At 45.4% G+C, this 72,089-nt stretch overlaps 1 long non-coding RNA gene across 1 annotated transcript; it reads left to right on the plus strand.

Annotated features, from left to right (window-relative positions):
- Positions 1 to 12,178: 12,178 nt before the first annotated feature.
- On the plus strand, positions 12,179 to 49,748 carry LOC128349110 (uncharacterized). The gene is made up of 3 exons (XR_008318559.1): positions 12,179 to 12,306; positions 42,238 to 42,356; positions 47,606 to 49,748. It is a non-coding gene; the product is annotated as an uncharacterized LOC128349110 (long non-coding RNA).
- The last annotated feature ends 22,341 nt before the right edge of the window (positions 49,749 to 72,089 follow it).

Raw genomic sequence — 72,089 nt, forward strand, 5'->3', positions numbered from 1 at the left:
ACATAGGCAGCTGAAATATACTGACTCAGACCATTGGTCTGTCTAGCTCAGTATTGTCTTCACAGACTGGCAGTGACTTCTCCAAGTAACTCCAAGTGACTTCTCCATGAAAAAGCGGTTTCATCCTCTGAGGGGAATATCTTAAAGTGCTCACACATCAAGTCTCCCATTCATATGCAACCAGGGTGGACCCAGCTTAGCTAAGGGAACAAGTCATGCTTGCTTCCACAAGACCAGCTCTCCTCTCAGTTTGTCAAATTAAAAAAAGAGAAATTTACTTTTAAATAGTTCAGTGTAAAACAGTAGTCCTCTGAGAAAATGTAGTACAAAACAACAACCATATGAGCACAAGGAATAAATAAAATATGAGAAAAACACATCCAGTCTAAGCTGCACCTAATACTGTGCAGAGGATTACCAGGGTGCTTTTTACCATTAGAGTCTTTACCAGGGTGCTTTCCAGATGGCAGATTAAAATTGCTTCTCATTGTATAGGTTTGGTGTGCATTCTTACGATCTGGGTTTCGACACCATTTTGTATACAGGAATGTCCGCACAGCCATAGCATGTATTCAAATCTTATCTTGACATTTCAGGTTTAAAGCATTGTACATGTGCAAGAAAATAGTAGCTGTTTTGTTGTTTGTTTGTTTGCAGGCTTGCTTCATTCCGCTCCCCCTCTCTGCCTCTCGGCTTTTGAAATCAGCCTTTAAATTTTTTTAGAAATCCTGCACAAAGCAACCAGCCACTGCAATAGGCTTTTAAACCCCCACTTCCCATACTGCTGTTGCACAATGGTTCCTGCTCAGTCTGGAAAACCTTATAAGCACCTCCAGTCAGCTTCTGCAGTGAGCCTGGCTTTTCCCCTTTATCAGCTTCAGGTCTTGATATCCCTTTCCAGTACCGGAGGTTCAATTCAAGACTGGTCCTTCAGCTGCTTTGAGGGTGATTCAGTTCTCAGGAGAATTATCAGCCTAACTCTCCCAGTGATTTCTCAGCTTTAATTTCAGCAGCCCTTCTCAGCTCTTCTCTCATGGCTCTCCAGGACTCTGACTCCAACTTGAACTAACTTCAACTCTTCAATTCTCCCACTTTTCAACTAACAGTCTGCTTTGGACAAGCTTCCTTTTATTCTCTTTTGTCCCTCCAAATTTCTCTAGACCAGTCAATCAGGACAACTCAAGTTCCCCCCATTATTTAAAAACATGCCTGTAGTGAATAGTCTCCCCTCTCTCTAAAGGGTTAACAAGAAGTGAAACCCTGAGGCGGGTCTCACAATCAGTGAGACCTGCTTTTGCTGGGCTTGCAGGGAGAGCGGGCTAAGCCTGCTCTCCTCGCACACAAGCAGGGAGGGCGCCCTGGGTGGCCGGAACAGCCACCCACACTCATGATTTTAAAAACTGGGTTTGCGGAGCACTCACTCCACAAACCCGGTTTGAGGGGAGGGGTTGTTGGGCAGGTTAACCACCGGGAGGCAACCGGGCTTGCCTGCGAGCCCAGTGGCTCCCACAATCAGCTGAAATCGGGCTAGGCTCCCCTAGCCCGATTTTGGCTGATCGTGGGAATAGCCTCCCAGTCTTGACTGACAGGCTGGTGACCTCCAGTGCTCAACCAATCAATCCACCAGGTGGGCTGGACAGGAGAGCTATTGATGGGAATCAGGGGTGTAACTACCATTAGGAAAGGGGAGGCGGCTGCCTGGGGGCCCCCACGCCTCGAGGGGACCCCCAGAAGCAAGTCACATGTGAAGTGAGTGTGTGTGTATCAGCGAGGGGCCCATCTTAAAATTTTGTCTCTGGGCCCACTCCAGCCTCGTTGCGCCCCTGATGGGAATTCTGGGAACAAGAAGTAAGAAGTCAGCAGAAAGTGTGGACTAGCATGAGGAGAGGAGATCGGGTCTTGTGGTAGCAAGCATGACTTGTCCCCTTAGCTAAGCAGGGTCCACTCTGGTTGCATATAAAAGGGAGACTAGACGTGTGAGCACTGTAAGATATCCCCCTCAGTGGATGCAGCCGCTCTGTGAAGAGCAGATTGTTCCAAGTTCCCTCCCTGGCATCTCCAAGATAGGGCTGAGAGAGATTCCTGCCTGCAACCTTGGAGAAGCCACTGCCAGTCTGTGAAGTCAGTACTGAGCTAGATAGACCAATGGTCTGTCTCAGTACATGGCAGCCTCCTATGTTCCTGTGAGGTCAGCTGCCTCATGGCGGAGGCAACAGGATAATCTCTCAGGGTGAGAGACCTGCAGGAGGCTTGATTCTCATCAGGAGTTTGGTGAGTCAAGGGAAGAAGCCAGGTCTTATGGCTTCGGGAACCCAGCATAGGGAACACTTTGTTTAGTCAGAATGTGCATCAGGAATTAATTTTGATTGTGTGTGTGTGCTTTGCATTGTCCAAAATATCTGTTCTTTGCAACTGAGAAACTAAGTTCCATTTTGTACCACCCATGAAAGATCTGGGTGCTGTTGAAGTATTCTTGTGACTAGCTAAGTATTTTTGAGAGTATCTAAAAAGTCAAAAGCCTCAGACAGAAACAGTCTGTAGTAATTGAATGAAAAGTTTTTCTCTGTTCTTTTTACAAGCTTCAGAGGGGTGATTATTAACTGAGCAGGAGAAGTGGTGGTGGGGAGTTCCTCTGGTGCAGACCATGTCTCAAAGTCACCATGTCTCTGGTGCAGAACATGTCTCAAAGACAGCTTGGCCAAATTAACAATTAACTCCATGTGCAGGCAGGCACCTAGGAGAATAATGTTTTTTTATTCTTGACTACTGGCAAGTGGAAGCAAAGGGAAATGAGGATTACTAGTCACCCCAAACCCCATGGGGAAAGACTTTTTATAGAGGTGGCTTGGTGGCAGCATTTTAACCTACCAGGATTTCTGGGTTTATCAGAATCCTTTTCTTAGCTTTCTGGGTTTGGAAAGTTAAAGATTTTTAAACCAGCCAGTCTCCTTCTCAGAACACAGGAACAGGGGTGTAACCAGGGTAGGGCAGGCAGGGCACATGCCCTAGGCACAGCTGAAGGGAGGGCGCAAAAGTGCCTGCCATGCCCTGCCCCCGCCCCCACCACGACAAAAATTCCTTAAAAATTTTTTATAATTTTTTTTCTGAGTCCGGACCGCCGGCGGTGCCCCCTCCCCCTCCCCCTCAGTGCAGGCACGCTTCACAACTCGCCAGTCGCGAGATCTGTCTGGGTGGGGCGGGAGCTCTCCCATTGGCTCCTGGTGGTGAGGGGAGGAGCGGAGAGCGTGCACTGCGCAGCTGGACGATGATGAGCAGCACAGCGTGCTGCCCTCGTGTGTGCTGCTGCCGCTGCTGTTTGTAGCCCACCTGGCTGCTGACGCGAGGAGTAGGGAGTAGACGGGAACAAAAATCCATTTATTCTGCTGCCTGCCCTTGTGAACTCACTGACTCTTTCTTGCCACCAAAGTAAGTGTGCTTACAAAGTAAGTGTGCAGGATTTGAACCCTTGCCGCCAAAGTAAGTTCAAGATGAACTTGATACACTACAACTTATTATTTTTATTATTTTTACAAGTTATTATTTATAACTTACAAGTTATAGAGCTAGTCAAGGCGAGCAATTTCCCGCGCTAAGTGCCAAGCGATTCCCTGCCTGCCTAGCCTGCACTCAACACCACACTATCTAAGATTCTGCTGGGGTGTGGGATGGCGGGCGGGCGGGTTGCCTGAGCCCATGCATCCTGCTCCTCCTCCTCTTCACTCAGCCTTCGTTGTTGGGCTGGAGTGGAGAAGGTGACTTCATGTCCTCTTTGCAGCCTCCATCCTCAGGAAAGCTCCCCTCCCCGGCATGGCACCGTAGCCAGCCCTCAGGGACTTGGCAGCAGTGGGAGAAAGCAGAGACCCTCCCGCCCTGGATGCCTTTGCCAGCCCAGAGTCTCTCTTAGCTGGGGAAAGCCAACCCCACAGTACCTATTTCTTAGTAGCTACTGTCTGTGAAGAAATGCAGCCCTGCAGCTTTGGATGGGGCTGTGCGGGGGTGGGGGTTGGAAGCAGCAGACTGAGCAGCCCTCTCGTCTACGAGGTCAACAGGAGGAGGGGTCTCCACCAGTGCTGCAGAGACCGTTAAAAGATCCGCTCCGCTCCTTTGGAGCTGTGTGGCTGTGGACTCTGAAACGCAGCACAGGGAGAAAACTAGAGACGCTTTTCATCTGAACTTTGGACGCCCATACTGGCTTCCCCCCATGGCACTCGGGCACGGGCAGGGAGAAACTGTACTGGCTTTAGTTTTTACCAATGTGCTTATTAAGTCAATGGTGCCAAACAACCTGAGCTCTGCAGAGGTTTGACAGGCACAGGATATCAAAGAAGTTCTGGCCACTAATTCTCCCCTGGGGTGGGAGAGAACACAGAACAGATTGATTTGTTAAGTCTTGCTGGGAAGCGTCCTCCCAGCTCCCCTTGCGCAGCCGCCCGCCACGGCACCCTTAGGTAGCTGCTGTGCCAGCAGCCAGCAGCTTCTCCTCGAGCGGGCGCCTCCCCCTTCGCCGCCACTGCGCGCCCTTAACATGGTTGAGTTTGCTGTGCTGGGGCTGCTGCTCTCTGTGCTGAGCCGACTGCTAAGCGGCCAGAATGCTTGCCTGCTGGCAGCTGCTGCTGGGCTTGGAGGAAGTTTCCAATCCCAGCCCAGCAGCAGCATTTGTGTGTCCCCTCGGCAAAGGGAGCCTTAGTTTGATGGTGGGTCGACTCGGACTGTGTGGGGAGGGAGAAGCTGGAAGGTGGGGAGGGACAGTGTGTGTGGTTGGACGCTCAAGGAGGAAGGTGTCTCTCTCGGCGGGGTGTGTGTATGTGTACACTTAACCTGCACACTTGTTCACAAAGAAACAGTCAATGCATAGAAACTGAGGGCAGAGGTAGTCATGATCCTGCTTCCCACTCTGCATTGACTGTCTGTCTGTACTCCGAGTTGCAAACATGTTAGAAAGGGACAAACTGAATTTTAAAGCAGCAGTTGCTCCATAAATGGCTGTTGAATGCTGCTCCTTTTATTTTTGCTGGAGCCAGACCCAAAGAGAAGAGAACCTGCAAAACTTTCTGGGTGTTTCAGGTTGTCTTATTTAAGCCTAGCGAGGGCATGGCTGTGCTTTAATAGCTTCAAGCAAATGGATTTAAAAAGCAGGGGTTCAATGCCAAGTGAATGTAAGTTTCATCAAATAATGAATGCTACATTTTCTGTTGATATTCTGAAGCTCTCTAAATATCATAAAAATCCTTGCAGCTGATTAAAAGTGTGTGTGTGTGTGTGTGTGTAGCAGAGGGGAGGGAGGGAGGATGGAATGATAAATAATTGAATGTCCAGTCTTTGAGGAATCAAGTTCTGATTAATTAATTAATAATTAATTATTCGGTTGCTATACCACCTTTCCAAAAATGACTTAGGGCAGTTTACACAGAGACATAATAAATAAATAAGATGGAACCCAGTCCCCAAAGGGCTCACAATCTAAACAGAAACATCAGATAGACACCAGGAACAGTCACTGGAGGTACTGTGTTGGGGGTGGAGAGGGCCAGTTACTCTCCCCCTGCTAAATAAAGAGAATTACCATGTTAAAAAGGTGCCTCTTTGCCAAGTTAGCAGGGGTTAAAGCAAACAAAAAACAGGCAGCTAATGTAGTCCATATTAGGATCAATGGTGACCATGATTATACCATTCCCTTTGTGACCTCCTACAAAATGGTGATTTAGTCATGGATTTTAGTTTTAATTGCTCTCTTTGTGAACTAAGGCAGTGCATATCTTCTCTAAAATGGCCCTCTTATAGTTTTTCTAACTTTGAAATTGTAACGTAAACCAAAGCATAAATGCATGAACAAAACAAAAAATAAGCATCATGACTCAATATACATGTATGCTTGCAATCAGAAGTAAAACAATGATGTACCAGAACAAGTGGGGGGAGCATATTGGAGGTTTCAGACTCAGTTGTTAAAATCAGGCTTCACAAAGGAAACTTTGTGAAGTATTTGGGAGTATGCTTGTAGTGAGATGTGCTGGTAACACACTATTCTGCAAAAGCCCAGCCTTCCACTGATTTAAAAGCCAAGAAGGTCTCTGCTCTTTTGGTTAAACACATATATTCAATTAACGTAATTGTGTGATGATCTGCTATACCAGATTAAAATTTTTGGACAGCGGGGGGCGCGGGGCGGGGGGGCGCAATTTCAGTGCTTGCCCTAGGCGCCATTTCCCCTAGTTATGCCTCTGCACAGGAAAGGGGTGACTCTGCAGTAAAGTCTCCCTCGTGCTGGTTTAGACCGGTCAGGGAGATTATCCATTAATCTGCCTTGAGACAAGAAAGAAAGAAAATTCCCACACACCAATCCACTACAATGCCCAATCAAATCAAAACCTCTCTTCCCTCCAATATTTAACCAGTAAAACCCCTTTCCCACCGACACTGTACAACAGGAGCTGTGAACTTTTGACCCCTGCATAGCTTTTGAACACAGAACATCGAGAGTAAGCAAATACATATGCAGTATAGAAATCTGTAACACAGAAAGAGGTTGTTCAGGCCTCATTCCTTCACACAGGATGTCTTTGAAGACTTTCAAGAAAGCTAGTATTTAAACTATTTATATTATGCCTTTTCATTAGCTTGGGGTGGCAAACGTGATTTTAAAAAATACAATTACAGCAACACAATGAGATGACTTAAATACAATTAAAAAATAGGACCAGCCTGACACCAGTAATGAAAATATTTACTGTCGTAGTAAAACCATCAGTTTTCCAAATGCCTCAAAATTTTGCATTTTGAAATACTCATTGGCTTGTTAAGGTACTGAACACAGTGCCAAGAATTAATAATTCTGGATCTTCATATGCATACATGGCAAAGAGAGATCTTAGGGATGAAATGACTATTTTAAATGGATAGCATCAAAAAGATTCTATAAAGCTTTTCACCATACTTGGAAAAAAGGAGTTTAGCTTACATGTAATGAAAGAACTGCTGTGTTCTCAGATATGTCTGTGATGGTTTGCTTCAACTGCACCTAATCACACCCTTGGGTGGGTTATCTATGACTCTTATGACTTCCAAATAGAAAAATATTCCTATCTCACAGCTGATAAAACAAGAAGCTCAAATAGCTGTTGGCTTCATTTCCCTTTTGGGTAGCTCCATTTTTGACCTTATGAGTCCTACTAGTTCATATCACCATAGATCTTTGCATGCCAATTAGCGACAGGGATGAGCAAGGCTAGTTAAAGTTAAAAAAATAAATGCAATTTTTCTGAGGTACGAACTCTCATGGAAATACCATAAAGTCTCATGGAGTTACCATATTTCAGCTCCCTGCTGAAATAAAAGCCTCCCCATCTCTGACAACTTTGAAAAAATCTGTAAAGACACATTTATTCACCCAAGCTTTTTAACTAGACTTGAGGTTTTAAATTGTTTTACAGTTTTAATTTCTGCTTTAATTTGTTTTATGTTGCTGTAAACCATCCAGAGACGGAAGTTTGGGGTGCTGTACATATGTAAGTAAGTAAAGTATAATTCTGCTTTGATTCTATTTCAGCATCCTGAAATATTACATATTTGAATTCAGTTTCCTGGTGACATTCCTGGATCTCAGCTGGATGAGGCTTGCCACTTGGAAGATGCTTTTTCTTCTTCAAATGGTAGAAGGAGAAAATGACTTATGTCATACATATGAGTTCTTGGGACAGAAACCTGTCTTTGGGCTTTCTTCACTTTGGAGAATGGGTTGGAATGGGATCCTGTCCCGATGCAGGGTCTTCACAATGTACTGTATACTGCTCCTCTTCTAAACCACTGCACAATTTGGCTAGCTGGCCAGCTACCCTCCCCAGTGATCTTCCACTTGTTGTAAACATCTGAGAGAAGCAGACACAGCAAAGAAGCTGATGAACATCCATCATTAGCCTGATTACTTGGAAGGGCTCTGGAGTCTATATTATGAGGTAATGTGTGGTAGTATTTGAAGTAATCAAACACTGCTCTTCATCACATCACTTGAGAGAGGACTAAAGATTGAGGCAAAGGGATTGCACATCTATATGAGAGATGACTTCTTTAATTTAGATATTCTTCGTGAGGCTGATGAATTGCTCTTATGCATAGTGGCTGACATCTTAAGAAAGCACTAGCACAACAAGAGAAGCACCTGTGTTTCTGAAAGGTTCAGCTATTGGCTCCACTGTTGGCTCAGAGGTGGGAGTAAATATTAATGAGCTTCCATTCCCCAGGAAGTACACTATGCCACCCCAAAAAACAACAACAACAAAAAAGTAACTGGGGGTTGTATAGCCCCCAGGGACATATTTTTAGGTGTAACAAAGGAAAGGGGAAGTTGTTGAAATCCCCTGTCTCATATGCGCGCGCACACGCGCACACACACACATACATCATTAGTCTGGAACTCTTCAGAAAGCACCGGTGTGGTGCTTTTCCTCTTGCACTGGTGCTGCTTTGTCAGCCAGTCAGTGGAAGAGAGGAATGAGAAGAAGCTGCCAGGATGGGGTTGGAATTACGAAGTACGTTTTAGCCAAACCAGACAGTTGTTCCCTGTCCACAGGAGAACACTCATACCTTCTTCTTTTTCAGTATATAGACTCTCAGTGCTTTCCCGTGTATATTTCCCCTGGATTCTGTTCTCAACAGCAATGCTGGGGCCCAGCAGCAATACTGCAAGCCTTGTAGCTTTCAAATATTCTTTACTTTCCCTCCCAGGCACTTTCCCCGTGCTTCCTTCTTTTTGCTACGTGATAGCTCTATGCCATAGAGAAAAAGCTGTAAATGTCTCCCCAGCACTAAAGTCTGCTGAAAAGAATGCAGACACTCACCACACCTAGAATGCTGAATTCTGACCACATCAGCATTCACTTCCTTGTTAGCATAATCAGCAGAAGCCGTGAGACTCTTGGGATTGCTGCTTACGAGAAACCCACAGACCATCATCCCTACCTCTGTAGCACAAACCTGCATACAAAAACCCTCTCCATTTATCTATGGTCAAACCACAGACGTTGCTTTGAAGCAAATACTTGTGGCCTGCATCTTACTCCACTATGCCTTTGGAGGCAGAGAAAGAGATGGGGAACAACATGTGCCTCGCACACAAAGAGTTCCAGGTTTAAGGATCAGATGATGGGAAAGGCCTTTGCCTGGGAATTTGCACAGTTGCTGCTGGTTAGAGTGGGCAGTACTGAGCTAGAAAGACCAAGGTTCTGACTCAGTACAGAGAATAATGCACTGAGCACTTGTGCAGTGCATTATGGGCATTCCGGGGGCTTCCCGGCCCCTAAACCTCCATGCTGCCAAGAGCCATAAGCAGTCATCCCGGTGGGTGAGCCACTGTCCAGAAATAGCAGGAAGATCATCCCTGTTCTTCCTGCGGGGATGGTAGACATTTTGAGGCTTCCTCCCCTCGCCCCCTTTGAGCCCTTTCTCCCGATTGTAAGAAAAAGCTCAGAGTTTATTAGTACTATATATGTGTGTGTGTGTGTGTGTGTGTGTGTAAACACATATTCGTATTATTCTCTTGCAAAAGATTTTAACTTATCCATTTATTAATAGCATTTTAACTAGTAAATATGATTACTCAATGTAGAATGAGGTCATTCATTCAATTAAAAACTATGTCTTTCCCAGGTTTGGGAGCTATGTGTGCTCCCACTTTCTGGTTGTGTGGAAGCAAGGTAGGAGGAAACCCTGGACAGAAGTGATTGTGTAGACCTTGCTTCCACACAACTGAAAACTGGGAGCACACACAGCTCCCAAATCCAGGTAGGACACCGTTTTTTGATTGTGTGAACGACCTCTTTGTCTTCTGCAGCTGAGCATTTCTGCCAACGCACTCCTGCTCCCTCTGACAGCTCAATGCTTGTTTTTAATGGCAACCAGTACCACAGCCAGGGGTGTAGCTATAATTAAGCAGATGGGTTCAAAGAATCCAACCCCCCGAGCTCCTAAGGGTCCCACAGCCCTACCCCTCCCTATCTTCTTCATTATCTCCCTCACCCCAAGGGGATATTGGAGAGAAGGGTGAACATGGGCCCCCTCTCCCCTAGCTATGCCCCTGACCACAGCTTTTAAAAGGTAGTCCCAGAATGAAAGTTAATAACCTAAAAGATAGTCCCAGAATGAAAGTTAATAACCTCGTTGAAGACAAAAGGTCATGTACTGAATATGGATTTGGAGTTATGTCATTAATCCTACATCATAAAACCAACTTGTGGGACTGCTGCAACTTGTCCCATCCTTCACTCCTTTTCTAGTTCTGGTTGCAGCATCGTTAACGTGTCAATTGTTTTGTTATCAGACCATGGTCTAGCGAATTACAATATATGCATGAGTTTGCTGCACATATAGATGAGAATGACCTGCCTTGCCATGCTTTTTGCTAAATAGGTGTCACTTGGAAAGCTTGCCTATTTATCACCCTAAAAGAGATGGCAGAATTTCATTCTTTAAAGAACACAGCGACAGTTCTTCTCCACAAATATATGGTGTTTGGCTGTCATACTAGAATTTATTGGGGAACACCTGCTCCCCTCTACTTTAATACTTCTGCTTTGCATTTCTGGGTAGATTGTTGAAAGGTAGGCAAGCAAACAGGCCCACTGCAACAGGAATTGGGTGCAAAATGATCAAAAGGAGAACCTCAAAACACAAGTTCAGCAATATCAGATTTGTATTGTCAGAAGAATTCAGCTGTTCAGTAAATTACTCCCAGTGTTTCATGTTGCTGTATCAATAGACTATACTGCTTCCCTTGCACTATTAGTCAATTATTCAGGTCCAGTGTTTTTCTAAGTGGACACTTGTAAATTGCTATTATAAGTGGACACTTGTAAATTGCAGAGGAGATCTACATGCAGAAATGGGCCTTGTGAGTGTAAATCAATTGTGTACTTGTGTGTGCATCTGTCCATGCTGCATTACTTTCAATGGGGTGTGTTTTCAGATGCACGCTTACATGCACATCCATATCCAAAGCCTCATTCCAGTGAAAAACAAAGTGTGGATTGGTGGTCTGTATTTGCATGACTAAGCAGAGTGCACATCTGTTTTAACATCTGTGCTTCCTGATCCAGTATGTGATCTTTGTACAGAAGCCTGCTCCTTCTCTGGCTTGGAGGAACACTATTTGTAAAATGTATTTTATAATTGTCATATAGTATCTGTTACCAGTACCATTACATTTTGGGGTTTAACCTTAGCCCTATTTGAACATGATGTTCAATATCACAAACAATCTGTATACACATGTAATAGTTCATACATTATACTCAATGCACATACAGTAGTGTGTTTCTGTGGCCTTTGAAGGGGCCTGCATCCAAGTTTGCTTTTAAAAGAAACACATGGGGCTGTTAGGGGCTGTAGCTTAGTGGCAGAGCATCTGCTTTGCATGCAGAAGGTCCCAGGTTCAATCCCGGGCTTCTCCAGGTAGGACTGAGAAAGGCTCCTGCTTGAAACCTTGGAGAACCATTACCTGTCAGTGTAGAAACTACTGAGCTAAATAGATCACTGGTCTGACTCGGTATATTCACACAAAAACATGTATCTGTGTACAGACAGCTGTACGAATGTACAACATAATATCTGAAGAGGGTTTTTCTCTCCTTGAATGTAAAATGCTAGCTACTTATGTGTAAGAGAGTCACACTTATTTTTAAGCTCTTAAAAGCAGGCAAGCAAAACCAAAAACCTTTTTCTTAGCAGCTATGTATGGGGTTGCATACTTCAAGACAGAATATATTCCCTCTGTTTCAATGCAGACCCACAGCGTGATGGCAAGAGCAGTTTGAGAGGGAAAATAGCGATCCTATTCCTACCTTGTAGATATAGTTTCCTTTCCCCAGAAAACGATGTTTTTGGTGGGGTTTTTTTGCGATTCAACCTCTTCTAATTGTGCATGTTTTGCGTGCCACAATGCATTTATCGCCAGTAGGTGGCAGTATAATATCAGGTATCCACACCACGCTGGTGCTTTTTGTAGTTTTCCCTTTGTCTCTTGTATTCTTAATTTCTCTCCCTTTTCTTCCTTTTACTTTTGTACTTTCCCCATTAGTTAAATGCCAGCAAAATTTCTGTTCTGTGCAGAGTTTTGGAGGAGGAGGGCATGAGAGCACACACTGTCGTTCCTTGTGTGACATGGGCTGCAAACAGGGCATGTGGAGAGAACAGCGTGTGTTTCAAGGAGAGATGGCAGGGTTTAACGATGAAGAGACGGAGCTTGATCCTCCTCTGCTAAATGTCACAGTGTTCTCCCGCCTGAATGCAGAACAGAGGAGGGAAGGGAACAAAAAGGTAGGAGGAGGGGAAAGAGGGGAATCAACTGGTGCTTTAATCTCTCGTGTTGTTTACCTCCCAGTGTGAAAATAACAGAGGTGATGGATCCAGAGAGGAACGAGGCAAAGGGAGATGCCCCTCCTTTTGAATGGAAGAACTGCCTTGCTGGAGCCTTAAGGTCCGTCTTGCTCAGAGCACTCGGATTCCAGCAGTGGCTGATGATGCCTATGTGAAGCTCAGGAGGAGGATGTGCTAATGATCTTCTGCCATTTCCCCACCAGCATCTGGTAATTAGGCACATATTGTACCAGCCTTGAGTGCAGAGGGCTCATTATTAGCTATCATGACTTGTAAAAAGATACAGGGTGGGAGAGGAAGGAGTCTTCATGGCACCTAGGAAAGTGTTGTATTGTGGAAGAAAGCCCAAAGCATTGCAGGATGAAGCCCTTCTTTTTACCACATTTATGGTACTCAAATACAAGATGACTCTGAATATAAAACTTTTCTTTGACCTTAAACTTAAAAACGTTGACCTTGAAAAAATAAAGGCCAAATTCAGGTTATATTTACCCCAAAGGAAGATGATTCTTGATTTAAGACAACTCCCCAATTTCTAACATCAAAGAATGGGTTAAAACAAGCCTTGGATTCAGGGAAATACAGTATATCATGCTTTCACAAAGTGATGCCTTTCATGCCAAGAGCACAAGAGCATCACTTTGGGAAAGAACAATATAAAAAGGTTCCCCTCCCCCCACAAAGGGTTTCATGATGAATCATCAACAATCAACCATTTTCCGACCATCTGTTGAGGTCCTGTTCTGCCACATTTCCCCCTCTGTTTTTTGGTGCTGCTCTCCTTGGATATGTTTAGCCCTTTTGGTGTCCGTCCTCTATGTTAGTGTCTATCCTCACATCCTTTAGCAGGGGTTGGATTGGTCCATTACATTAAAACAAGCCTTCCTTCTGGGAACTACCCCCCCCCCCCGAAAATATAGGACAGGGATTGCAGTATGCTCCCCATTTTTGAAACCAGTTTTATTTGGTTTCCTCTGCATGCTCAGGGCTGGCTATAACAACTTTAAAATGCATCCAACAAAAGCCACTATATATACAAAACAAAGCTCCCTATAGAATAGATCCCCCAATACTTCCAAGCCGGGGAAAACATTTGTTCCCTCTTTCCTCTGTGGAGGAAGATTTTCCAGCATCAGTTGGGACCCTCTCCCATTCACATGTCTGCCCTGTGCCACCATCATATCAGAAGCGACATGATCTGCTCAATAGATTGCATTGTGTCCTGCTCTGCTCTGAGGTGTCATCCATGGAAAGACTGCATCCCGATCTCATTGACCATAGCATCCCTTCCATAATGCTGGATGGCAGGAACCAATATTTCATATTAGATGAGCTGCAGGGGCGGAGTCACCACTGAGCGGATGGGTTCAAAGAAGCTGGGCTGCCACCCTTCGGGGCAATGCCTGGTGCCCTAGACATGCCCCCGGGTCTGATGTCAGATGTGGGGGATGTGATTTAGTTCAAATATGGGGCTGTGCAGCCCCATTTTTGAGCTAAAAATCGCCCGGCGCTGCCTTTGCAGCACGGCCGGAGCAACTCTCTCTGGCTTTTAAAGGCAGGGAGAGCCGCTCCAGCCACGCTGTGAATGCCCTGTTAGGGAGCTAGATCAGCCAGTGTGGCATTCGCAGTGCAGCCGGAGCAACTCTCCCTGCCTTTAAAAGGCAGGGAGAGGCATTCCGGCTGCATAGCAAACACAGCGCTGGCCAGTTTGACTCTCAAACAGGGCCACAGGGCCCCTTTTGGGAGCTAAACCACACCCCTGCATCTGACGCCAGTTGCGGGGTGTGTGGCTAAATGCTCTGTGTCTCTGCATCTGCATCTGACAGATGCAGGGGGCAGGGCTGGGGAGGCCATGGCAGTGGCAGAACCCGGGCCACTGCTGGCTTCCCTCTGTCCCTGCTGAGCTGGGTCCGGAGTAGAGAGCCAGTAAGTGCAGTAGTTGGAATCCCAACAATATGTGTATATGTACACAGATCATCCTGGAGAGAGTCTATCTATGTGATCGATAAGAATAGACACCAACTTGACGGCATTTAATCAATCAATCAATCAATCAATCACTGTATATGTATGTGTGTAGATATATGACCTGCTCTCTGCATGTGTGGATGGACGTGGGGAGGAGCATGGTTTGAAGTGCAGGTACACACTGGATTCATTTAAGTTTGGTGGATTTGTTGTCCCCCTCCCCCCACCCCACGGCATTCAACTTTCTTTCTTTCTTTCTTTCTTTCTTTCTTTCTTTCTTTCTTTCTTTCTTTCTTTCTTTCTCTCTCTCTCTCTCTCTCTCTCTCTCTCTCTCCCTCCCTCCCTCCCTCCCCTATAAATATTATATACAGCTTTTCAACAAGAGCTCTCAAAACAGTTTACATAGAAAAAGAAATAAAATGCTTCCCTGTCTTCAGACTGCTCACAATCTGAAAAGAAATACTGCGTTTACCTGAATCCAAGACCAGCCCCTGACCCCCATGTTCTTTGATGTAAGAAATCAGGGGGTCATCTTTAATTCAGAGTCCTCTTCCTTTCAGGTAAATACAATATAACCTGTATTGAAACTGTATTTTTAAAGGGAGTTGTCTTAAATTCAGAGTCATCTTCTATTCGGGTAAATAAATTAAAGCTTTTGATTTTAACTGCTTTAAATTTAATTTAATTTAAAGTTAATTTAAACTGCTTTAAATTTAATTTAAGTGCTTTAAATTGTTTAAGGTTTTTAATTCCCCTGTTTTAACTTGTGTTTTAACTTCTTGTAAACTGCCCAGAGATGTAAGTTTGGGGTGCTATAGGTAAAGTGTAACGCCAAGTCGATTTCAACTCTTGGTGGCCACAGAGCCCTGTGGTTTTCTTTTGGTAGAATACAGGAGGGGTTTACCACTGCCATCTCCCATGCAGTATGAGATGATGCCTTTCAGCATCTTCCTATATCGCTGCTGCCCGATATAGTAGCAGTGGGGATTTGAACCGGCAACCTTCTGCTTGTTAGGAAAGCATTTCCCCGCTGTGCCACTTAAGGTGACTTGGGGTGGTACACAAGTTTGATCAAACAAACAAACAAACAAACAAACAAATAAATGGTATAAGGTGGATGACAACAGCAGCATCCACTGGCTGGTGGAATGCTGTACTGGGTTTGGATAGGAGCAGAATCACCACTTTAAAAGCTGCCTCTGTGCTCAGTTAGCAGAGGCAAACTGTACATATGAAGCTGCCATACTGAGACAGACTGTTGCTCCACCTAGTTCAGTATTGTATACACTGATGGGCAGCAGCACCTCTCCAGGGTTTCAGAGAGATTCCTTCTGAAGATTGCAGGGGCTGAACCTGAGATCTTCTACATGCAAAGCATTTGGTCTACCACTGAGCTACAGCCCTTCCTCAATTGATTGGGGAGACTCTCCCCCCCCGCCCACTTTTACTGAAACTTCAGCTGCACCCTGGAATCACCAGGACTGTATAGAGAGAGACATGCAGGTGGAATTGCAGAGCCATCATTCTTTCATTTCCTTTGTTCCACTATGATCTCTGTTCAAAAGAGTTTTGTATATTTTTCTCACACTTCTGCAGCTTTCCAAAAGGTTTTGGGATACATGATCAGCAGCACATATTTCTTGTAATAACTCCTATTTATTGCTAACAACAACTTACTGAAAAGGTCCAGGACAAAACACATAGATTGGTGTAAAAATGCATAACCACATCTGTGGACTGTCACGGTTCCATCTGGGCCAGGGTCTCTTCAAGACCCAGAGAAGATCATGCAGCCTCAGCCACTCCCAGAAACTTCTGCTGAAAAAGTTGTTTCCTTCAGTCCCTCACATGGCCTGTCTCCTTCTGAGGCCTGAGAGTTTGCTTTTTTCAAAATAGACCTTACAATCCCGCTGCTGATTGCTACTAGGCCAAAAAGGCAGGAACAGCCTTAGGGCTGGAACTGCAAGGGTGACACTGTCTGAATGAGTCAGTGTGATGCAATCTGATTTTGGTAGTACTAAATCATCTGTGGCGAAGCTCTCTAAAAATCACACTGTCATCAGTTTTCAATCTACTCCATATGCAAGGTGCTTGTTTACAAGCCATCTTGGCACTTTGATCCTGGCATGGGGACCTAAGACATTGCTCTGACCTTCTGAGAATTCCCTTCTGAGAATTCCCTTCTGAGAATTAGCAGAGCATCTACTGGTTTTCTTTTTTCAAGGGCCTTTTTGTAAAGAGCAATCCATTATTTCTTACCGGCATAGCTTTATCTTGCTAAACCAGACCGTTTATCAAGCAAAGCAATATGAAACGGTATATTGTAAAGCCATAAATTTCTTAACTCTTTTGCAAACAGCATGGCTCCTTTTGTTCCAAATTGCTTCCTAGGACATCCAGCATTTCTGTTCCTGGAAAACCTGGTAGCTGCACAGAGCCAGCATAGCATAGTGGTCAGAGTGTTGGACGAGGACTGCAGACACCTGAGTTCAAATCCCCGTTTAGCCATGAAACTCACTGTGTGAACTCTGGGCTTCTCTCTCTGCCTAACCTACCTCACAGGTTTGTTGTGAGGATAAATTAGCCATATCCACCAATCTGGGTTCATTGGAAGAATAATAGTATATATTTTTTATTATTATTTCTTGTTTACACAGTCAGACAGGTGTTATTGACTGGTTTGCTTTATCCAGACATCGAGCCGGTTCTCATGATCAGTGAGACCCAGTTTGTGCAGCAGAGCGGGGAGAGTGGGCTAAGCCGATCAGGGAGGGAGCCCTGGGTGGCTGGATCGGCCGCCCACAGGATTGCCGGCTCCGTGACAGAACCGGCGGGGGCTGAGGGGAGTGGGGGCCAATTGCTGGAGAGACCCCTAGAGGGCATGCTAGCATGCTGGTGAGACCCCCAGAGCCGGGAGGTGGCACCATGGCTACTCACGATCTTGAAAACTGGGTTTGTGTAGCGCTCGGTCCGCAAACCCGGTTTTAGGGGAGGGGTACTTAGGTGGGTTAACCGCCTGGGAGCCACCGGGCTTGCCTGCGAGCCCGGTGGCTCCCATGATCAGGCAAAATCGGGCTAGGCTCCCCTAGCCCAGTTTTGCCTGATCGTGGGAATAGCTCCATCAAGTCCTTCCCAAGGACCTGGGATGCCAGAATTTTGTTATCAATATTGTTGTTATTATTATAGATATCATCGCAAAATATAGGCTATTCCCAGTAAAGTTGTTTTCTGTAGTTGGCTGATGGTGATTTCTGTGCCCCCTATGGTGTTGAACTGCTCTTCAAGTTGTTTTGGAATTGCACCTATTATTGTTGTTGTTGTTTACACAGTCAGACAGGTGCTATTGACTGTTTTGTTTTATCCAGACATCAAGTCCTTCCCAAGGACCTGGGATGCCAGAATTTTATTTTCAATGTTGTTCTGTTATTATTATAGATATCATCACAGAATATAGGCTGTTCCCAGTAAAGTTGCTTTTTGTAACTGGCTGATGGTGATTTCTGTGGCCCCTATGGTGTTGAGCTGCTCTTCAAGGTGTTTTGGAATTGCACCGAGGGCAACAATTATTACTGGGATGATGATGATGATGATTATTATTTTACTATTTTAAAACTTGCTCTTCCTCCTTCCACAGTTAAACACTGGGGAAAACTGCACAATTGTCAAATCTTTTGAAATCTCCCAGTGAAAAATCTTAAGAGCCATGGGTTTTCTTTCTTAAAAAAAAAAAAATCCTTCAGGAGAACCCGTTGAGTTTCAGGAGGGATACCTCTGCTGTGCTCCCTGGTAATCCATTTGTGGTTTGTAATAAATCTGAGTAACAGGTGGGCATTGGAAAAGGATAGGAGTGCTCCTTAAAAGGCACCTGCAGTACTATTGCATAAGATGCTGCTATTGCAATAACTGTCAGCCCCAATATTTCTCCTGAATTGTTCCAGTTAAAAGAGGTAAAAATACCTGGTCATTATTTTTTATTTGTTTTACTGCCAATACAATTTGATCCACCACAGCTTGTGCTTTCTGGAATGGTCTTCAAAAGACATGGCGGCCGATTGATATATGAACATGTTAAAAAGAGAAGTTGAAGCTCAGTCAGGATGTAGAGAAAGTGATAAAACAGTGAAAATTAAATTAAAGGAGTGGGGATCTGAACAGCAATACCTGGAAGTCAATTTCAAACCTCCCAGGTTTGGACTTGGAAGGATGTTCACTTAGTATGTTTTTTGTATTATAAGAAAGCCTAGAACAGTCAGAAAGCACTCAATAAACTATACTTAACTTCCCCAGTGTTCTTATTTGTAATAGTATGGTTTGATTCTGAAAAGATGTACAATTCAATGTCACTTTAAGAAAGTGGTTTGCTCTTGCATGCTTTTGTTTGTTTGTTTGTTTATTTAATAAACATGCTTTAATACACAAACATGCTTGCATGCTTCTTTGAGAGAAAGTAGGGCGACTCCTTCAGTAAAGGGGGCGATTATTAGTAGGCATGTGCACAAAACTGGATTTCCCAGTTTGAGTCTGAACTGGACACAAACCCAATTGGGCATGTTTGGTTTTGGCACCCCAAATGAGGGGTCCAGCTAATTCTTACAGTAAAAGGGGCACACACCCAGCTTACCTTATGGAGGACCATAGCTCAGTGGTAAAGTGCATGCCTTGCATGCAGAAGGTCCCAGGTTCAATCCATGGCATTTATAGGTATGGCTGAGAAAAGGCTCATCTCAAATCCTAGGGAGCTGCTGTCAGCTAGTACAATCAATGGTCTGACTCACTTTAAGGCTACCTAAATAACCTATGACATCAGAAGACTGTCTCCCCTCCCTCCAAGTACCTTCTTTCATCAGCTGTGCTCTAATACTAGAAGTGAGTGTAATTAGGAAGTCATCCACACAATCAAAACCTGTGTTCTACCCAGGTTTGGGAGCTGTGTGTGCTCCTAGTTTTCGGTGATGTGGAAGCAAGGTAGGAAGGCAACCTGGGTAGAAGTAATTGTGTGGAAGCAAGGTAGGAGGGAAAACTGGGTGGACATTTTTGTGTGGAAGCAAGGTAGGCGGAAAACCTGGGTAGCTTTTCCTCCTACCTTGCTTTCACACAGTGGGGCTATTCACATGATCGGGGAAAATCAGGCTAGGAAAGGCTAGCCCGATTTTTCCCAATCATGAGAACCACTGGGCTTGGCTGCGAGTCTGGTATTTCTTGAGCGGCTAACCCGCTCAAGTACCCCTGCCCTTAGCCCGGGTTTGTGGAGTGAGCGCTCTGCAAAACCAGGCTCTCTGGTCGTGAGTAGCTGCAACGTGGCTCTGTGGCACGGCTACTCATGGGTAGACCCCCGGAGGAGAGGCGAAAAGCCGCCTCCCGGCTCCAGGGGTCTCCCCTGTATGCCCGGCGTGCTCGTGCAGAGCATACTGGGGCTTCCGAGGGGCATGCGGCCCTCGAGCTCTCCAGCCCCCTGCAGCTCCGTCACGGAGCCGGCAATCATGTTGGCGGCTGATCAGGCCACCCAGGGCTCCCTGCCCGATCGTGAGCGGGGAGAGCGGGCCTGCTCTCCCCGCTCAGCTCACTAAACCGGGTCTCACGGATCGTGAGACCCGGCTCAGTCACTTCCACCCAGGTTTTACTCTTACCTTGTGTGGAGGAATAGCTTTGCCACCACATATGGAGGATTCGCTCTGCTGCTGACAAGAGACATGGAGCTCCCTGACAATTACCCATTTAACCACTGCCACCAACTAGACTTAAGTTCCCTCCATTTTACAAAATGCAGCCAATAAAATCAAAGCTCCCATTCCCTTCAAAATTAACTCAATACATTGCATCATCTTTAACTGAAACATGCTTGAGCAGTACCCAAGAATGTTTGACCCTGCCAGCTTTTCCCTAACACAGGGACTTTGTGAGCATTTTATAATCACAACCTATTTACAATAATGATGAGGTTTTAGGAATATCAATGCAATAATAATACAATTCATTTACAAGGGCTTATTTACAAAGAACCAAGAGGTCTAGGTCTCATTCCTCTAGAACAATTGTAAACATCTTGACTCAGAAGTAAATCTGACTGACCTCAGCGGGACTGTCTCTCTGGCACCTGCAGTCAAGAGCCTTTCCAATAAAACATTTCAAACAGTGAATATCTATGCTCTGTTTTTTCTAAATCCTTTCATCCATCCTTGGTCATTATAAAGGCAAAGAGCGGACCCCTTGCTCTTTATCAACTTGATTCTTTCAGTGATGCCACAATCTAAGGTTAGTGACATCACAATTCATCATCAAGGAAAGGATTATAGATGCTACCCTGTCTGTGAGCGAGACAGCAGGTGCAAGCTGATAAAGAAGGAAAAAGCTGTTTATGCTTAAACAACTTGGGATCTGCTAAGCAGCAGTAATGGGAAGATAAATGCAGGAGTGCTTAATTCAGTTACAAACATATCTAGGGTGGATTGCAAATCTATCTGGACAAAAATGGGTGTTAATGGCAGAGGTGTTACTGAGCTAACTAATACAAAACACAAAACCCTAACCCTTGGCATAATCCAGATTTATGTACTTTATTCTAATGCATCTCCCAACTTTCCATTTTAACGATATGTCCAAGGTGGTACTCAAAAGACAAAGAAAAAGTCTTTTTTAAAAAACTGTGGCTGACATCCAGAGCAAAGATGCACTGGTGCAATAAGAGAGCAGCCTAACAGAACTTCTCAACAAACTGAACTGGCAGTGGAGAAACTGCAATGTTTGACTCCCTCGCCTTCCCAACCTGATCATACTGCCTACAAATATGTCCCTAAGGGCTGTGCAACCCTCAGGAAGGACCAGAACTACTAACAGCTATTATTTATATTCTGCTTTTCAATCTTTATATGCCACTTTTCAACCACCATAAGATTTTACTCTCAATTCCTGTTCCAGCCAGGCAGTCCAGGATGATATCATGGCTGATGATACTGAAAGCCACTGAGAGGTCCAGTGAAATCAATGGAGACACATTCCCCTTGTCCAATTCCTGGTGCATATTGCCCACTAGGATGACAAGGCTTTCTCAGTTGTGAAACTGGGCTGAACATCAGGTATATTTATGAACTTTTGAGTCCCACTGATTGAGATTAAACAATGTGCTTAATGCTGCAATCCTGTGAACGTTTCATTAGGAATAAGTCCCACCGAACTATGTGGGGTTTACTGTTGAGTAAATGTGCAGAGGATCAGGTTGCAGAGGTGACTTACAGATGTTTGGATTGTGCTCTCTGCTGCTTCTAAAATTCTAATTGTGCACTGATCATGTGATGGATAGGCCTTTCAGATGGAAAGGTTCACAAAACCAGGATGGAGAAACAGAGAGGGGATTTAGGAATGTGCTTTCCAAGCTCAGCTATGCAATTCTCTGCTCTCAGAAGATAAAATGCCGATGTTCTTGATGCCACTTGTCTTCCTGCAGATCTTCAGCAAGCATCCCCAAGGGGAAAAACACCTGGCAGAGATGGCAAGTTTTCATTTCTCTCTGAAATATAGAATTAAGCACTGTAAATAGTCAGGCCAACCATCCGATAATTTCAATGCTTTTATTTGCTTAATTAACAGCTGCAAAATGCCTGGATATTTCCAGACTCTTTTTGAAGTTGTGCCTTTGCTCATCTCATATTTCAAGCCCTTTGTCACAAGTGTGTCTGAATAAATAGGATAAAATGAAATCATGTTTTAAGGAGAGATGAAGAACTAAGGAAGAAAAGAAAATATGTAAATTGCTCATCAGTCAAATGGGAATGTCTCTCTGTTAACGCACCTGACATAAAAGTCCCTCCCAAACAGAAAAAAAATGGGAACACATATGATCAGTGTTAAGATGGAGGGGTGTGTTGAAAACCATGTCAGTCCACAGGCAGCAAACAGGGAATTCATTAGCAAATAACCAACATCCCAGTGAGCAAGACGCCCTTCTTCAGGGAATAACAACTGCTGTTAGTGTGAGACAGTTGAGTGTGGTGGTGGTGTGGTGGTGAAGAGGAGCCTGAGGGGAGGAGAACCGGTCTTGCACTATGCATTGCCCCCTTTGCTAAGCAGAGTCTGCCCTTGTTTGCATTGGGATGGGTAAATACTGAGCATTGCCTCCTGTAAGATATTCCTATTAGGAGTGGGGGCTGGAGCTCAGTAGTAATGCATCTGCTTGTGTGCAGAAAGTCCCAGTTCACTCCTTGGCATCCTCAGGTAGGGCTGGAAGAGACCCCTGCCTGGAACTTTGGAGAGCTCTGCTAGTCAATGTAGACAATACTGAGCTAGATGGACCAATGGGTTAACTCCATATAAGGCAGCTTCCTGTGTTCAGTGAAACAGGAATTCTCCATTCCTGCCATGGACTCACTGGGTGGGCTTAAGCAACAAACAAGCGACTCTCTTTCTCTTAGCTTTAGCTCTCTCCTCCTTTCATATGCCATCATATATTTTACAGGTTTGTTGTAAGAATGTATTTTTAAAAAAATACTTTGATCCTACCTTTCTTGGTATGACAACTCAAGGGAGTATATGGATAACACAATAAAATAAACAATCATAATTTATTTAATGTGTTTATTTATAGCTATACCGCATTCCATAAAATTATCCCAAGGCGGTTTACAAAAGTTAAAATGCAACAATAAAATCCATAAAAGGCACATTAAAGTAACATCAAAATCAATTTAGAACAAGAAAAGCCATAAAAACAGACCAAGACCAGCAACCACAAAATGCAGAGACAGAGCAGCAGAGGACTGGAGAGAGAAGGAGCCCCAAAGGGGCAAAGGTCTCAACAAACAATGAAGAATTGAGTTGTTTTTTGAAGGCAGCCATGGAAGTCAGAGAACGGACACTCACCAGGAGAGCAATCCAAAGCCTGGGGGCAATAACAAAGAAGGCCCTGTCCTTTGTGCATGACAATCAGGATTCCCTCAGTGTCAGCATATGGAGTAAAGCCCCCTCCAGAGTCCTTGTTGGGCAGATAGAAACCTTTGGGAGCAGGTAGTCCTTCAGGTATTCAGGCCCAAATTACAACCCAAACACTCATAAACAAATATGGATGGCTGAGATAATGTATGAGAAGCATTCTGAGCACTCAGAAATGCAACAAATAAAACACACTTATGAGCAGTAATTTGAAGTGAGATATCTCTAAAGATACAGCTTGTTGATTTGCTCCCTTGCTACAATTGCCAAATTTTGTTCATGTAAATTCTGGCATCTCAGGCTGAGAGTCTCCAGAATGTGCCAAGTGTCTTTTCCCACTAAACAGAATAATTTCTTTCTTTAAATCAGCCTAAGCACAGATTGCTTCCCAGAGAAACTTCCTTCTCTGGGAATACATATTTGGCAAACAGAACCCCCTTCCACCTGGCTATATATAAAGTCAAGTGGGATTGACGTTCAGGTCAGTCTAGTTAAGGTCTGTATCCTTTTGGCTAAGAGACCCCTTCAGGTTGGCTGCATTTACTTTTTTATTTGTTTTGTCCATTTTTTTCATAAATTTTACCTGTTTTTATACTATTTTTACACTTGTGTTTTCTAACTCTGTACACCACCTAGAGATGCATATATCAGGCAGTATAGAAATATGATTGATGAATGAATGAATGAATGAATGAATAAAAAAATTAGATTAACTGGAGCTACAAAATTGTATGAAGTCATTATCCATAAAGTGTGTCTTGAGAAATACAACATCAGACTCGCACTGGCTTCCTAAAACTCCTGCATTTCCTGTTAGAACAAGTAAGGGACACAAGTCCTCCTCATATGTTATCTTCATCACATGTACACAATGTGTATATAATGTTTGCACATACAGATCTGAATGCATGTAAGTACTTCACACATTGGGGCTATTCTTACAATCACAAAAATTGGGCTAGGAAAATCCTAGCCCGATTTTTGTGATCGTAAGAACCACTGGGCTCGCAGCTGAGCCTGGTGGTTCTGGAGTGGCTAACCCGCTCCTGTAGCCCACCCCTTAGTCCGGGTTTGTGGAGCGAGCGCTCCGCAAACCCGGGCTATCTGCTCGTGAGTCGCCAAAGCGCAGCTCCACACCACGGCTACTTGCGAGTAGACCCCCCAGTGTGGCTCCATGCCGTGGCTACTTGCGAGTAGACCCCCAGCTGGGAGGCTTAAAAGCAGCCTCCCGGCTCGGGGGTCTCCCCAGTATGCCCTGCGCGCTCATGCAGGGCATACTGGGGCTTGCGGGGGCTGCGTGGCCCCCGCTCCCCCCACCCCCCGCCGGCTCTGTCACAGAGCCAGCCATCGTGTGGGTGGCCAATCCGGCCGCCCAGGGCTCCCTGCCCTCTCGTGAGCGGGGAGAGCGGGCTTAGCCCGCTCTTCCCGCTCACCCATACAAACCGGGTCTCACTGATCATGAGACCTGGTCCATTATGTTCAATGCACACACAGTAGTACACTACCTATCTATATGTTCTGCATTTGAAGGAGCCTGCACCCATATTCACTTTTAAAATGAATGCATGTACATCATTTGCAGAAAAAGATGTGCGTGTATACAGTGTACTGACTGAATAGGACTACAGATGATGAGACACTGCAAAGGTACAGAGAGCTAGCATGCATTCTGCAGTAAAATAAATAAATAATAATAAAGAATCTTCGTTAGCCACAAATTGTTCTCTGTATAGCTCACAGCAGAGGATTAAGACAGCCAATAAAAACACATAACACATTAAATCATAACAGACAAAAAAGGTGAGAAGAAAATACAATACAAAGCAGCTTAAAAACTCATTTTAAAATTAGCTTAAAATCAGATCAAATCTGAAAAACAGAATTTAAAAGGCCTGGGTTAACAAAAATGTCTTTACTTGGTGTCTAAAAGAACAAAGTGATGAAGCCAGGTGAACCTCACTTGGGAGGCTATTCCATAAACGGGATGCAACTACTAAAAAGGCCCTCTCCCTGGTAGCCACCTGCTTCACCTCATTGGGCAGGGGCCTCCAAAGAAGAACTTAAGGTTTGGGTTGGGACATATGGGGCAAGAAGGCACTCTTTCAGGTAACCCAGTCCCAAGCCATTTAGGGCTTTAAAGCCTTGTTGGCTGTAAAACTGCACCCAACCCTTTAAAGTGGTGTCTTGGTGTGCAATTGTGCACTACATATGGATACTAAGACATCACTGAAACATGTCCACTGACAGCAAAAACTGCTTAGCCAGAAATGATACTCATTTGACGTTCTCTAATTGTGGCAAACAACAAAAGGGTAAAATTCTGTCTCAATATTTGTGATCAGCTGGAAGTCCAAAGAAGAGCTTATGCACTGATGAGGGAAATTTGGCTTGTACCTTTTGCCAAGTTCTGGGGGTGTTAAAGCAGTATGTGCTTTGCAAAAAAAAACAACCCACAAAAAACCCCTGTGTGATCTAATGCTGAGTTCTGCAGAGCTCCACAGCCTCAATTCACCAACTCTGCTTGTATGAATTAGTTCCCAGTATTTGGAATTGCTTAACAGCGTTAAAGACTTAAAAGTTTTAAATTTTTTTCGAAGTGAGACTTTCTAAACAACAATCCTTGATCTTCTCAAAAGGTGGAAAATAGTGCTTTTACTAAGTACATTGTACTACACACTGTTTGTTCCCCTGTGTTGCGCGTGGGAAGTCATAACACCATTACTTAAAATCAGCCTGTGCATTGGGTTGCGTGGAGTGGGGGGGAGTGGAAGACGCAGTCTCGTTCAAAGAGAATTTCTTTTTCCAGTCGAGATGTGACGATATTTAATAGCATCTGTGGATATGAAACAACATTATCTACTAATGCCTCTTAAAGCCAGCCAATTTTATTTATATACTTTATGGGTTGGATGCCTATTCCCTGGATTTATGGCAAACATTTGATCTAAAAGTAGTTGTATGCCTGACAACAAAATTGATAAAGAAAGCGATAAAGAAGCAGTGGAGGGAAATGAAAATTGATAGAGAGGGTGAGCGATGAGCAGCAAAAGAGTCATTATAGTCAAGCCATAGTCTAGGCGGTGGGACAGATGGAGATATGAGATGGCTACAACAATCTGGGTACCGCTTGTTCACCTGGCTGTGAACACCTGACTATTGCAGTACTCCCACATTTGTTGCACATGTTGCTGTAGTTTAGGAAAGCACCCTGCATGTTGATCTTGTTATGAGGAATTTTGGGGCTTTTCATATAATTCCCCAAGGGTGGGGGGATAGAATGCTTAATGCAAACAAGGTAAAATAACTGCCTGATTGATAATCTAAAGTAAGACTGGTGCCAAATTTTAATTGAAGGAACATCTGCTAATTTATATTAAACACAGAAAAGCTACAACAGGGAACATGTTTATCTAAACTGATTGGACTGAGGGCACAATCTGCATTTGAGATAAATGGGGTCAGCCCTACTGAATTAAGTCCAGGGGAGAAGTATTTTTGTCCAATCACTGGTTTGAAACGCAATGTATTGAAGAGAATTTGGTAAGTGAAGTTCTACTCTAAAATGTATACCATAGTCACTGAACCAATAATAGTTATACAAAAGACAAGTGGAGGGGGTGGAATCTTAGACTCCTATACTTTAAAAATAATTAAAAATAAAACAGAAATCCAAATGGATATTATTTCTAAGGTTACAGAGGTGGCAAAGGACAGGAGAGACTGCTTATCTAAGAACATCTCACCCCAGATTGTCTCAAGTGTCTCTTCAGGTTGCAAGCCTATGCCTTAGTTCTAATTACACTTTGTAATGAGCCAGGTGTAAGTCTCCATCTTACACTGAACATTGACAAGACAGAAGGAGACAATGGCTGCAATAGCATGTAACATCAAACTGGAGGTTGTTGGACCTGCGGTTAATTTTTCAAACCATGGATTGCATTACAGACATTCAGCCAACCGTGATTTGGCGGTCTCTGGGCTGGGTGCCTCCTCCATCCTCCTTGGCTGCCAAGGACATATCCCAGGAAGCTGCAAGCCACTCATGTAACCAGATTGAGGGCAGGGCATCAGCATGTTATATCAGCAGCTATCATTGGCCATGATCCCAAAGGGGGCTTGTTGATTGTGCTCTGGCTGTTCTGGCTTTGGACCCATTTGCCTTTTTCCTGTCCATGGTTGCCAAATAACCTAACCTACCCTCCCACCTCACCTTCCAGTTTCCGACACAAATTATCCATGGATTGGCACACCTCCTGGTTCATTAAAAGCAAGCTTTCTGTGCACCATCGGCCCCCAGCACCATCCATTTTGTACACAGCAAGTGGAGGGGTGGCTTGGGATGAGGGGGAATGTGTCCTCCCCTGATGCATCCAACCACCTAAACCGCATATCACCCTCCCTACCACTGACCAGGTATTAGGGGGGAACTTTGCATTTGAATTTGGAAAGAAATACACAGGTTTATTGTGGACTACTGAGACTTTATTTAACATCAATACACTGACAGCCTTTAAATTGGGGCAGTGGGAAAAGGTATTTCCTATCTGTAATCCTGCTGATGCCACAGCTGCAGGTGATGACCCCATGCTATCATCACCAGGTTTAAGAGTAGCACACCCTTCCAACACCACACACCTGCCTGCCTTGGCAGTGGGCCAGTGTGAGATGCTCCCAGGCATGTCTTACGAAGGCTGCTCTTACTGCCTGTGCCTTCTTGCTGCAGCCAACAGTCCTCTGGAGTGGGGCTGCATGGCCCATCAGTACAGCATCCCTGTCTCTGCCGGGCATTCGTCCTCCACCGCTCTCACCCTCTGGATGTGCAGGCGGGTCCATGTGCTCCTCCAGCAAGCTGTCTCCCCTGGACTCACATATATTGTGCAGGATGCAGCAGGCCATGATTACATTGGGCACAAGATCCTCCTCGACCTCCAGCAAGGTATAGAGTGCATGGCCCCAGGCCTTCAGTCTCCCAAATGCCTGCTTGACAATGATTCTCATTCTGCTGGGTGTGAAGTTGAAGTTCTTCTCCATGGTGCTCTGGGTTCACGATAGGGGGTGACCATCCATTCTGACCATCCGCTCCTGGAGGCTGTATCCCTGGTCGCTGAATATCACTGTCTTCACTTGTTGCCAACGCACCTCATTGGGTGTAATATTCACCCAGTTACTGGAGCGCAGCTTTGAGGCAAATGGAGAGGTCCAGAATATTGCCATATCATGGCTTCTACCCCACATCCTGACATAGACATTCATGAACCATCTGTTTTGTCTACCAAATCTCTCAGGCAGTGGTGGCCCATGAATGCACCACTGGGGGGGGGGGGGCGCGGTGGGAGGCACCTTTAAGGGTAAATGAATTCTGTGCTTACCTCTGCAGCCGCTGCACCTGAATGCTGTTCAGAGCACCAGCGTGCTGCCCAGCAGCCCTTGCGGCAGGGAATTGCCGCCGCCACTCACCTTACTTACATGGAGCCCAGCCCCTGCCCGCGGCCAGGTGAGTGGTGGCAGTGATTCCCCACTGCAGGGGCTGCTGGGCAGCACGCTGCTTCTCTGAACAGCATTCAGGTGTGGCGGCTGCGGAAGTAAGCCCAGAATTCATTTACCCTTAAAGGTGCCTCCCGCCGCCCCCGCCCCCCCCCCGCGGCACATTCACAGGCCACCACTGCTCTCAGGGTCATTTTATAGCAGTTGTTACTAGCAATGCTTTTCTGCCGGCTCCCAAGATCCTCCTCATTTATGTTTGAACCTCCAGGCTTGGAGATCTCATTCTTGACATGCTCAGGAGCCTCACAGCATCATGAGCTCTCCATTTGTGGCGCATGGGGACAGGTCACTTAGTTGACAGTGGGCCAATTGTCCCTAGATTTGGCTACTAAAGCAAATTGGAAAGGGAAGAAGATGCATGCTCTCTCTATCTGGGACACCATAAGAAAACCCCAGAAGTTAACTAAAGCAGGTTAACTTTCAGCCAACGTCACTCTGTACTGAGAGTAAACTGCCTCGGCCCTTCCCCTCCTTTTGCAAAGGATAGCAGCAAGCTAATGCACCAGTTACCTCAGCAGGAGGAATGCAGATAAGCTCGTGGAGGTAACTCTGCTCCCTCACAAAAGAGGTTGAGTCAGCGATAAGGACCAAGATATGCACCCATTAAAAATACTGATTGGATTATTGGACTCTCCGTCCATGCAGATCTCCTCTTCTCATGTCTATGAACTCTATTTTCAAGACAATCAGCCTTGGCTTGCCTCCGCAATTCCTGCATCGTTACACCCAAGAAGAGCGATCAGCAGCAATGGAATCCTTGCCGGTTCCACCCAACACACCTATTCAACAAAAAAGGTCAATTTGAATGTCCCCCCCAGAACATGTTCTACGTATATCAAATCCCAATTCAATGATCCAGTGTGCTCTTTGAGTACCATTTACCTGTACCTTGGAGTCACCAGCTGCTTGGGTGATTTCTTGTTCACAGGCTACCACGTCAGGCTGTGTTCCGTTCTTCATGCTATTCTACAGATCAGCTTTCTTGGCTAGCCCAGTCTTCCTTGCTAACATAGGAAGCTGGTTCCACGGAGGAATCACCCTTGTAGATTCACCTCTATCAACTAACCCCTCCAACCTTCTCACCACTTCCTCTGACCAAGCTGTCCCTATGGAATGAGGAGCCCTGAGGTTTCTTCATCCAGATCAGTGATATGAATGCTTGCCCTCTCACTGGGCCCAACTCTATCCCTATTACTTTTCCCCAAACCCAGCTGCCTCCCTCTCTAAAAAGCCTCTTTCTCTTGCCCGCCTGGGAATGTATACAATTAGGACTTGAAGCTAAAATGTCTCATTGCAGTTGAACGTATCTTTAATCGTAATCTTGCGTTAACCACACATTTCTTTCCGCTATACCCCTCTCTACAATAAAGACTTTTTGAACCTTAAATGTTATCTCAGTCCAGTCATTTCCTGGGTCCACAACTTTGCACAAAATGTAATCTGACGTGAAACTGTCCTTTCTGAGCTACATTCCCCATGCAAAGCCTGAACACAAATTTAGGGGTGTTCACCAATCACCCCGGGACAGTTTCATTAACACAGTGCTCCCTCCCAACATCACTTTCTGTGGGTTGCCCATGAAGATGATGTCCTCCAGGAACATTTCCAAGAGACATCCTCCAGGAACATTTCCACCACTTCCTTGACTATCTTGCAGACAGTCAATGTGCCAACTACCAACAGGTTGCTCAGCACCAGGTAGTTGATGTTGGAGGCCAGCTTGTAAATTGTTATGGTGAGCTGCTTGCATGCTGGCACTGCACGGTACATCACATTTTCCTGCTGGTGAAGCACAGGCTCCATCTCGCTTGCCAGAAATGTCAAAGGAACTCTGAGACATCCTGAAGCTGCCCAAGAAATGCTTGTTATATCATTTGTCCGGTGTACACCATAGACCTTCAGGTGCTGTTGTAGCTTGGCAGAACCCACCTCCTTTGCACTGTACAGTCTTCCTGCAGGACTTTGGAAGCAGAGGAGAGGGCTGCCACATGTTTCTGGGCTGTTTCGATGGCAGCCCTGGAGAGCCCAATCAGTACACTGAATTTTTTTTTTTTTTTTTTTACATTTTATATCCTGCTCTTCCTCCAAGGAGCCCAGAGCTATGTACTGTATACTTAGGTTTCTCCTCACAACAACCCTGTGAAGTAGGTTAGGCTGAGAGAAGTGACTGGCCCAGAGTCAAACAGAAAGTATTGTGGCTGAATGGGGATTTGAACTCGGGTCTCCCCGGTCCTAGTCCAGAACCTTGGTGGATGGTCATGGGCAGCTGCTGCCCCTGTGGGCCCCAAACATCCCAGTGCCCACAACAAGCACTTGCTTTGCTTGACTCTGTGTCTTGCTTCCTCCTCCATGATGTTCAGTACCATCTCCATCACACTGTGGACTACAATGCTGGGTGCTGTGCCTGCCATGGCAAAATTATCCTCTCTTGCTGTCAGGGAGGTTGGGTGATGGCACACACACACAAATGTGCATGCTGCCCACTTAGGGCATCCAAGGGGTTGGTGGTGTGTGTGAATACACAGCCACAAGAACAAGGGGGTTGCTGAAGGGATGTCCATTCTTTGTGCCCTGTCCGGGGCATGGTTTCAGCCAGCTATTTGTGGCACTGGTCCTCCCTTCCACTTCATGGCCATGAAGTGCTTGGGCATGGCCCCTTAATGGTCCTCTTCCTGCACACTCACCTAGGCTCTTGGACAACTCCAAGCCAGCTATGTCAGAATGTTTGTGGGTGTCTCTCTACTGTGAAATTATCTACTGTGGACAGGCCGTGATAGTGCAGTGGAGCACTTCAAACCAAGGGGCAGCCACAGGGCAATAGATACTGCCAAGGACAACTAGAGTGGGCACTGATGACAGATGCATTGGGTGTTCATAGGAAGGGCAAGGCAGGGGGAGGGATCAGCATGCCAACAGGTAGCCTGGTTGAACATATGTGCCCTACATAGAGGCTCCTCTCACATACTAAGCCCCTAATACCACCATATCCTCTGGTGTTGAAGTTAATAAGTAACATTCCACACATTATGAGGAAGCTGCTGAGCATGGACAATGGGGGATGCAGTGGCAGGCAAATGGGAACCTCCTCCCCCCTCATGGTCTTACCACCCCTGCCCAGTAACTCTCAAATGTAGAATGGATCCATGAGAGGCTCTTGAATATTCAATGTGTACCCCCATGGCGGCGGCATGCAGGAATCCAGCCAGCTCACACAAACCAGTAGGCTGTTTGACTGCACAAAACCTATTTGAATATGCTGTAAGGAGAGCATGGCAATGCCAAACTATGACCCCTGCTTCTAATACCAACAAAATCATCCTTGTGACATCTGGAGAAGAATGTCCTTGTTGTGTCACCCCATAGCCACCACCTTCTATCTGCCCAGGACCCTGAAAATGGGGATTGCTGCAGGTGAACACCTTTTGTGCAGTTACCACCTTTTCTATGCTGGCACATCTATGGTGGGGGTACATGTGGTGGGAGCACAGGTTGCCCGAGGATGGGCATCGATATGTAAGAGGCTTACCTCTTGCAAAACTTCATTGGGGGTGTTGTGATCACAAACAAGGGGGCCCTGTAGGGCTGCTGAGCTTTGGTACTGTGCAGCAGTGTGTTGTGTACACCAGTGTTTCTGCACAGTCACCAGTATCGCTTAGATGGCATGACATTTGAAATTTCAGGTAGTTTTGCCTCCCCTCTTGGCACCCTCCCCATCTTTCTCGCCTATATTTGTAGGGGGGCACCCAGTTCCCCCGGAAAGTGGCAGAAAGCCAGAAAAAACTTAAAGGGTTGTAGCTCTTTAAGTACTCCAAGTGCAGGAGCATCACATCACTGTTGCCAGGCAGAAGTGGGAAGATGGAGGAGGATGGAGGGGGCTTGGCGCTTTCACCAAGAGTTGGACCTTGAGAGCTGCAGCATGCATAGAGGTACCGCGTTCGTGGATGGGCCCTTTCAAAATCAGCACAAAACTGTAGTTATGGTGATGTCCATGTTCTGACATAATGCTGCTGCCCCCAAACCTCTGGTTGGAGTGGCAAGGCTTACTACAAACCAAAGGTTCACACTGGAGTTTGACAAGGCAAACCACAGATCGTTTTTGCCTCAAAACCATGGTTGCTTCCACTCGGATGTAACGGAATTCCAAACTCTGCCCCGTTTAACTGTGGTTTCTTGTTATGTGTGAATGTGGATAATATAAGGATAAGCTTATAGCTGAGAGGAGAACAGGAAGAAAGCTTGTTGGGCATAATGCTATTAACCTTCAAAGCCTGGGTTCTGGTCTTAAGGACCACCCTTGCCAATATGAACCAACCCAAGGCATTATGTTCAACTTCTGAAGCCCTGCCCAACCTGCCATTGGTGGGTCAACTGGTAGATATCAGGGATACTGTGGCCAACATACAGATCAATCAAGTGCTGGTGTTCGGGGGGAAGGGGTGATTTCTGTCAATCTTCCCTTTATTCTGAGGCTGATTGTGACTCCTGAAAAAAATGTCCCTGAAAATTGCACAGCAATTACAGCTCTGGAATTCCCTCCCCAGGAAAATTTGCCTGGTTATTGATTGCTTTTAACTGAAAATTTATGTGGTTGTGGTCTGCTTTATTGAACAGCATCCAGACTGGTTATTTATGACTAAACACCACTGAAGTTAGTGGCTGATTAACAAAGCACTGGTGCTACAGGACAGACACTGGCACTTCTGAAAAGTTCAACTAGCTCAGTTGCATTGCTTGCTCAGTGGTGGGGGCAATTTTTGATGACCTCCCTTTCCACAGGAAGTATTCTGTGTCACCCAAAAATATGTCCCTGAGGGTCACACAGTCCTCAGGGACATGTTTTAGAGTTACAAGAGGGCTTTGAGGGAAGGGGGGTGTTTTATAGCTGCTTCCCTTGTAAACATGAAGCAATCTCATGTTTGTTTAACTAAGCTTTATTCAGAAACAACTCAATTTTTCTCCTTTCCCTTTCTCTCCCCTTTCCTTTCTGACTCCCCCCCTCTACAGGATCCCCAAAGGGACAAACTTGTAATTAAGAAAACATAAACACTTCCTAGATAGAATACAACAAGGAGGTAATTGAAACCCCCCCCTTCACACACACAAGCACTGGTGCAGTGTTAGTCTGGAACTTCTCAGATGCAGTGGTGCTGCACCATTGCTTCTTTCGTGAAGATGTCAGCCAGTGAGACAAGTTAGTCATGATGAGGCAAATTACTCAAAACAGTCCCACTGAAATTGTGTTTTCCATCTTGAAAAGACTTAGTTCCTGGAAGGTGATATATGATTTTTTGAAATACATACATATATTATTCATGCTAACCCCAGCTAACTGGACAACAAAGCATCTTTTAAATTGCTGGATATTTCTGAGCAGGGAGGTAGCAACTGTCCCTATTCACCCCAGCATACCATCCCTCCCAGTAGCTCTTGCTGGTGTCTCCCATGTTTCTTTTTAGCTTGTGAGCTACCTTGGGAAAAGAACAATCTAATTCAGGGCTGCTCAGCTTCAGTCCTCCTGCAGTTGTTGACCTACAATTCCCATAATTGTGGGATTATTGGCCACTGTGGCTGGGGTGGCCACTGTGGCTGGGGATTATGGGAGTTGTCGTTCAAAAACAGCTGGGGGGCCTATATTGAGCAGGCCTGATCTAATCCCTTTGGCAATGCATTGTTGTTGAAAAGTGGTATATAAATTTACATAATAATAATAATAATAATATAATTAATAATACTTAAAATAACACAGTGATCTTTAAGGTTGTCTACTAGAAACCCATCCTCCATATTCTAGCTTGTTCTGACAATATTTGTGCTAGAATGAAAACTAAAATATGTTGTTAATGGATGTTGAGACTCCAGTGATATCCTGAATATGCTTGTGTTTTGTACTAAACAGATTCCTTAGCTGCTTTGTTCATGAATAATTCTGTGAAAAGATAATAAGCCACAGGTGGAGCCAAGTAAAGAAAATCTATTTCTTCAATATACATAAAAATAACCTGTCATTCTCAGAAGTGATGGATGTGAGTCCTGGCAGTCTGCTGTCAGTAGACAAGATAAGTTTCTATATGTGTAGTATGTGATACATTTGCATATTTTTAATCCATAAATATTTTGGGTAGTTTTGAAACTATGTAAAACAATAAGAAAAACGAAAAAATGAACTTATTTTTAAAAAACAGCATCCAGCTGCAGGTGGCAACTACAGTTGATGCTAACTTTGTTTCCTCCATAACAAAATATGAAAGATCAAATCTGAGGGAGAGTAAAATGAACTGCACCAGCCTTGTAGTATTTTGTTAACATCTCTTCAACGTCAATGAAAATAAAATTTTCAATAGAACTTTCCACTTCCTTACAAGTTGGCAAGTTACAAGGTGGTTTTTTAGAATCAGTTCTGTGCTTGGATGGAGAGAGTACTAAAAGCATGAGAGTAGTTGTGATATCAGTTTATTTACAAATATGCAGGTTGCCCAGGTGGCAAGCAAGCAAGCAGAAACATGAGCAGACAATGCTAGTCTTAAAGGAGCTTTATTAGCTAACAATAACTGTTCAGAAGCCCTGAGCTCCAAAAATGTATATATATTTTCACTTTCTCTAATGAAATCCCTGCTGCTTTTTCAAAAGGTATCCTAGCGTACATGCACACACGTGTGCAAACACACAGCGCATGTACGTGCACACATATATGCACATGTGCGATTCACGGGGCTTTTAAAAACCTCCTTTCTGCAAGTAGGTGAGGTGAGTTCAGGAGTGAGATTAGACAAGGGACTTGCATTACATTAATCCATTTCCCTACCTCCTAATGATGTCTAGTATAACAAAATGGCTGACATCCAAAATAAGGCTGCCTTCAGATGTAACGCAGAATTGTGGGTCCAATGGACTCACGGTTCCACTCCCCATCTTCCTATCCACATTGAGACAGACTGGAGAGCTCCCTCTCTGCAGTCTCACTGACTGTAGAGAGGAGGGGGAACTGGCTGCCAGAACTTCCTTCTTTAATGAAGGACAGCCCCGGCAGCCAATAGCAGCCAGAGAGAAGGAGAAGATTCCTCCCTCAACTCCAGTTGCATGAGAGGGAAAGTCTGGTGCCAGTGTTTGGATGTAACACTGGCACCATGCAACCAAGTTAAAGGTGGTGAAACTTCACTCTAACTGAAGATACAGATTGGTGTCCAGGGAGAGAAATTGTGGGTCAATTTCCTCGCTTAACTCTAGTTGCCCACATTTGGACATACAGCTCCTGAAACTGGAGGTGAGTTTCGTGTTATGTGTGAATGTGGCCTCAATAGTACTACAATAGCACTCAGTAGTACTACTTAATTTCAGTAGGTCTTCTTTGAATAGTTTAGTCAGGATGCCTGCCATTGTGTAATACTGTATTTACCCAAACAGAAGACAACTCTGAATTTAAGATGACTCCTTAAAAAATAGAAGCTAAATGCAGGGTATACCTGTATTTTCCTGAAAGGAACAGGACTCCAAATTCTACATGACTTACATCTACATGATTGCTAACATTAAAGAACATGGGGGAAACCTAGTCTTGAATTCAGGTAAATACAGTACAACATTATCACATTGTGTATGGAATGGAACCTTTATTTTGGTCATTGACCAGACAAAACATTGTGTATTTCCCCTCCAATCCTCACATCATCAGTTGTCGGTAGTGCGAGTAGGGAAATGGACACCACAGTCACATCTCTCATAATGTTATCACATCTCTGTTTGCAAAAGGGGAGAAAGAGACTGTGCAGGGACAACTGCATGCCTCATATATATGAACATATATGAAGCTGCCTCACATTGACTTGGATCATTGGGCCATCTAGCTCAGTACTGTCTACACTGATGGGCAGCTGCTCTCTAGGGCTTCAGAAAGGAGTCTTTCTCAGCCCCACCTGGAGATGCCAGGGATTGAACCAGGGAGCTTCTGCATGCAAGGCAGGTGCTTTACCACTGAGCTACAGCCCCATCTGCTGATCTCACTGATAAAAAGCTTGTCTGTTCTGGAAAGAGGGCTCTCTGTTCATTGGGTGCAACAGTGACCTCTTATGCACTCAGGCTTTAAAATAATGAAGTGAAACCATTATCTGTGTCTCTTCAGTCGAGTATTTAAATTATTTCTTTTAAGATTATTTGCTATACTTATAAACTAACAAAATTACTTTCTAGCCTGCTGGTACACTTAAAGTCATTTTGGAGCCCATTTGGAAACTACATTAATCTTTCCAATTACAGCTGGCTGCAATGCACTTGACCCAGCATGGAAGTGCCACTAGGCTAAACCGATGGAATCAAAAAACTTTCTGCTGTGGAGTCTCATCCTTTTCTTTTGAGAGTAAATGCAGAAGATCAGAAGCCTCATGGGGACAAACCATTTTGGGCCAGAAACTAACACTCTTGACAGTGGCATAATTTCTCCCCTAGTTTGTGCATCATAGGCTCTGCTTTATAAAATGATCATATGTCCATTTAAACTATTACATGATACCATGTTCTCCTAGATGGCTTCTCCTAGATGCATTGAAATCCTCTTTTCTGAGCAGTCTTACCTTGATGCTGGATTGTGCCCAGCAGGGCAGCATCCAGACTAAGTTCCACTGAAATCAGTAGGATTTTAAGTTAGTCATGACTAACTTGTCCTATTGGTTTCAATGGTATTTAGTCATGCTTAACTAGTCTGGATGCTGTTCTATGTGGATGATTAGCACTGTGAAGAACTGGGTTCAAAGTGATATATAGGGATCCCCAAAACTTTATAAAACTTTCTTATCCAGGTGCCATCATCTTAGGTGTTTGAATAGGCCTCTGAGAATGCCTACATATGCCCAATAAAAGCCCCCCTGCCCAAAGGAGCTCCTGTAATTGTCTAGTGTCCCAAACCCTCATTGAGCCAAGCAGATGTGGGAGGGCACGTGTGAATGAAGCCCATATACAGAATGAGAAAAATAAAATTGTATGTATGTAAGGAAGTCAGAGTCATCTGGCATTAAACAAGGAGAAAGAAATAAAAAGTTAATGCAAGTCATACACACCGTAATGATGATGTTTTGCCTGTCTGAAGTCGGTCCTGAGTTCTTGCTTGAAGAGAACAGTCCTTTGCTCTAACTCATCTCTAAAGATGGGTGTAAGGACGCACAGGACAAGGGTGAGTGTACAGGACAAGGAAACAGAGCAACAGTGATCACTGTGATTCAACAGGCACTGGAATGCCAAGGTCCCAGGCTGATAACGGCCTCTTTTAAAAGCTACCCCACCCTCTGAGCTGGTTCTATGATGGCTACTCTGGTCACTGGCAAAGCAATAGCATGCCTGCAAGCAAGACTTATGGGTGAAAGCATGTCTCCATCATCAGGGCAACTAGGCTGGCACTCTCCATTCTACCACACCAGACTCCACCCTTGCTAGAGAAGCAAAGCCGACTGCCACTTGTCCAGAACTGGTGGGAGGAGCACCACCCTAACAAACACCCAATCAGAACTCATAGCTATAGATAAAAAATGGGGGGGAATGGGTTCAGTTCTGTTTGGTACTAATGGTGATTGGAAAGAGAGGCTTGACAAGGTATCTTAAGTTGCTCTAAGGCTGCTGGATTTTGGAGGGCATGATCTGATTCTTTTTGGGGAGTGGAACTGTTCTTGTAGCTGCACCCTTACAAAATTTTATTTGAACAGCCCACCATTAGTGCAAAGACCAAGCCAGACACAGCAGGCAAGCCGTGCCCCTCCTCAACGAGATTGCAATAGACCAGGCCTGTTCAATTTAGGCACCCCAGCTGTTTTTGGACTACAAATCCCATAATCCCCAGCTACAGTGGCCAATAACCTGGGGTTATGGGAGTCGTGGCCAAACATCTGCAGGAGGGCCGAAGTTGAGCAGGACTGCAATAGACCAACCATGGATGCCACATTCCCTGTAGGACCCAGGGGAAGCCTGGGAGAGAACAGGGACGTTATGAGGATAAAAGGAGAGGCACATGTTCACCTCCTTCAACTTTCTGGAGGAAGGATGGGATAAAATATAACAACCACAATAGTGCCAGTCTTCCTAATTCTGAAAAAGACAATCTTGGGGGTAGAAGCAAAAGCTCAGTGATAGAGCATTGCTTTGCATGCTGAAGGTGGTGGGGTCAAACTCTGGCATGTCTAAGTAGGGCTGGGGAAAACTCCTCCCTGAAATCCTAAAAAGCTGCTGTCAGTCAGAACAGACAATACTGAGCTAGATGGACAAAGGGTCGGACTCAGTGTAAGGCAAGTGCCTATGAAAAAGAATTCTCCATTCTTCTACTAAAAACTCAGATGAGAGATAATTGCCTAATTATCAACTTTACTTTCTGTAAAACTATTTTACTCCACTGATGTCAAATATTTTACTCAACTGATGCCAACTTTTAAAAGACTCTGGGTTGATAGTGAAAGGTTGATTTATTAGTGTCTTTAAATAATGCAGGGTTTTCTAATCCAGAGGACAATTGACAGTCAAGCCAAGTCAAGCCTATGTGTCTCTGGGAATTTAGATACTACTAATCGGATCAGTCGTAGGAACTTTGACCCAAGGTGCATGTAGTGTCATCAACAGAGATGTCTATAGCCCTATTCAGACACTTAAAGAAAAACAATGTACTCACATACGACATCTAAAATGAGGCCAAAAGTCCCACCTTGGCCCTGTCAGTTATCCTTGTCAGTTATCCCTGTTAGAATGGCATTTATCTGAAGAGGTGAATGCCCTATCTATGATAGCGGGCACTTCTATGATCAGGAGGCTCAGATGCTTGAGCCTTCCGATCATTGAAGTGCCCTCCATCACAGATCTGGCATTCACCTCTTCAGACAAGTGCTACTCTAACCATGAGCAGTGCACTGCTGGGGATGACTGACAGGGCCAGGGTGGGACTTCTGGCCCTGTTTTGGACACTGTACACAAGTGTATTTCTTAAATACCGTGTCTTCCTTAAAACATCTTAATAGGGTTTATGCGGCAGCCATTTTGGGATCATGCCCTTACGAAACAATTGGCATGAAATGTGCAAGCGTGGCTTGAGCCTGCCAACTGATGGGAAGCAAGAAGTCCTGCACTTATTTGTTTTGAAAAATCACAAGGGGACATGGGCAACTACCTTCTGAAACCCATTCTCTTAAACCATAGAATTCCAACAAAATATTGAGAACTGATTTTGGTGAATTATATATTTCAGTTTCGTAAATCCTCATTCCTTCCTACCATTTATGCTCCTAGGGTTAACTGACAAAATGATTCATATTAGCTGTGATTAAAAGCTGCATGGCTTTATAGATTTTCCTATAGTTTTCAAGGGATTTGGTTTCTAACAACAACAAAATGTCATAGTGTGGCATTTGCTATTTTGGGTCAGAGATGACATTTGAGTAACTTGGGCACACATTTATGAACAACCAGCACCAAACACTTAAAGGTTGTGCACACAACCTTTGGCTGACTCTTTCATGGGCGGCGGGGAAGGCAGGAGCTCCCAGGCAGATGAGCGGTGGCCATTATCGCCTTTGCCACAAGCAGTGGCATGGTGAAGGCAAGAGCTGGGAGCAGGAGGACCACCCCTTCCTGAATCCCATGGTGGCCCACACTATGAGCATGGTGGCTGCTTGCATTAGAGCAGCTGCTGCACTCAGCGTGGCCACTCTTTCCTCCCAGATTGCTGCTGGAAGTGGCAGCGGGCTGGGGGGATGCCATTGAGCCCGGCAGCAACCATGCATACTATTGCTGGCCAAGGTTAAGTGAACCGCAGGTTCACTTAACCTTGGCTAAATGCCGGGTTCAAAAGCAGAGCTAGGCATGGAGGCAGCACCGGGATCAGGCTTGATCCTAGTACTTCACACATGCAGCCTAGCCCAGGCTGGACTTCCCTAGCCTGGGCTAGTCTGCATGTGTGAATGGCCTCTTAGTATAAATAGTGCTAACAGCTTCCTTACTGTGTCAATTCTACTACCAGAAATACATATTAATGGAAGGTATTTATTGCTAAGTAGCAAAACCTGCATCCATAATGGAAGACCATAACTGAACCTGAGAACTGGATGACATGTGTACTAAATGGATAAATACTGAATAAATACTGAATAAATAATAAATAAATAAATGAGACATTGTATACTTTTGTTGATAGAGGATTCCCCTCACCTTGCAATTAATGAATTCTTTGTTTTGACTTTGAAATGAGAGGATATGCAATTTATAAATCACCCACTATTTGTTTTGCTCAGCTTTTCAATGTTCATTTTTTTGAGAACTACCGATTGTCATTCTTCCCTGAGCATTTTGATCTAGCAAATTAAAGTTTTTGATTTCTTTCTTAATACCCTCTGATATTCTCCAAAAGATGCAGGATAACATATGAGGTGAGTTTGTCTCACTCTCTGTCCCTGAAACACAAAATATAGTTTCTGGGACTGTTTTCTTGGAAAGATTCCCATACCATAACATCCTGAGAGGGAAATGCTACACAGTTAGGTTAGGCAGTGCAGTTCTCGACTGTGGCCAACAAGATGGCTTTAATCAATATGAAAATAAGAGTAATCAAGGGAGGGAAAAGGATTAAAGCTAAGTACATAGAAAAGCAAGAAGCAGTAAAAAAAAAAAAACCAAACTAGAGATTTATACGCGCATATTAACTGTGCAGCATGTGGCGCCCATCAATAGTCAGAGACGTTGTTTCTAATTCTCAGGGTCTGGAATACTAATAAAGCTATTTTATCAAAATATTAATAAAAGGAGAGGAAGTTTGCAAAATGCTGCAAGAAAATCCTCCCTGCATAAATGGGATTATGTGGCAATGCAGCGAGTAATTTAGTCTCTCCCCACTCTTCTTTTTAGCCTTTATGTTGCTATGGAAGTTAAACCAAGATTGTAAGCAGAGAAAGCAAATACTTGGAACAAGCTACTTTGGTGCACAGTGACAATCCATTCTTTTAACAGTAACTACCTCATCCATGCTAACACAAAGGACCAGGGATGCAGATTATGTCACCCATCACAGAGAAAAAGGGCAAAACAGCCTCTTTTTCTTGCTTTCTGTACAAGTATATGTGCTCTTTTATCTGACTGTCTATCTATCTATTTCTCAGATTTGTAGACCACCCCAAACTTGCATCTCTGGATGGTTTACAACATAAAACAAATGGAAATGGAACTCTTAAAACAATTTCAAACTACAGTCAAATTAAAAAGCATGAGCAAAAAACCAAGTCTTTAGGGAATTTTAAAAAGTTGTCACAGATGGGGAGGCTCTTATTTCAGAAGGAAGCACATTCCAGAGTCTTGGGATGGCAACAGAGAAGGCCTGTCCCTGCCTTCTGAATAAACTCTTAGTTTAATCTATATAAGATTACTTTGTGAGGGAAGCAGCTATAAAACAGCCTTCAAACCAATGCAATGCACGTTTGTTCCTAGATGGTCTCCTACTGGTTTGCCGACTTCTGAAGGAATTTCACACTTCCTTCATGATTTGAGCTAGAGCTGGCTACACTGGCAACCTTAATCTCACTTGCTGGCATCTTCACATAAAACCGGTACCTATTCTCTTACTTCTTTTTCATTCCCCTTCTTGGCAGTTTTAGTCAAAACAAAAACTTGAAATTTGTTCCAGGGATGGATGATGAAATATGGTCCATAGCAGCTTTGCAGAAGTGATTATTTAAACCCATTTTCTTTTCCAAAATTATGAATTGCAGAATTTTTAGAATGTCAGGTTTTTGGTTTTTGCACCCAGCATTTTTCACCTGTTCTAAAAGCAAAAAAAATTGCAGGTATATTATAAATGAATGAATGAATGAATGAATGAATAAATAAATAAATACTCATTTATTTGCAAGCATATATACAAATGCCAAGCAGCCTGTAGCACAGCACACTGGCAAATAACTGCTTCTGACTGCATTGGGGAAAGGGTTGCACACAAGAGTGGGGGGGGAGGAGGGGGAGGGGGAGAAGGGAGGGAATCCCTATGGAATCTATGGAATTCTTTGCCACTTGAAGTGATAATGGCCATCAGCTTGGATGGGTTTAAAAGGGGCTTAGACAAATTCATGGAGGACAGTGCTATAATGGCTGTAGGCCACCTCCAGCCTCAGAGGCATGATGCCTCTCAATACCAGTTGCAGGGGAGCAAGAGCAATAGAGACTGAATGCCCTCACCTCTTGCCTGTGGGCTTCCCAGAGGCATTTGATGGGCCACTGTGTGAAACAGGAGGCTGAACTCGATAGATCATGGGCCTGATCCAGCAAGGCTGTTCTTATGACTTGTCCTGTAACCAGTGGTGGCTAGTACAGACAGATTGGGATGGTGTTGGTAAATACGCCTCAGGTGAGACTTGTTTTTACTCCTCTCATCCCATCCTTGCTGCCTTCTTCTCCCTTGTCACACCCTCTCTGATGCCTCACCCTCTCATGCCAAGGCATTAACCCTTTGCACACTGGCTGGTTATTTGACCAGTTTCCCAACCTGGAGAAGAACCAGCCCACAAGCAAGGGATTAACACTGCCGTTGGGCATGATGAGGGAGAGCAAAGCAGCTGGGAAAGGGCAAGAGGAGTGAGAATGAGCCTCACTTGCGGCAATGGCCAGAGGTGGTTTCTACCAGCTTTGTCTGGTATGCCATCTGTGTTCATTTCTTGAGATAAATGAGCTCAGAACACTCTTACATCTGTTGGTAACCTCTAGACTTGACTTCTGCAATGCACTCTGTGTACATAGCCCAGGAACTGCAGTTGTTAAAGAATGTGGCAGCCAGGCTGGTCTCCAGGTCATCTCAAAGAGACCATATTACTCCTGTATTAAAAGAATTAAATGGGCTACCAATACATTTCTGGGGAAAATACAAGGAATCTCTCTGAGAGAGATTCCAGCCTGCAACCTTGGAGAAGCTGTTGCCAGTCTGGTCTGACTTAGTATATGGCAACTTTCTATGTTTCCCCAAGATCTAGTATATTTTGCCTAAGATTGGGAGCCAATGATTAATTTCTGTTTGTTAGTGAGAATATATTAAAAGAACATCTGAACACATGCGGCCTAGTGCCATTCCCTTGCAGGTTAAGAACATAAGAACAGCCCTGCTGGATCAGGCACAAGGCCCATCCAGTCCAGCATCCTATTTCACACTGTGGCCCACCAGTAGGGATGTGCATGGAACCAGCGGGCCCGGTTCGGTTCGAGGCTGCACCGACCACGAACCAAACCGGGCCATTTCAGTCTAGAACCCCTAAGAACACCCCTCCCTGGTCCAGTCCGGTCTGGTCCGGAGGGGAGTTCATGAAGGTGGGCTTTTTAAAAGGATTTTTAATTTTTAAAAAACCTTTATCCCCTTTGGGGGGCTGCCTGTGGTCTGCGGGTGTGTGTGTCTGTGTCTGTGAAAGTTCCCCCTCCCCCTGCTGGCCCCGATCATCACTGCCAAAGCCCATTTTAGAGCTTATTTTGGCCTGTTCGGGCCTTTGTATTTTTGCATATCAGCCATTTTTACCGCTGCTGCGAATGCGCCAATGGCCTCTGCAAGGCCTGGCAAGGCTCAGGGCCTCACAGAAGCCATTTCCACATGTGCAGAGGCCATTTGCGCATGCACAGAGGCCATTTTTTAAAAAAATTCACAAACTGGCAGGGGGGTTTGGTCCCGGTCTGAATGGAACCAGGGGGGATTTGGTTTGACCACAAACCCCTGAACCATTGAAATGAACTCACAAACCCCTGAACCAGTTCACACATCCCTACCCACCAGATGCCTCTGGGGAGCCCACAGGCAAGAGGTATGTACATGCCCTCTCTCCTGCTGTTGCTTCCCTGCAACTGGTATTGAGATACATTGTGCCTCTGAGGCTGAAGATGGCCCACAGCCATCAGACTAGTATCCATTGATAAAACTGTCCTCCACAAATCTGTATAAACCCCTTTTAAAGCCATCCAAGCTGGTGGCCATCACCGCATCCCATGGCAAGGAATTCCATAGATTAATTATGCGCTGTGTGAAAAAGTACTTCCGCTTGTAGGTCCTAAATTTCCCAACCTTCAGTTTCATAGGGTGACCCTTAGTTCTAGTGTTGTGTGTGAGAGATAAAAATTTCTACCCTCTCCACTCCATGCATAATTTTATACACTCCGATCATGTCTCCCCTTAGTTGCCTCTTTTCCAAGGTAAAGAGCCCCAGATGCTGTAGCCTAGCCTCATAAGGAAGGTGCTCCAGGCCCCTGATCATCTTGGTTGCCCTCTTCTGCACCTTTCCAAGTTCTACAATATCCTTCTTAAGATACGTTGACCAAAGCAGTGCACAGTACTCCATATGTGGCCGCACCATAGATTTGTAAAAGGGCATTATAATATTAGGATTTTAATTTTCAATCCCTCTAGCATGGAATTAGCTTTTTTCACAGCTGCCACGCACTGAGATGACACTTTCAGTGAGCTGTCCACCACGACCCCAAGATCTCTCTCTGGTCAGTCACTGACAGCTCAGATCTCATCAGTGTATATGTGAAGTTGGTGTTTTTTGCCCCAATGTGCATCACTTTACACTTGCTTACATTGAACGGCATTTGCCATTTTGTCCCCCAGTCCCCCAGTTTTGAGAGATCTTTTTGGAGTTCCTCACAATCCATTGTGGATTTCACTACTCTAAATAGTTTAGTGTCATCTGCAAATTTAGCCACTTCACTGCTTACCCCAACTTCTAGATCATTTATTTACAAGTTAAAGAACACTGGTCCCAGTACAGATCCTTGTGGGACCCCACTTCTTATTTCCCTCCATTGTGAAAACTCTCCATTTGTTCCTACTCTCTGTTTCCTGTCCTTCATCCAGTTACTGATCCATACATGAACCTGTCCCCTTATTCCATGACTGCTAGGTTTACTCAAGAGCCTTTGGTGGGGTAACTTTATCAAAAGCTTTTTGGAAGTCCAAGTACACTACATCAACTGGATCACCTTTATCCACATGCCTGTTGAAGCTCAAAAAGTACTCCAAATGGTTAGTGAGGCAAGACTTGCCCTTGCAGAAGCCATGCTGGTTCTCCTTCTACAAGGCCTGTTCTTTTATATGCTTAACAATTGTGTCCTTTAAGTATGCTTTCCATCAATTTACCCAGCACCAAAGTTAAGCTGCTTGGCCTGTAATTTCCTGGATCCTCCCTGGACCCCTTCTTGAAAATTTGAGTCACATTGGCTACTTTCCAGTCCTCTGGTACAGAGCCTGATTATAGGGGCAAGTTATATATATTTGCTAGGAGATCGGCAATTTCACATTTGAGTTCCTTCAGAACTCTTGGGTGGATGTCATCTGGCCCCGGCAATTTGTTAATTTTCAGCTTTTCAGGACAGTTTAGACCATCTTCCTTTGTCACCTCAAATTCAGCCAGTTCCTCAGCTGCTAAACCTGAAAAACTCAGTTATGGAGAGGATATATGTTCATTATCCTCCTCTGTGAAGACAGATGCAAAGAACTCATTCAGCTTCTCTTCAATCTCCTTATCCTCCTTAATAATCCCTTTCACACCCTCATCATCTAAGGGTCTAACCACCTCCCTGGCAGGTTTTCTATTTCTGATATATTTAAAGAAGTTTTTGTTATCCCCCTTGACACTTCTAGCTATATGCTCCTCAAACTCTCTCTTTGTATCCCTTATTGTGTCATTTCTTTTGCCAGAGTTTATGTTCCTTCCTGTTCTCTTCATTTGGGCAGGATTTCCATTTTCTGAAGGAAGTCTTCTTCTCTTTCATAGCTTCCCTGACTCTGTTTGTTAGCCATGCTGGCATCCTCCTGAACTTGGTAGTACCTTTCCTCCTTCTTGATATACACTCCAACTGTGTTTCTAGTACTGTGGTTTTAAATAAGTTCCATGATTTCTGGAGCGATTAGACCCTCCTGACTTTCCCTTTCAACTTTCTTCTTACCAGTCCCCTCATTTTTGAGAAGTTTCCTCTTCTGAAGGCCAACGCATCTTTTTTAGACTTTCTTGACAATTCTCCACTCACATATAAGCTGAATTATATATACATGTAAGATGAACTATGGTCACTACTACCCAGTGAGTCTGCAACTCTGAAGAAGGAAGGTGCCTGGAGTGATAAGAGCACCTGGAGCACCTTCCTTATGAGTCTAGGCTACAGCATTTGGGAAATTCTCCTTACCTTGGAAAAGAGCCGACTAAGGGGAGACATGATCAAAGTGTCTAAAATTATGCATGGAGTGGAGAGCGTAGACAGAGACAATTTTTTATCCCTGTCTCACAACACTAGAACCAGGGGTCACCCCATAAAACTGAAGGTTGGGAAATTTAGGACCGACAAGAGGAAGTACTTTTTCACACAGCACATAATCTATGGAATTCCTTGCCGTGGGATGTGGTGATGGCCAGCAGCTTGGATGGCTTTAAAAGGGGCTTAGACAGATTCATGGTGGACAGGTCTATCAGTGGCTCCTAGTCTGGTGGCTGTGGGCCATCTCCAACCTCAGAGGCATGAATCCTGCTGTTGCATTGGAGCAACAGCAGGAGAGAGGGCATGCACATCTGGTGGGCCACTGTGTTAAATAGGATGCTGGACTAGATGGACCTTGTGCCTGATCCAGCAGGGCTGTTCTTATGTTGCTCCTTTCCTCCCTTGTAGAGGTTCCCTTTTGATTGAGAAATTTTGCTGCATAGAGCCCGATTTCTCATGCAGCAACATAGAGAAGTACACATAATCTCAACCATAAAAAACATCCTGCTGCTGCATGAAGTTTGGCTTCTTATGAAGACATTTTACTCCCTTGCTTTGTTTTTGTTTTTTCTCTCAGGTACATATTTGGAATGGAGGAGGAGATTAGAATTGCCTGGAAACATCAGGGAGCAAGGCGGAGGTGGCAGCCTTCACATTAAATCTACTCACCCATTCTGAAAGCTGACTTCTAGCTCCTCCTGTGACTCTACCAACTTGCTGTCTGCAGCATGAGCAAGAGAGAAAAAGAATGCTGCCACATCTTTCAAGTGTACACTATCCTGACTATGCCTGCTCCCCACTCACCTGCTTAGCAAGAAAGAGGGTAGAAATGAATATAGGGCATCCTGAGACCCCACATCAACTAGATGTTTGAGAAGGAGACACTATGGATGAATAGGTCAAGGCTACAGGTCTTGGTGTGAGAGGATGCTGGAGTCTAAGGTAGCTATGTAACAGGTGGCCACCAGAAATGTGGAAACAATTCATCATGCATGGTGGCTCAGCCTGAGCTGATAAACCCAAATGCTTTATCTTGCCCTAAAGCAAGAGTGAATGTCCAACGATCAGCACCCTGGCTTGCCTGGGAGACAGAGTAATCCACTTGTGAATATTCTCTTGCTACATCTGGGGGAAAACAAATTGAGAGGTAGTTTAGGGCTAGCTGTGTCCGCCCCCCACCCAAGTGTCCTCTTCTGATATGCCTGATCCAGCAGGGCTGTTCTTATTTGGGCCCAGTGCATGCTTTGTGCCAGTGTGTGGAACAGGATGCTGGACTAGATAGGCCTTGGACCTGAACCAGCAGGGCTTTTCTTATGTTATTATGTTTGTTTCCATGTTTGGAAGCATTAGTAAAAGCCAAGAAAACTCCCCCGGCTAGCCCTGATCCTGGTGGTCCTTCTGGTATTCCTGCTTGGCTGCACAGGCTGACTAAAGCTGCAAAATGGGCCAAGCTAATCCAGTCTGTGTCTGATTGCTTGGCCAGGTTGGAAGATAATGGTGCTGCGCCTGTATCAGCACCTGTGGATTTCACACAGTATGACAGTCTTCAAGTCCCTGCGCCAGCGCCAGTCCCTAAGGGAGGAACACTTTTAGTTACTGGAGCAGGTGAGATACCAGATGGGGTCCCAGTATGGGTTTTGCCCACAGTCCTTCTCAAGTGTGCCCATCGCCAGCAGGGGGCCTTTGATGGACTATACTGCTGGCCTGCTGGGGTCTTGGGACAGCAATTTGCTCTGGGAGGGGCATGCAATCAGGTGTGGCAAGGCTTTACCTTGCCTAGCCAGGTTGCTTGGCCTAACACAGTGTCCAGCAGTGCTGCTAGTTTATACAGCATCTAGAAATTATCCTTGGCGGGGCGTTCTTTGCCCCTGGGCAATCACCTTCTCCATGTAGGGGTGAGTATGTTGGTGTTTTCCTGCTTCTCTTTAGGGAACCTGAGCCGGTACCCAAAGAGCGTGAACAGGCGAGGAACAAGGAGAACAGCGAGTGAAAACGTACTGAACACAATTGGGCCAATTGGATGTCTGCGTTCACCATCTATATGGGGGTGGTTATGCAGGTGCAGCCTGCTCGGGGTTCAGCCCTAGTGAAGTATTTTGAATTGATATAATTCACTGGAGATCCAGGGGAAATCCGGGAAATTACAGGCCAGATAGCTTAACTTGGGTGCCGGGTAAATTGATGGAAAGCATACTTAAGGACACAATTGTTAAACACAGAGAAGAACAGGCCATGCTGAAGGACAATCAGCATGGCTTCTGCAAGGGCAAGTCTTGCCTCACTAATAGGAATGTGCACAGACCGGTTCGGAGGCCATTCTAAAGGCCTCCAGACCGGTCCAGTCACTGGGTGGTTTTGGTTCGGGTGGGGAGTTTGGGGGCTTCCATTAAGGGCGGGGGGGGGCTTTACTTACCCCTCCCGCGCTTTCCACACACTGCCGCCGTAATTATTGAAGAAATTGCTCCTCCGATGGCTGTTCCTATTTTAAAAAATGGCTGCCCCCTTGAAGCCCTGGCCCCCTGCTGCTGCCTTGAAGCGCCCTCCCACCCCCTTAAATCTCGCCCCGGGCCCTTAAATCATGCCCCGATAACATTAAGAGACGGGCGGCGGGGAGATGTCCTCCCGCCCCCTTCCCTGCTAGGCTGCAAAAGACTTTAGGAAGGCTTCTGCGCGCGCACGAACCAGCGGGACAGGTTCATGTATGGATCAGTAACTGGATGAAGGACAGGAAACAGAGAGTAGGAACAAATGGAGAGTTTTCACAATGGAGGGAAATAAGAAGTGGGGTCCCACAAGGATCTGTACTGGGACCAGTGTTCTTTAACTTGTAAATAAATGATCTAGAAGTTGGGGTAAGCAGTGAAGTGGCTAAATTTTCAGATGACACTAAACTATTTAGGGTAGTGAAATCCAGAACAGAGTGTGAAGAACTCCAAAAGGATCTCTCCAGACTGGGTGAGCGGGCAAAAAATGGCAAATGCAGTTCAATGTAAGCAAGTGTAAAGTGATGCATATTGGGGCAACCCCCCCCCCCAACTTCACATATACACTGATGGGGTTTAAGCTGTGACTGACCAGGAGAGAGATTTTGGGGTTGTGGTGGACAGCTCATTGAAAGTGTCAACTCAATGCATGGCAACTGTGAAAAAGGCAAATTGCATGTCAGGGATCATTAGGAAGGGAAGCATTTGAAAATACAAATGCTAATCCCCATTCATCCATGAAACTCACTGGGTGATGGCCAGTCATGTATCTCTCAGCCTAACCTACCTCACAGGGTTGTTGTGAGGTTAAAAATAATCTCTGAGCTCCTTGGCAGAAAAGCGGGATATAAATGTAAATAATAACTTGCCGACCTGAACAGAGCATCTGTGCACTTTTGGGGGACCTGCTGTTCCCCCCTCCTGCCGCACTCTCTCTTGCCCCACTCCCCCACCCTCCTGCCCCATTCTCTATTGCCCCCTCCCTCCTGCTGCACTCTCTCTTGCCCCCTCCCCTGGAAAAGGTGCAGAAGAGGGCAACCAAGATGATCAGGGACCTGGAACAACTTCCTTATGAGGCAAGGCTACAACATATGGGGCTTTTTCATTTGGAAAAGAGGCAACTATGGGGAGACATGATAGAGGTGTATAAAATTGTGCATGGAGTAGAGAGAGTAGAGAGAGAGAGAGAAAATTATCTTTCTCTCACAACACTAGAACCAGGGGCCATCCCATGAAATAGAAGGTCAGGAATTTTAGGACCGATAAAAAGGAAGTAATTTTTCACACAGTGGATAATAAATCTTTGGAATTCTCTGCCATCACTGGGATGTGGTGATGCTTACTAGCTTGAATGGCTATAAAAGGGGCTAAGAAAAATTCATGGAGGACTGGTCTATCAATGGCTACTAGTTTGATGGCTATAGGCCACCTCCAGCCTCAGAAGCAAGATGCCTCTGATAACCAATTGCATGGGAGCAACAGCAAGAGAAAGGGCATGCCCTAAATATTTGCCTGTGGGCTTCTCAGAGGTATCTGGTGGGCCACTGTGTGTAACAGGATGTTGGACTGGATGGGTCTTTTACGTGATCCAGGAGGTCTCTTCTTATGTTCTTATGAGTGTGACAAGGCATTGGGCAGCCGAGTAAAATTGACAGGGCACGTAGAAGGATTAACCATGATTCGGGCAGATTTGTTTTGGCTTTGTGGGTGGGGGAAATTTTCCCCTCACCCTAACATTGTGTTCACCTGTCCTGAATTGTTTCAGGCCAATGGTGTGCAGTTGTCTCCCTTAGGTTCCAATATCTTTTTGGCTGATTTGAAGGGAGGATTGGCTGAGATTTTGGAAGGGTTCTGGGTGGAGAAGGGGCCAAGCTGGCAAGCCCCTTCTTGTGTGAGGTACAGTGCGGTTTCTATGGATTGGTGAGGATTGTAGGATGTAGGATTGGTGAGCACCTTTAGGTATGTGTTTGGCGTGTGGAAGATTCCCTGCCAGTCCCTAGGGGCTTTGTGGCACTGGGAGCACTGGTTTAGGATTTACTCCAACCTGCTGTGGAATCACCAGCCTTAAAGGCTCTGCACTTGGGGCTGGACTAAAACAGGTGCCTTGACTTTAGGTTGGCTAAGATGGGCAGCACCAGCCTTACGGAAGATGCTGCCTGGAGTCAAGGTGTGTTGCCCTATATGCTTAGGTTTGACTTGCATGGCGCCAGCGAGTTTTTAGCTTCCACACTGTAGGAGGTGAGTACCTCCTTCCTTAAACTTTATGTTAATCAATAAATTTGTGGGCCATTTTACCCCATTATAGTTGTCTCCTGTCTTCACTGGGTTTGGGTGCAAAGTACATTCCTAGTTTCCCCTCTAGCAAGCTGAAGTATAGTGTTCAGCAAGAGGAAAATAGACAAACTTTCTTTACAGGGTCTGATTAGCAGAATAATTGAATGTGGTTTTCAGACGTGAGCAGAAGCAAAATGGAAAGTCTGTGCGCATAAGATGGAGCTATTGTTGCAGAAAGTCTTGTAAACCATACAGCAGGTGACAGCAGAGTCTCCACTCTTGATACTTCCTTAATTTCTGGCCACTCCACTGAGACAGACATTAGTGCCGGCTCGGATGCTGGTTTTTGACAAGTGTACTCACCAGCAAGTGGACCAAATCGGGCATCTCATTGCACATGCATTTCCTAAACATCCTGAGATAGAAATGACTTTCCTGTACTGTGTGCTTGAATTGACTTCTGCTAGCCCATTACCCAAATGAAATAGAAAATAACCCTTCATACATTATTCTGCTGTCTCTCAACATTCACAAAAACTGTATACCACATATATTTTCTGACACAATGCATCCTCAGTGAGTAGGGATTTTTCTTTTTCAAAAATGTGTATCCTCCCGCTGGGTCCTCAAAGCGGCTAACAATCAATAAAACGCACTATTATAATATGCATGCATCAGATTGCTTTCTATTTGTTCCTCTCTTTAAATCCTGCATCATTTTCTTCTGTTATAAGAATGATAGAAAATTAATGGGATAGAAACCTCATAAGTGCTGAACTTCCCTCAGTTTCCTCCACAGTCATTATGGGCAGCTAGACTAGATTTCTATCTGTATCCTTTACCTTGGTAGTTGCAGCGTCCTCTAGGGATGTGTGAACAGGCTCAATTTCAAGCCAGTCTGAGCCTGAACCAGCTTGGTTTGAGGGCTCAACCTTGGACTGAACCAGATCCAGTTCGGTCTGAGGCTGAGCTGAACCTCTCAGGCCAGTTTGGGCCCAGTTTGAGGGTGGCAATTGGCATAAAGTTTTGGTTAAAAAAAGATTGACTTACCACCGAGGGCTGCGGCAGTCTCAAGGAGTGCTGTGGCAGCTGAGGGGTGTGTGTGTTTCTGCAGAGGCTCCCCTCCCCCGCCAGCCTCCTCTACTACTACTTCTGCTATAATATTTATATACGGAACTGCCTCAGGGAGTCCTCTGGGACTGGGTCAGTTCAGCCCATTTCATGGCCATTTTGACCCTCTGTGCATGTGGTGGCCATTTTATGGGCCATCATGCATGTGTGTGGGCCATTTGCAAGACCATACACCCACAGAGAGCTGAAATGCTCCCAAAGTGGGCCAAACCAGTCCAAAGAGACTCCTGGAGAGGGAAGGGGGAGCTGCTGGAGACCCCCTTGTGGCCACCACAGCCACCCACAAGGCTGCTGAAGCCCTCGGCAGTGGTAGGTCAATCTTTTTAAAACCGATATTTTACACCAATCACCACCCTTGAACAGAGTTCGAACTAGTTCTAATTCAAACTGAGCCGGGAGCCTCATTTGAGGGGGCAAAACTGAACATGCCCAGTCGAGTTTGAATCCAGTTTGGATTTGAACCAAACTGGACAAATGGGTTTTGTGCAGATCTCTAGGGTCCTCCCTTGAATCTCTGTATTAATCTTGCACAAAGGTGACCCTTCTTGAGTCAGGAAAGTCAGAAAAGCAGCCGATATCACAAGCTTTCTGGTGGAGCTGTTGGTTCAGTGGAGGGCTGATGTTGCTTTAGTGGAGGGCTATCAACAGCTACTACTATAGGCCACCTCCAGCCTCAAAGGCAGGATGCCTCTGAGTACTATTTGCAGTGGAGTAACAGCAGGAGAGAGGGCATGCCCTCAACTCCTGCCTGTAGGCTTCCAGGAGCATCTGGTGGGCCACTATGTGAAACAGGATGCTGGACTAGATGGTCTTTGGGCCTGATCCAGCAGGGCTGTTCTTATGATGTGAACTTAGGACTTCTGTAGTTAGCGAAAGTCCCATTTGTTCATGGCTCCTTAGCTCAGTCCCACTCTTGAGGAGGCAGCAGAGCCAGACTCCTCCTCCTCCCAAGTATCTTATCTCAAGCCGCCTTGAGATTTTCTTAATGAAAGGCGTAGTATAAATTTAACAATAAATAAATATAAATAAAGTAGGTCCATTAGGAGGGAGGTCCTGAGCATCTAGAGGAGTCCTCCATCTTTGGATCCAAAGCTCTGCCCTAGTGTGTCTGTGCCTGGGGAATTGGTGAATAATGGAGAGGGCTCTGAGGGAGGGGCAGAAGCCCTGCTAGGGGGTGCCAAATCTGTAGTCTCCCACAGCCCTTCCAACTATAATCCTGAAGGAGCTTGGGAGTGATATTTGGAGTCAGGTGTTCAGGCTGGGGTGGGTCCGTCCTTCCTCTCTGATGAGTTAGTATCCAGGTGAACCCTGTCAAGCTGTGCTGGACTATAAATAAGGGCTAGATTCAATCACCTTCCCCATGTTCACCAAGGATTTCATTGAGCGCAAAAATGAAGAAGGGAATTCAACCCGTTTGTGGAGAGACCCACAAAAGTGTGTTGAATTCCAAGAGGGAGCTTACCCAAGTCAGCAGGGGGTCACAGGGATGGTTTTGTCTTTCTTAAACCATGCCTGCTGCCTCTGTGGGCAGCAGCAAGTGTAGCAAAGTTAAAAGTCACCTGCCTCCAGGTAGGTGCTATTAAACTTCCTGGTATGCCTGGCAGAATGATGTTGTGTTGTAGCTACACCCTTGACGACGATGTATTCAGCTGTCCACACCCCTGATATCCATGTGTTTGGTTTTATTTACTACATTTATATTCAGCTCTTTCTCCAAGGAGTGCAGGGCAGGTGCATGGTTATATTTACCCTCACAACAACTTTGTGAGGGATGTTAGGCTGAATGCAAGAATAGGGCACATCCACATGTAGATGGTTCCACAAAAGTTGGATCCCTGACTGTGCAGGATTCTTAATTGCAATGATACCACTATGTGCTTACAGGAATATGTGCATATGGGCCCCTTTCATGCATTCAGAGGTGCCAATGTCAGGGCAGGGCCAGTAAGTATGGTTCTGCTCTCCCCTCCACATGTTTATGGAATGTGTGAGTAGGGTTTTAAGGTCATTGCAAAAAGCTAGAGATTGTGGCTGAATAATACATATGACTTTCTGCCTAATGGAAACTTTATCCAGTGTGCATGTAGCTGGGGATGTGCATGGAACCAGTGGGGGTTGATTTGATGGTAGGAGTGGGATAACTTTAAGGGCAGGGTAGGGTGCACTTACCTCTCCCTCCACTTTTACCCCACCAGCACTGGCTGGAAAACCGATCAGCTGGGGCGGCAGCATACCTCCCTGCTATCCCGTCCGCTCTTCGCACCAGAAGTAGTGCAAATACAAGTGTGATGTGCACGCGCACAGGACCAACGTGCACACACACATGAGCTACTTCCACCTACTTCTGGTCCGAAGAGCGGACAGGGCGGCAGGGAGGTACGTTGCCAACCCGCCAGACTGGTTTTCCAGTGAGCACTGGTGGGGGGAAAGCAGAGGGAGAGGTAAGTGCACCCTCCCCCGCCCTTAAAGTTATCCCACCCCCGCCGTCAATTCTTCGAACTGTAAAATGACCTCCAGACAGGTTAGTGCACATCCGTACATGTAGCAAGTTGGTTGTCTGTTGTGTCCTGGTCAATGGAAAGACCAGTTTTAGCACATCTTATGCTCTTGTATGGAAAGATGGTAAAAATCCCGTGAACATATTAGGTGGCACCGATTATGAAGCAGTTACATCCACACTGTGGTAGTTTACTTATAAATGATTTGTTTTCTCACCCCTATCTCTACTGGCTCCAGCAATGGAGGAGGAAAAGCTATACAATGGCCAAGAAGAGGCCAAATATGAGATTCAGTCTTCACCAGTTGCACAAAGGCCAGTGTCATTTTATGCAGTATACAGTTTTGCAGGAGAAAACTAGGAAGTGAAATACAGCAAATGAAAATCCATGGGTGGGTTGTAGACCCTTTCCCCTTCTTGGGCAAATATCAGGAACCTGTTGCATGAAAAAGATGGACTCTGTCACTCACTGATAGTGTTCTTACTGGTTTTCCATAAATGCTGAAATTAAACCAGCACAACTTTTGACCCACAAAGTCAATTTATTTATTTGTTTGTTTGTTTGTTTAACATATTTTTATACTGCCCAAAACTTACGTCTCTGGGTGGTTTACAAAGATTAAAAAGTAAAACATTAATTAAAAACAAAAATAAAAATTTAAAAGCAAGAAATTTAAAACACAATTTAAAATTTTAAAACAATATTCTAAAAACAACATTAAAACAATCAAAACAATATCAGTTAAAAGCCTGGGTGAACAGATGTGTCTTTAAAGACTTTTTAAAAATTGTCAGAGATGTGGAGGCTCTTATTTCACTAGGGAGCGCATTCAAAGCCTCGGGGCAGCAACGGAGAAGGCCCATCCTGCTGATTATACTGCTTGCTGACTCTATATGGGAGTCATAGAAGTCAAATGGGAGTCAAATGGGAGACTAGAACTGTGAACACTGGAAGATATTCCCCTCAGGGGATGGAGCTGCTCTGGGAAGAGCATCTAGGCTCCAAGTTCCCTCCCTGGCTTCTCCAAGATAGGGCTGAGAGAGATTTCTGCCTGCAACCTTGGAGAAGCTAATACCAGTCTGTGAAGACAACACTGAGCTAGATAGACCATTGGCATGACTCAGTATATGGCAGCTTCCTATGTTATATGGTTGCTCTCCAGTGGCTGGGAATGTAAACATGGGAGGGGGTGGTGTCAAACATGTTTCAAGTCACAATACGAAGCTAGTAGTATTGTGGCTACTAATACAATACTGCTCACAACTAATAAGCTAGCAGCGGGTTGCATCAGTTTCATGGGTCATAACTTGCAGAGGCCTAACTTGAGTTTAATGTACCAGAGACTGGAACAAGCTGTCCAGAGCTCCATTGAACACAGGTCCAAAGCTCCATTGAACTCTCTGGGTAGATTGATTTTGGTGGACATGTAGCATGCAGGCATCCAATCTCAATATGTTTATGCCTACCTGTCTGCACTGTGACTGTTTTTCACATTGAGAAATCTGCTGGTTTTCCCCACTCGGTTGGGCTCACTTTTGTTGACTGAGGAGGATTGAATTAGTCATACCTAAATATCAGCCTTTTGCAAACTTTTTGTTTCAAGCAGGCTTAATGAGGCACGCAAAGCATAGCAATTGTGTTGCTGGGGAAGGAAAACCAGGATGCAACTGTCTGTGATGAAAAACAGCAGGATATTTTGGTCATTGTGCATAAAATTGCTATTTGTTCAGCTTATAAACAAACACAATTTAAATTTAATTTTAGATTTTTCCCTGTTTTTTGAGGATACATTCCAACAAATTAATTAAAATGGCTGACTGGTAACCATACAGGATAACTTAGCCAGATAATGCAAGCACACATAACCTCTTCATGCCAAGGCTCAAACTCACCCTCTGCATGTAGAACTTGAACACTAGAAACTTTAAGATATTCCATCTTTGACCTTCTCTGAAATAACAGGAAGTCATTTTGCCTATGGAGAACATTGATGATGGAAACCGTCATGATTGGGAAAAGGTCCAAATTACACACACTATATTAAACCAGGGATCTTAAACTCCCACTCTCCTCTGGATGTTGTCCTACAACTTCTATCATCTGTGGTTACTGGCCATTGTAACTTGGTTTGATAAGTGATGTATTCCAACAAGAGCTGGAGAATCACAGTTTGAGAGCTTTGCAGTGCATAGTTTGGCCCTGTGTGTGTTTTTAAACTAAACAGCCACCACAGAAAGTTCTGATCTGCATCAGGACCCAGCTCATCAGGAAGGAGAATTTTACCTCTTTCCCCTTGATACTGATTGAGATTGAGATTGATTGAGGTGATTGAGAAGGTGGTGGCTTCTCAACTCCAGGCAGTCTTGGATGAAACAGATTATCTAGCCCTCTTTCAAACTGGCTTTTGGGCAAGTTATGAGGTGAAGACTGCTTTGGTCAGCCTTATTGATGATCACCAAAGGGGAATTTACAAAGGGAGTATGACTCTGTTGGTCCTTTTGTATCTCTCAGCGGCTTTCAATACCATCAACCATGGTATCCTTCTAGATTGCCTGCAGGGACTGGGGTTAGGGGGCACTGCTTTGCAGTGGTTCCGCTTATACCTCTCAGGCAGATTTCAGATGACTTGGAGACTGTTGCTCTATGAAGCAGGAGCTTTTGTATGGTGTCCCTCAGGGCTCAATTTTATCTCCATTGCTTTTTAATATCTGCATGAAACCGCTGGGAGAGATCATCAGTTGATTTGGTGTAGGGTGTGATCAGTATGCTGATGACACCCAGATCTAATTCTCCATGTCAGCTTCATTAGGCAATAGCATAACTTCCCTAAATGCCTGCCTTGAGGCAGTAATGGGCTGGATGAGGGATAACAAACTGAGACTGAATATAAACAAGGCAGAAGTGTTCACTGTAGGAAACCACAGTCCTGGAAATGGGATAGATCTGCCTGTTTTAGATGGGTTTACATTTCCCCAGAAGGAACAAGTTCGCAGTTTGGGAGTACTTCTGGACTCACTGCTCTCTCTGATACCTCAGGCGGAGGTGGTGTGCAGAAGTGCTTTCTATCAGCTTCGTCCAGTTCACCAACTGCACCTTTTCCTGGAAGTGACCTTAAGACAATGATCTTAAGTGACCTTAAGACAGTGGTGCACATGCTGGGAACCGCTAGGCTTGACTACTGCAATGCACTCTACATAGAGCTGCCTTTGTACGTAGTCTGGAAGCTGCAATTGGTGCAGAATGCTGCTGCGAGATGGTCTCCAGGATGTCCTGTAAAGACCATATTACTCCAATTCTAAAATATCTACAGTATGTCAAAACACTGTTTGATATGTCAAAATACTGGCTACCAATAGGTTTCTGGGCAAAGTACAAAGTGCTGGTTATTACTTATTAAGCCCTTTATGGCTTGGGCCCACATTATTTAAGAGAATGCCTTCTTTGGTATGAACCCCACCACCTATTAAGATCTTCAGCAGAAATTCATCTGAGGGTGCTACCAGCTCGTCTGGTGGCAACTCAAAGGTGTGCCTTCCCTGTGGTTGCCCCATTACTGTGGAATGCCCTTCCTGCTGAGATTAGAGCTGCTCTATCCCTGTTGACTTTTAGGAAACAGCTGGAGACACATCTCTTCAGCCAAGCTTTTTAGTTAGTTGGTGTTTTTATGGATATTTTAATCTGGTTTTAATCTGGTTTTATGTTTTACCTGTTAAATTCTTGGTTTGTTTTATTCTTGGGTTGTGTTATGCTGTAAACCACCTAGAGACTTCAGTAGTGGGTGGTATACAAATTTAGTAAGTAAGTAAACAAACAAATAAACTGAAGAAAATTCACCCCTGAAGCTAGTACTAGACTAGTCCCATGAGTGCCAATGGCCATATACCTGCCAAGGTGTCGATGGTCAGTTGCAGTTCTTGATGCAGCCAAAAGTGAGAAAGCAACCACTAGATAGGGATCAGGCACCTCTGTCTGCTAGCAACCTCTGTTTCTCTGGGTGGTGCAGTGAGGAGGATTGCCGCTCAAAGAGAAGCATGCAAGCAAGTGCAGAAGTTTTTGCCTCCTCTCTTATCTGGATTGCATGAATAAAATCAGTGCTAAAAGCCATATACATCTGGTTCTATTCAAAAGGAAAGTAATGAGATGTGAAATGGAGAATACCAAAGCAGAATTCAATTGTGAAAAATCCAGGAGTGTCCCTGGAGACCCATGATACGAGACCCATGATATGTCAAAACACCATTCCTGCCACCAGTGTTCTAACAGTTAGAGATAGGATCGTCATGCAAATAACTCACAGACTATATTTACCCTCTACCACACAGAGATTTTTCTTCTGTGTGTGCTGTATCCACATGTCCCATTCCCTGTCAGCTGGTATAACAGGAAGAAACTTCCAGGGGGATGCTTGTGTTTCCTTTGAGACCTATTAACAATGCTATTGCAAATAGGCTGTTCTCAGTATGATGTCTCTGGCAGGTTCTCTGCAGGAATTGTGTGTAACATGCTCAAACTCTGCCTGTCAATTTTTACGAGTACCCAACTTCAAGCAAAGTGTGGATGTGCTCTAATATGGGGCTCTATGCGCTCTATGTGGGGCTGCCCTTGTACCTAGTCGGGAAACTACAGTTGGTTCAGAATGCGGCAGCCAGGCTGGTCTCTGGGTCATCTAGGAGAGACCATATTACTCCAGTATTGAAGGAGTTACACTGGCTGCCAATATGTTTCTGGCCAAAATACAAGGTGTTAGTTATAACCTATAAAGCCCTAAACGACTTGGGCCCTGGATATTTAAGAGAACGCCTTGAGATAGAGCTGAGCTGAGGCTGGTTTGATCGAGCTGGCTTGAATGCGACTCGATGGTCCAAGAGGCCATTTCATGTTGGGTGAGTGGCAATGACCATTCTGTGACACAATGTGTCACTTTTATGTATATATGTGTGTATGTATGTATTTAACATATTTGTATACCGCCCAAAATGCAGGACTCTGGGCTGTTTACAACAAAACAATACAACAACAAATAAAAAGGTTAACACATTACAATAATTTAAGATTTAAAACAACGTTAAAACTTAAAAACTATCAAAATATTGAAATATTATCTAATTAAAAGCCTGGGTGAACAAATGTGTCTTGACTGCCTTTTAAAAAGTTGTAAGTGATGACGAGGCTCTTATTTCAGCAGGGAGTGCATTCCAAAGCCTCAAGGCAGCAGTGAGAAGGCCTATCCCCAAGTAGCCACCAGACGAGCTGGTGGCAACTGCAGATGAACCTTTCCTGATTATTTCAATGAGCAGTGGGGCTCATAGTGAAGGAGAGGTTCTCTTAAATACCCAGGGTCTAAGCTGTTTAGGGCTTTATAGGTTATAAACAAGACCTTGTATTTTGCCCAGAAACTTATCAGCAGCCAGTGTAGATAACTGAAGATAGGAGGGATATGGTCTCTTCAACATGACCCAGAGACCAACCTGGCTGCTGCATTCTAGACCAACCGCAGTTTCCAGACTAAAGGCAGCTGCACACAGAACACATTGCAGTATAGGGGTGTGCATGGAACTGTCTGGCCCGGTTCGGTTCGAGGCTGGAGCGGCCTTGAATGGAACCAGGCCAGTTAGGTCTGGCCCCCATCGAACCCCACCCCCGATACGGTCCCGGACCATGAACTTAAAAAAAAAATTTCTAAAAAGTAAAAGTATGTACCTGTAGCCCCTTCAGGGGGCTTGGTGTAGCCCCAGGGAGGTGGGTGGGTCTGCACAGGTTCCCTTTCCCCCTGCCGGCCTTGTTCACCACGGCCAGGTAACTGTAGCCTTTTTGGCCTTTTGGGGCCTCTGTAAAAGCGAGCAGCCACCATTTTGGCGGCCGCTGAGCATGCGCAAATGCCCTCGGCAAGGCTGCTCACTTTTACGGAGGCCCGAAAGGGCCAAAAAGGCTATGGTTACCCGGCTGCGGTGGTGATGAAGAAGGCCAGCAGGGGGAGAGGAAACCCACGCGGACCCACCCGTGGCTATACCAAGCCCCCCAAAGGAGCTACTTTTACTTTTTAGGAAAAAAAATTTAAGTCCACGGACCTGCTGGACCAGACCCGACAGTCCGGTTCCGGTCCAATGGAACTGGGGGAGGGTTTGGTTCGCTCACGAACCCCTGGATCGAACCGGAGGACCGCGGATGAGTGTGACAGTTGGAAGGCAACTCTGGGAAGAGCAGACACAGCTGAGAAGCTGAGAAGCTGAGCAAGCCCTTCTAAACATCTATCCTTTTCCACTTCAAACAAACCAAGAGAGGAGTTTAGCAGGGGCTGTTTCTCTCTAAGGGGTAAGTCTTAGTCTCTCTATCTCTGTGTGTGTTACTTGTTAGGGTTAACATATAACACGGCTAGGAGTTCTTAGGGTTACCTAAAGGCAGTGTTACTTAGTAGTGGGGGTGGAGTCAGCTAGGGCTGGGAGGGGCCCCACATTCCTTCCTTTGACTCCCATCCTGTGTGACAGTTGGAAGGCAACTCTACATATGAGGTGTAGGCCCGAGAGCATAGCGAACAGAGCATAGCGAACAGGGATAGCAAACAGGACATAGGAGTTTTGCAGGAGTTTAGCGGGAAGTGTGCGGGGGAGCCTGGAACAAGCCCCCGCGATCACAAGGATCACAAGGAGCCTGGTGGAGAAGAGAACGTAAGTACATATCCCTCCCTCGTATCCCTCATATTCTTGGGAAAGGCTGTTTGGACAGTTAAATAGCTGACCATTACAGCTGAGACCTATCCTAATAAACTATCTAATAAACGGACAATAAGCTCCCTAAATACTGTAAACAGCCAACTAAAACAGTATGAAGATAGAAGGTCAGCAGGGGAAGGGGCACTTCCCAGTGTATTGCACAGAGTGCCACATGTATGACTATTTGCCCCATGGGCAGAAGTCATGGGTGTGTGCTCGGTGCAAGGAGCTCCTGGCTCTCAGGGAACAAATCTGTTCCCTTGAGACCAAGGTGGCGGATCTGGAGAAGCTCAGGGAAACAGAGAGGCATGTGGATATGACCTTCAGGGATGTGATAGAGGCATCCCACTCCAGGGCTGGTAGCTCCTCTGCTGTCAGGGAGAATGAAGGTCTTGGGCGAGGAGGACATCAGTCTGAGGAAGAGGGAAATGCTCCTTTAGAAGGGACCCCTTCCGTGGATGATGAGCCCATATCCTCTCGCACAGGGGATACTCCTCTGGGGGGTGGGGGCCTCCTTGTAGTTGGTGATTCGATCATTAGGGGGATAGAGAGATGGGTTTGTGACCCGCGTGTTGACCGCACGGTGACTTGCCTGCCTCGTGCGAAGGTTGCGGACATTACACAGCGTCTAGACAGGCTCCTAGGCAGTGCTGGGGAGGAGACAGCTGTCGTGGTGCACGTTGGCACCAACGATGTGGGGAAATGCAGTTGGGAGGTCCTGGGAGCCAAATTTAGGCTGATAGGTAGCATTTCGAAATCCAGGACCCCCAAGGTAGCATTCTCAGAAATGCTACCTGTTCCATGCGCAAGTACAGTGAGACAGGCAGAGCTGAGGGGTTTCAATGCGTGGATGAGACGTTGGTGCCGGGAGGAGGGCTTTAGATTTGTTAGGCACTGGGACACATTTTGGGGCAAGCAAGGCCTGTACAAAAGGGTCGGGCTGCACTTGAACCAAGATGGAACCAGACTGCTGGCGCTTAAAATCAAAAAGGTTGCAGAGCAGCTTTTAAAACCTGGGGAACAGCCGATGGGAGCTGGGCAGTATCCCGTTTGGCAAAAGCCATCCTTTAAAGTGTGAAGCTGCAAAGAATTCAAATAAAACAGATGGGGACGGAGCAGAACTGCATAAAGAGCAGACGGGAGGCTGTTCCAGCAGGTCAAAGAGTCAAAGGAATAGCATACATCAGGGGAAAGATTCAGTGTATAGGTGCTTGTATGCCAATGCCAGAAGCGTCCGAGCCAAGATGGGTGAGCTGGAGTGCTTGGTTGCTAATGCAGAAATAGACATAGTGGGCATAACAGAAACATGGTGGAACAGTGAGAACCGGTGGGACACTATTATCCCTGGGTATAAACTCTATAGAAAGGACAGGGAGGGGCGCCTTGGAGGAGGGGTAGCACTGTATGTTAAAGAAGGGATAGAATCTAACAAGCTAGAAAACCTAGGTGGACTGGAGTCCTCCACAGAAACCCTGTGGGTGACTATACAAGGCCGGAAAGGAATCGTGCTACTGGGGACATGCTATCGCCCTCCGGATCAAAATGCCGACAGTGACTGGGAGTTGCAGGAGGAAATCAGGGAGGCATCAAGGAGAGGCAGGGCTGTAATTATGGGTGATTTCAACTACCCACACATAGACTGGGTAAATTCACATTCAAGTCAGGACAAAGAGGTCAAATTTCTAGATACGCTAAATGACTGTGCCTTAGAACAGTTGGTCATGGAACTGACCAGAGAGAAGGCGACCTTGGACCTAATTCTGAGTGACATCCAGGACCTGGTGCGTGATGTCAGTGTCATCAACCCTTTAGGGAACAGTGACCACAGTGTCATCAAATTCAGCATACATGCGGGGAGAGAATCACCAAGGATGTCAAACACAGACATTTTAAATTTCAAAAGAGGAAACTTCTCCAAAATGAGGAGTATGGTGAAAAGAAAGCTGAGGGGGAAAATCAGGAGAGTCACTTCGCTCCAGAGTGCATGGCGTTTACTCAAAACCACAATACTAGAAGCCCAGTTAGATTGTATACCCAAAAGGAGGGAAGGTACCACTAAGTCCAGGAGGATGCTAACGGGTACCGTCAAGGAAGCCATAAAAGGGAAGAAGACTTCCTTCCGAAATTGGAAGGCCTGTCCAAACGAAAAGAACAGAAAGGAACACAAACTCTGGCAAAAGAAATGCAAGGTGACAATAAGGGAGGCAAAAAGAGAGTTTGAGGAACATTTAGCCAAAAGTATCAAGGGGAATAACAAAAACTTCTTTAAGTACATCAGAAGCAGGAAACCTGCCAGGGAGGCGGTTGGGCCATTAGACAATGATGGCGTGAAAGGGATTATTAAGGAGGATATGGAGGTTGCAGAGAAACTGAATGAGTTCTTTGCATCTGTCTTCACGGCAGAGGATACTGAGCATATACCTGTTCCTGAACCAGGCTTTTTAGGGATGGAGGCTAGAGAGCTGAGTCTGATAGAAGTGACAAGGGATGATGTTCTAAACTGTCTGGAAAAACTGAAAGCTAACAAATCACCAGGGCCGGATGGCATCCATCCAAGAGTCCTCAAGGAACTCAAATGTGAAATTGCCGACCTCCTTGCTAAAATATTTAACTTATCCCTGAAATCGGGCTCTGTACCAGAGGACTGGAGAGTAGCAAATGTAACACCGATTTTCAAAAAGGGATCCAGGGGCGATCCGGGAAATTACAGGCCGGTTAGCCTAACGTCCATTCCAGGCAAATTGATGGAAAGCATCCTCAAGGATAAAATTGTAAAGCACCTAGAAGAACAGGCCCTGCTGGGAGTGAGCCAGCATGGCTTCCGCAAAGGTAAATCTTGCCTCATCAACCTTTTGGCGTTCTTTGAGAGTGTCAACAAGTATGTGGATCAAGGTGATCCAGTTGACATAGTCTACCTGGACTTCCAAAAAGCTTTTGACAAAGTTCCTCATCAAAGACTCCTGAGGAAACTTAGCTGTCATGGAATAAAGGGACAAGTACATGTGTGGATTGCTAACTGGTTGAAAGACAGAAAACAGAGGGTAGGTATAAATGGAGAGTTTTCAAAATGGAGGGAAGTAAGAAGTGGGGTCCCCCAGGGATCTGTACTGGGACCGGTGCTTTTTAATTTATTCATAAATGATCTAGAAGCAGGGGTAAGCAGCGATGTGGCCAAATTTGCAGATGATACCAAACTCTTCCGGGTAGTGAAATCCCAAACGGATTGTGAGCAGCTCCAAAAGGATCTCTCCAAACTGGGGGAGTGGGCGACAAAATGGCAAATGCGGTTCAATGTTAGCAAGTGTAAAGTGATGCACATTGGGACGAAAAACCCCAACTTCAAGTATATGCTGATGGGATCTGAGCTGTCGGTGACGGACCAGGAAAGGGATCTTGGGGTTGTGGTTGACAGCTCGTTGAAAGTGTCTATTCAATGTGCGGCAGCTGTGAAAAAGGCAAATTCCATGCTAGGGATCATTAGGAAGGGGATTGAAAATAAAACAGCTAACATTATAATGCCCTTATACAAAACTATGGTGCGACCACACTTGGAGTACTGCGTACAATTCTGGTCACCACATCTTAAAAAGGACATTGTTGAACTGGAGAAGGTACAGAAGAGGGCAACCAAGATGATCAGGGGCCTAGAGCACCTTTCTTATGAGGCAAGACTACAACACCTGGGGCTTTTTAGTTTAGAAAAAAGACGACTGCGGGGAGACATGATAGAGGTCTATAAAATCATCCATGGCATGGAGAAAGTGGAGAGAGAGATTCTTTTCCCTCTCACACAACACTAGAACCAGGGGTCACTCCATGAAATTGATTGCCAGGAGGTCTAGCACCAACAAACGGAAGTACTTTTTCACACAACGTGTGATCCACTTGTGGAACTCTCTGCCACAGGACGTGGTGACAGCCAACAACCTGGATGGCTTTAAGAGGGGTTTGGATGACTTCATCGAGGAGACGTCTATCAATGGCTACTAGTCAGAGGGCTGTGGGCCACCTCCAGCCTCAAGGGTGTGCCTCTGAGTACCGGTTGCAGGGGAGTCACAGCAGGAGAGAGGACATGCCCTCAACTCCTGCCTGTGGCTTCCAGCGGCATCTGGTGGGCCACTGTGCGAAACAGTATGCTGGACTAGATAGGCCTTGAGCCTGATCCAGCAGGGCTGTTCTTATGTTCTTATGTTCTTATGACTGCTGGACCGGTTCCACACATTCCCTATTGCAGTAGTCAAGTCTGGAGGTGACCAGCAGATGTTCTAATGTTTTGAGGTCATTTATCGCAAGAAATAGTAGCAGCTGGTGTATCAACCAAAGCTGATAGAAGACACTTCTGGCCACTGCCTCAACCTGGGATATCAGGGAGAGGTTTGTGTTGAGATGCAACCCCAGAGTGTGTACCTTTTCCTTATGGGAATGTGTGACCCCATCCAGAACAGGCAGCTCAAAATCATTTCCTGAGTTCTGATCTTGCACAGTAAGTACCTCTGTTTTATCTGGATTCAGTCTCAGTTTGTTATCCCTCATCCAGCCCATTACCACCTACAGGCAGGCAATTAGGGAGGTTATGCCTTCTCCTGATGATGTTGACATGGAGGAAAATATTTGAGTGTCATCAGCATACTGATACTTCCCTGCACCAAATCTCTTGATGTGGTTTCATATATATGTTAAACAACAACAAATATTTATATACCGCTTTTCAACAAATGTTTCCAAAGCAGTTTACATAGAGAAATAATAAATAAATAAATAAAATTGATCCCTGTCCCCAAAGGGCTCACAATCTAAAAATAAACATAAGATAGACACCAGCAAAAGTCACTGGAGATACTGTGCTGGGGGTGGATAGGGCCAGTTACTCTCCCCCTGCTAAATAAAGAGAATTACTACATTTAAATGGTGCCTCTTTGCCTATTAGCAGGGGTTTGCCCAGTTAGCAGCATCGGAGACAATTAGGAGCCCTGAGGAACACCATATTGAAGTTCAGTTTTTGAAGAACAGTCCCCATTTGGAACAGACACCATCTGGAATCTCCCTGAAAGGTAAGAATTGAACCGCTGCAAAGCAGTGCCTCCCACCCCCAACCCCCTCACGCATTCCAGAAGGATACTATGGTCAATAGTATTGAAAGCTGCCAAGAGGTCCAAAAGGACCAAGAGAGTCACACTTCCTCTGTCAATTCCCAACTGGAGATCATCCATCAGGCCAACCAAGACAGTCTCCACCCCATAGCCCGCCCAAAAGCTAGTCAATAATTGGTCTAGATAATCAGTTTCATCCAAGACTGTCTGGAGTTGGGAGGCCACCATCCTCTCAATTACCTTGTCGAACCACAGAAGGTTGGATAAGCCTATAGTTGCTGAACTCTGATTCAACACAGGCTTCTTTAAAAGGGGTATAATAATTGCCTCCTTAAGGCAAGGAGGCATCCTGTCCTCCCTCAGAGAAGCATGAAGGACACTAACACTAACACTAACCGTCCAGAGACTTGAGTTTGGGGCAGTTAAATAAACTAACTAACTAACTAACTAACTAACTGTTTGGCTGTCCTGCCACTGCCCTGATTGGCTAGCTGTGTCCTCTGCTCCAGGTGACTTATCGTGCAACTGGGAGTCGTTGTGGCAACTGCCACCCCATTGGCTTGGGGGAGGGAGGGGGAGAACAAGGTGGGGTAGGGGAATTCAAATTGTATTTAAGGACATCTCCTGGCCTTGCAAAATCACTGCTTCTTGGAGCTGCTTAGATCAGAAGGAGCTGCTGTTGCTGACTGGGTCAGTGCTTTTGGAGTCTCTGGTCTTTACACTCCATTATGAAGTATTTGAGTAAATTTGACATTATCCTCCTCCAAGAGATCTGGGCCCTTGGAGAGATTGAATTAGATGGCTTTGTCTCTTTTTCATCTTATGCTACAGATGGACATGGAAGAGGGAGACCCAGTGGGGGGTTATCTATCAGTATTACTACAAAACTTCAAACTAAATGTATCAAGTTAGACATTTTATCCCACTCCTTTATGGCATGTCTTATAGAATTAAGATCTTACTCATTGCTTGTTAACGTGTATGCTCTGCCTAAGACATGAAAACAAGAAATCAGCTTGTTTGGGGTTGAACTTGAGGAATGCCTAGGACTGCTTCTCGTTTCTCTTCCAGATGCCCTAGTAATTTTGAGTGGTGATTTTATTGCCCGTATTGGTCCAGACAATGAGGCCCTATATGCCAAATATCCTAGATGTGTGTAGCAGGAGATAGAAGATACCCCTTTAGAGCCATGTATCTCCAGGGATCTGATTTGTAATTATGCAGGGTCATGCCTGATGCAATCTGTTAGCAGGTTGGATATGCTTATAGTAAATGGGTCATCAGAAGGTGATTTTCCAGGGGAGTTCACTTATTGGGGGGAGGGGAGCTAGTATGATTGATTATTTTGTAATCTCCAGAATTTTGCTTGATTATATCCTACTTCTGAAAGTCGACTTTAGGGTAGAAAGTGACCATATGCCTCTGACCCTGTGTTTGAGATCCCCAGATTGCAATACTTTTATTTTGCAGGAACCAACCCTGTTTATGCTGACTGTTTTTCGCTCTCGTGTCAGATGGACCAGTGAGATCGCTAAAGGCCTGAGCAACCTTCTTGAGTCGGAGGAACTGCTGCACCTTAGGTCTAATATCCTAATGGCCAGTTTGATAAATGAAATTTTGGACAATTATCAGACGTTGATCCAATGATTGCAGAGCCTCCTCACTACTGAGAGGCAAACAGGTCTTCTATCCTACAACAGATCCAGACCATGGTTTGACCATGAGTGTGTACTAGCTAAGAAACAGCTGGTTAAAGAACTTAGTCTTTTCAGAGCAAGAGCCATATCATCAACCTCTCAATCAGTGAAGGCCCAGAAAAAAATATATAAAGATCTGATTCGCCGTAAGAAAAAACTAGCAATGAAAGAGTCTTGGCAGGTGCTATGGCTATGGCTTCTAGGTTGAAAAATTCCTCTAGATTTTGGTCACTAATCAGAGGGAGAATAAGCCCCAGAACAATCCAAGACCATTACCTGATTCCACTTGGTATTTGGGAATCCCATTTTCATACCCATTTCATGGCTACCCCAGGCTATCTTTATACTACAGATGATAGGGTGGATTCTCCCACCCCAGAATGGCCCCCAGTTACCCCTGGGGAGATTAATGAATTAGTTGGACAACAAAGATCTAGGAAGGGGCCTGGTGCTGATTTTGTCCCCACTGAATAGATAAAATCTAATATGGCTTGTTGGGCCCCAATTTTAGCATCCCTCTTCACATCTATCAATCAGACTGTGTGTATCCCTCATGACTGGGGCCTAGCTATAATTATCCAAATCTTCAAGAAAGGCAATAAAACCGATCCAGCTAATTATAGACCAATTCACCTCTTTTCCATAACTGGTAAACATTATGCCAGACACTTTATGCCAGACACTTATACTGGAAGTTCCTTGACTGGATTGAGTGATAACATGTACTGGCAGATGAGCAGGCTGGCTTTAGAGCTGGACGATCCACCTTAGACCAGGGTCTGGTCCTGAGGCAGCTAATACACATGTATAAAAACAAGCCGAAGGGTGCACTGTATGCCACCTTTGTTGATTTCAAGGCAGCCTTCGATCATATCTCTCATGATAGATTATGGGGGGATTATCAAATTCATCAATTGACCAAAGGTTACTTCTGCTAATGAAAAATCTTTATAGAGGCTCTCACCTAAGAGTGTGCTGCAATCCACAGGGACCTTTAGAGCCAAAAGGGGGGTCCAGCAGGGCTGTATATTAGCCCCACTACTGTTTAACTTCTATAATATTAATGATACAAGTGAATTTTAGCCCGTTGAAAAACGGGCGCTAGTAATGCTTTTGGCCCCGCCGCCGAACAGCCCTCCCAGCTGCCCGATCCCACCATTTGTACAGGAAAGAGGAGCTCGCCAGCAGAGCTCCTCTTTCTGCAAAGGCTCTTCTCAAACTGGCGCTTTGAGCGGAAAGGATGCCCTTTCCGCTCAAAGCGCCAGTTTGAGAAGAGCCTTTGCAGAAAGAGGAGCTCTGCTAGCGAGCTCCTCTTTCCTGTACAGATGGTGGGATCAGGCAGCTGGGAGGGCGGTTCGGCGGCGGCATTTTTCAGGGCCAATTTGGCCCTTAGTAATTTGGCGGGGGGACGGGAATGGTGGGATCAGGCCCCAAGGTTTCCCCCCCCGCCCGGCTTTACTGGCGGCGCCAGGCCTCGGCGGCGGCTCCGCCACCGCCTCGGCCAGCTTCCCCGCCACCTCTTCCCCCGTCGCCTCTCTCCTTTATTTGCGGCGGCCGCTTCTGGCCCCGCCGCCGCCTCACCCGCACTCCCGCCGCCAGTTGCCCCGTCGCGGCCACCGCCACCTCTGGCTGTGGCCACGGCTGCGCCGCCGCCTCTCCCGCACTCTCCTCCTGGCGTAGGCGGCGGCCACTTCTCCTCCCAGCCCCAACATGGCCGCCGGGTCCTGCCGTTCGTGCCTCCCTTGCCCTGTTCTGGGCATGCCCAGAACAGGCCAGGCACGAACGCACGCTTGGTGTCCGTCCACGGACGGACACCAAGCGTTTTATTAGAGAGGATGGTGGACAGACTTTCTAATTTGGAATTTCACCCACCGAAAATGAGCAGTAGACATCTAGCTATTCTTCTCTATTGTTTTCTGTTCAGTAAATAAAAGGTAGATTGGGCCACTTTGCAGATCAGGGCTGCGGTGTGGCAGGGAGGGGACTTTAACATTCCCAGTTGCAATTTGCCCTGGGTGCGATTTGCCCTGGGAGAAAAGCTCCCTTGAGCACTAAATTGTAATCTAAGTTGTCAACTAAGTTGTCATCTGCATACAAATAGCCATCACTTCTTTCTTATCTTTCATTTCTGTAGAATACTTCTGGAAAAGGGAGAAAGTTTTTTTAAACACACACACACACACACACACACACACACACACACACACACACACTAGCAAGGATTAGCTATTTACCCATGCATATTACTGAATGGTGGGGGGAGAGATCACTTTCAATATGACCATGTTCTTTTGAATTTCAAATTATTATTTATTTTATTTATATAACACATTTGTATACTGTCCCAAACACAAGTCTCTTATGAGGATGATGTGAGATTTTTCTGACTCTTTGGCACTTTGCAGCCTTCATCTTCATCACGGAACTGACTTGAACATCCTGGGGGCCATCAAGCTCAGTGTACTAGACCACATCAGCAAAGTTATGTAGTCCATCAGTGGCTTCATAAACCACTGGAGCTCTTTGCTGCCTGCCTGGAGCTCCAAAAATGTGTGTGTGTGTCTGTCTGTCCAGTGGCATAGGGAGGGCATAGGTGGCCCATGTTCACATGTGCAGTGGCTTCTCTCCCATGGCATACTCCATGCAGCATGCCACTGAGGATGGATAGCATGCAGGGTAAAAGGGGAACCCTGTGGCACTGCTGGAGACTTCAGTGCTCCTGCCGCTTCCTTCAGGGCATGTGGGCACTCTCTCACTTTCAGCCTCCCTGCGCCACACATGTGTGGGAGCACCAGGAGAGGCTAGCGAGCAGGGTGGAGGGAGGCAAGCGAGGCAGCCCTGGAGTCAGTAGCGCATGGGTTCATGGGATCTGTGTACTCAATTATAGCTCCACCCTGTGTGTGTCTGTCTGCTTGTGAGTGAAGAATGTGGCAGGACATAATACATGACTTGTGGGCTCCTGCTCCTGCTTTGTGATTACAAGTTCTTGACTTCCGTCATAGAAGCAACTTCTAAAGGGGTTACACATAACCATTCCAACACTGAAGGCATTAGCCAGTTATCTGATCACAGGCAATTGTGCTTTTCTGCTAGCATATTCATTGCAATCAAGCTTAAATGTTTGTCTCCGTCTGCTAGAGAGGCCAATACTGGCTCTCAAAGCTCCTGTGTGAAGGCA

Source organism: Hemicordylus capensis, chromosome 3, assembly GCF_027244095.1.
Source record: "Hemicordylus capensis ecotype Gifberg chromosome 3, rHemCap1.1.pri, whole genome shotgun sequence".
NCBI lineage: Eukaryota > Metazoa > Chordata > Lepidosauria > Squamata > Cordylidae > Hemicordylus > Hemicordylus capensis.